Source organism: Artibeus jamaicensis, unplaced genomic scaffold (assembly GCF_021234435.1).
Source record: "Artibeus jamaicensis isolate MK-2021 breed Jamaican fruit bat unplaced genomic scaffold, CSHL_Jam_final contig_887, whole genome shotgun sequence".
In the NCBI taxonomy this organism is placed as follows: domain Eukaryota; kingdom Metazoa; phylum Chordata; class Mammalia; order Chiroptera; family Phyllostomidae; genus Artibeus; species Artibeus jamaicensis.
This window is the reverse complement of record NW_026522003.1, coordinates 1,664,274-1,730,354: the sequence shown is the minus strand read 5'-3', so window position 1 is coordinate 1,730,354 and position 66,081 is coordinate 1,664,274. Positions and strand designations below refer to the sequence as shown.

Genomic DNA, 66,081 nt, shown 5'->3' with positions numbered 1-66,081 from the left:
CTTTTATGTAGCATACACACAGGATTATTTGGGGGAAGGAGTTTTTAAAATGTAGGCCAATATGTGGATGTTAATTTAATTTTTAAATGTTTGTTGTACTATTTCCATTATTACACAAAAATACAACAGATGGTTTAGTTATTATATAAAACTCCAAATATTACTTTACTTTGTAGAGACAAACCTAAGTTTAAAACTGACTCTGCCCCCTCCATTCCATTTCCTCTTCAACCTCTATGACCCATTTTGACAGTTTTGAGTGTCCTATTTTTTTCTTTTACAAGGATACTTATAGCAATATGTACTCAATTTCCTTACATAAGTTTGGATCATTTCTATCAATTTACTTAGAAGGAGTTTTTATTTGGTAGTGTAAAACCAATTTTCATATGTGCTCATACAAAACACCTATACACATACTTTATAGCATGATTGTGTAATGATTTAACTTGCTCACCTATTAATAACATTTAAATTTTTTACATATCTTGGTTATTATAACCTGGGTCATAAATCAGCAATACCCTGTCTGGTGTGGTTAAGTGGACTGAGAACTGGCCTACAAAGCAAAGCATCACCAGTTTGATTCCCAATCAGGGCACATGCCTGGATTGCAGGCCAGGTCCCCAGTAAAGGGAACATGAGAGGCAACTACACATTGACGTTTCTTCCCCTCTCTCTCTTCCCCCTTTCCCCATCTCTAAAAATAACTAAAATCTTTAAATAAACAAACAAACAACAACTGTCCAGAATATATACAGCCCTGTAATATGAAAAATGGTAACATTTATTGAAGAAGATACAAGATAAAAGAAACATTGTATATAGGACAATGATACCTCAGGCCCCTTCAAAGTAGAGTCTATGGGACTTCACACATACTCCAAATCTCCACCAGCTGCTGCATTTTACATTCCTAAAACTCACCACTGGTCTGCAATGTCTTCCCTTTCAAAGGTAATTTTAGTTTTGGGAAAAGCCAAAAGTCACAGGGCACCAAATTAGGTTGTAGGAGGACTGAGTCACCTGGGTAACTTGATGTTTCACCAAAACTCTTTGCACAAGACATGATGCTTGAGCAGGCACGTCATCATGATGAAGCTGCCAATCACCACTTCCCCATAGATATGGCCTTCTAAATCATCCTAATAGTTTCCACATGAGAGTGTTCAAGCTTAACACAAAGTATGATGCAGATTCATTGCTGTGTTTACTCTGTCATTTTGAATGTGATGGCCACACAGTACACATGCTCACTCAATGGCGTCCACCACCCTCATTGGCTAGTACAGCAAAGTCATCATTGTTGACACATGTGCATTCTAGTCCACTCTCTTTGGCTGCCACGTTACATCAATGTTGGGCAAACAATTCTCATTACATTAATAATAGCTGGACTTTTTTCAGACATCCCTTCATGTCTATACAAATGTACAAATATGTGTTGATTTGTGCACACACATAGAGAATATATATATATATACACATATATACATGTATTCCTTAATATTATTCTCAGAGGTGAAATTGCTAAGCCAAAGGATAAGCCTATTTTATGTTTTTATAGATATTGAAAAGTAGTTTTCCAAAATGGCTCACTTGTTTGTTTTATTGATTAGAGTCCACTTATAGGTGAGATCATAAGGTGTTTGTCTTTCACTGCCTGACTTATTTCACTTAGCATAATGCTCTGCAGGTCCATCTATGCTATGGTGAAGGATAGGAGTTCTTCCTTTCTGCTGCGTAATATTTCATTGTATAAATGTACCAGTTTTTGATCCACTCATTTACAGATGAGCACTTAGGCTGTTCCTAGCACTTGGCTATTGTAAATAATGCTGCTGTGAACATTGGGGTACATAGGTTTTTTGGAATTGGCATTCCAGGATTCTTAGGGTATAACCCCAGGAGGGGAATTGTTGGGTCAAAATGCAGTTCAATTTGTAATTTTCCACAGTGGCTGCACCAGTCCTCATTCCCATCAACAGTGTACTAGGGTTCCCTTTTCTCTGCAACCTCTCCAACACTTGTTTGTTGATTTGTAAATGATGGCTGTTCTGACTGGTGTGAAGTGGTATCTCATTGCGGTTTTAATTTGCATCTCTCTGATCGCTAGTGATGTTGAGAATCCTTTCATATGTCTCTGGGCCCTCTGTACGTCCTCCTTGGAGAAGTGTCTGTTCAGGTCCTTTGTCCATTTTTTAACTAAATTTGCTTGTCTTCCTGGAGTGGGGTCATGTGAGTTCTTCATATATTTTGGAGATCAAACCCTTGTCTGAGGTATCATTAGCAAACATATTTTCCCATACAGTTGTTTCTCTTTTCATTTTATCAAAAATGAGAAGACATTATCAATGTCTTCTTTAACTATGCAGAAGCTTTTTAATTTGATGTAGTCACATTTGTTTATTCTTTCCTTTATATCCCTTGCTCTAGAGGACATATCAGTGACAATATTGCTGTGTGGAATCTGTCCTAAACCTATGTGGACACATGTGGGACTGCCTGGTCCACCAGCCACAGCCTTGCCCTCCCTGTCCTTCAGCCACAACCTTGCCATGCATCTTCCCCGCCCCAGCTGCCCATCTCCACCCTTTCTATCAGTCTGGATAAATGTTTCTTCTTTCAACTCCTTGGTTGTTGGTCTTCCATACAGTTTGATTTTCTGGTAGTTCTGGTTATCTATTTTTAATTTTATTTAGTTATTTTTCAGTTACAGTTTTTTGTCTATTTCTCCCATCCCAGCCCCCCCTGCCCCGTGCTCCCCACCTCCCTCTCATTTCCACCCCCCCTTAGTTCTCATCCCTGTGTCCTTCCTATTTGTTCCTCCAAATCCCTCCCCTTTTTTCCCCTTAAATTCCCTTCCCTCTCTCCTCTGGTCACTGTCCCCTTGTTCATTGTCTTTGTTTTTATTCTGTTTGCTTGTTTTGTTGTTTAGCTTCCTGTTAAAGGTGAGATCATATGGTATTTGTCTTTCAACATCTGGCCTATTTCACTCAGCATAATGCTTTCCAGTTCCATCCATGTTGTTACAAAGGGTAGTAGCTCCTTCTTTCTCTCTGCTGCATAGAATTCCATTGTGTATATGTACCACAATTTTTGGATCCATTCATTTACTGATGGGCACCTAGGTTGCCTCCAACTCTTGGCTATTGTAAATTGTGCTGCTATTAACATTGCAGTGCATAGGTTCTTTGATATTGATGTTTTAGGATTCTTAGGATATAATCCTAGCAGTGGAATTGCTGGGTCAAAAGGCAGGTCAATTTTTATTTTTCTGAGAAAATTCCATACTGTTTTCCATAATGGTTGTACCAGCCTGAAATCCCACCAACAGTGAACTAAGGACCCCTTTTCCCCACACCCTCTCCAACATTTGTTGTTTGTTGCATTGTTTATAATAAACATCCTGACCAGTGTAAAGTGGTATCTCATTGTGGTTTTAATTTGCATCTCTCTGATAGCTAACTATATTGAGCATCTCTTCATGTGTCTCTGGATATTCTGTATGTCCTTGGAGAAGTGTCTGTTCAAGTCCTTTTCCCATTTTTTAATTGGTTATCTTTTGTTTTTAAATTTGTTGTTGGCATTATTTTGGTTGTATGAGGAGGCAAAGTGTATCTACCTATGCCTCCACCTTGGCCAGAAGCGCTGTAGTTTTCTTTCCTTGTTGTGTCTTTTTCTGGTTTGGGGGTTAGGATGATGCTGGCCTTATAAAGAGTTTGGGAGTCTTTCCTTTTCTTGGATTTTTTGACATAATTTGAGAAGAATAGGAGTTAGGTCTTTTTTAAATGTTTTGTAAAAGTCTTTTTTGAAACTGGCAAGCCCAGAGCTTTTGTGTGCTGGGAGTTTTTGATTACTGCTTCAATTTTACTAGTTGTTATCTGTCTGTTGAGGCTTCCTGCTACCTATTGACTTGGTTTTTGAAGATTATGTTTCTAGAAATTTGTCCCTTTCACACAGGTTTTCAAAAATTTGGCATATAGTTGTTCAGTATTAATTTCTTACAATCTTTTGTATTTCTGTGGTGTCATTTGTAATTTTTCTTTCTTCATTTCTGATTTTATTTATTTGGGTCATCTCTCTTTTTTGCTTCATGTGGACTCATTGATTTAAAAATTTTTGTTGGTTATGCATACACAAATTCTTATGTTGCATATTTTGTAATGCTAATTCCTGGTACTTCAGAATGTGAACTTTTTGGAAATGGTGCCTATACAAGAAAATCAAATTAAAATCAGATTATCACAATGGGACTTAATCCAATTTGACTTGTATCCTTACAAAGGGATAATGTTTGGAGACAGACATACACACAAACACACACACACAAAGAAAACCATGTGAACATCAAAACAGAGATTAAACTGAAGCATCCACAAGGCTAATGAGAGGCTTAAAACAGGTCCTTCCCTCACCAGGCGTAGAAGGAAATGTATCTGCTGACACTTGGAGTATAGACGTCTAGCCTGACTATGAGACAATCAATTTCTGGGTTATAAGTCACCAGTTTGTGGTGCCTTGTGCCAGCAACCCTAGCTAACTCATACCCTTTCCCAACTCTTTCCAAATGGTACCACCTAAAATAGGACCCACCTGCTTCCCTATCACTCAGCCACGTTATCACCCATATCTCAGTGTCTGGGATGGTCATCACTCTCAGTGTCACATCTGTTTTCTTCCCATTAATCCTTTGCCTAAACTGGAAGCAGCTTAGAAAAATGTTCCCCTCGGCAGGTAAAATAATGTAATTTCCATATAAACTCAGAGAAACAAAACCCATTTCTGGAAGAGGTCTTATAAGACATACCCAGAAATGTTCTTCAGGATGAAATGAAATGGTATAAGATGATAACTTGAATACACATAAAGAAATATAGAGCCCAGGTAAAGTAATTATATAAGTAAATATAAAAAGAAGTATAAATACATTTTTCTTTTATTCTCTTAATTGGCTCAAAAGAAAATTGCATAGAACTAGAAATTTCAAATTTTATTGTCAGGATTGTAGTCTATTGAGTATAACATATTAATAATAAGAGCACAAAGAAGAGGCAGGTAATGGAGCTATTTGAGAGAAAGAAAATTACACCAGTCAGTCACTGAAATCCACAGGACAGCACTAGAAATGGTAAATATTCATATTCATATAAACTATTCTATAAATGTTTTTCTTTTTTTCTCTTAATTAAAAAAAGGACACAGGATTTTCTAAAACAAAATCTAAGTGCACTGTTGTTGCATTATAACTGATATAGACATAGTAAAAGAGGAGAGAAGAAAAGAGCTATAGTAGAACAAAGTATCTGTATTTTATTTTAATTAAGTTAGCATCTATCTGCCCATGGTTGTGATAAATTAAGGGCTATATTGTAGGGACATCCAGTTTTATGCTCCACACATGAGGACCTTGGAAGTCACCACTCAGTCCTAGCAACAAGTGAAAAGCTGAACGGCCTGAAGCATCACCAAATCTTCTTGGATCCATAAGAAAGATGGGAGGACACAGGACAAACCAATTGCTCTAGATTAGAAAGAGACGAATGCAGAGAGTCACTGTTGACAGGAGCAGAGACTCCCAAGCAGGAACCAGGACAGAAACCAGGGCCAGGGCAGGGAAACTCAAGCTGTAATAGATGGATTGCAGAGGCTCCCTGTGGATGAACACTCAAGGGGAATGAGTAATAGGGTCCAAGAGAGGGATGTGGCCAGAATTTTGTGAAATATATCTCCAGGAGTTCAATCAGTCCCCTATTCTCCCAAATTTCAGAGAAACATACCCTCCTGCTTCTAGCAGGGTGAGGAGCAAAGGAACACTTTTAAAATAGGTAGAATACACTGTTCTTCTAACAAGGCCTGTCCTTACGGGAAACTTATTAACCCAGCTGGGATATTATCAAAGACTTACTAATTTGGGGAAGGGTATTGACTAACTGCAGCCCATTTTAGCCATGGTCTCCTGCCTAAGGGGGAGGAAAAAATATCAAAACACTTATGAAGTTCTCAGTGCAGAGGCATTGATGGGTTAACGAAATATTAAGAATCCTCCCTGTTTATACCTGAGTCGTGACCTTTTATTGTAAGAATGAAATATAGGTGTACTGGCTCTGGGGTAGAACTAGCCCTTCTCCACAGAACACTAAGCAGCATTTTTAACTCACTAACCTGCAAACACTGATCATTTCCTTGGAGAAGAACTGGCTATTCTCCTGGAGAGAATAGTTAGTCAATGCAGTCACAAAAGGCCCTTGGCACATACCCACTTTTGTCTAAAACATATTTAAGCAGAGCCCCCAAACTGAGACTTTGGAATCCCACCTGAGGGAAGCATGCTTCACTCAGAACTATTCCCAGACGAACCCCGAATACAGCTGCCTCCCGGATTCCCCAGTGTCTGTGTTTGGGTGTTGTTGTTTTTCCCATCCAGTGATGTATGCTTTTACTTCTTGCTTTCTCTTTGCTCTTGCTTAATAAATTGTTTAACTATTCACCTTTGACTTGGGGGTTTTATTGTCTGCAAATCCAAACCTCCAAAGTAAGTGGATATGATTTCATACATGCCCCTTAAAGGCACAGGCATAGGCTTCCTAATGAACTAACACCTGATCATAGACTAAAGACACTTCCTCTCTCCATACAATTCACCAATTTATTGATAGAGGTCTATTTACAGTAGTTACTTTTACCCAGTACATCAAAAATAAATTACAAAGCATAACAAATGAAGAAAAAATAAAACATGATTGGAAGAGACAGAGAAAGCTTCAAAACCATACAGGCTGGGACATTGGAATTATCAGAACAAGAATGTAAAATAACTAGCATTAATATGCTAAGGGCTTTCATAGACAAAGGAGACAATGTGCAAAAAGGCTAGGTAAGCAGAAAGATGGAAACCCTAAGGGAGAATAGGAAGGGAACACTAGAGGAAAAAAGCACTGTGTTAGAAATGAAGAATTACTTTGATGGGCTTGTTAGAAGATTGGACACGGTTGAGAGAAAATCTCTGAGCTTGAAAATATAGTGATAATATCCTTAAAAATTGAAAAGCAAAGAGAAAAAAGGCTGATAAAAAGGGACAGACTAGCCAATCAATCTAGCTCTTTTATAACTTTTTGCTCTCATTCAGCCCAGTATGGGTGGGTTCATGGCAGGAGACTTAGTCTTATAGGGATTGTAAATGTCTCCTCTTCACCAGAACTGAAGAAAATAGACTCTGCATTAATATTGTTAAAGCAAAAATTTCTCTGAATGGAGCACAGAGGCTGTTCTAAGAGAAACAAATAAACAAAGGAGAAGATAATGAGACTTTTGATGTGAAGTATAAAGGGGATTTTTAAGGGAAGCCAAAGAGTACTGGAGTATCAAAAAGGAGGCACATATGCAATGCCAAGGCCCTTGATACAAAAAGAAGTAAAGAGTGGGTGAGCAGTAAGAGGGGGCAGCTGCTAAGGACACAGTTTAAGTTCTAAGAGTAGAGTAGATCATCATCTTCTCCATTCTCTGCCCTGTCTCCATATGAGTCTCAGAATGTTGCCTGACTGCCCACAAAGTCTGCTCCACATAAATTTCCAGACTCTATGCAGGTTTCCATTCTGCAGCGAGAGCCTCTTCAGCCCTCAAGCCAGTTTGAATATACTACCTTGCAGGTCCTTCAGAAAGCAGAAGACCAATTGGTGTCTACAGCACTTAGGACAGCTAGGAGTTTCTCTAGCAACAATACACCCAGAAGGGCAGGCAGGGTGGACACCTGACTTGAGTTTATTAAAGGGCCATGAGCCATGCTCCTCAGCACTACTAAAGTTTACAGTGTTTCTAAAAAAAAGTTTTCTGGACTGTGAGTAAAGGAACTGAGTATTTTTAACAACTGTATGATATATATTTTTATTTTTATCCCTTTACAAGATTGTATTTATTTATTTTTAGAGAGAGGGGAAGGGAGGGAGAAAGAGAGGGTGAAAAACATCAATGTGTGATTGCCTCTCACATGCCCCCAAATGGACACCTGGCCCACAACCCAGGCATGTACCCTGACTAGGAATGAAACCTATAACCCTTTGGTTCATAAGCCGCACTCAATTCACTGAGCTACACCATCCATGGTGATAATATATTTTATTTTATTAATGTTTTCTTAATAAAAGAAAAGAGAGATCTTGGTGGTGGCATGTTAGAGATATAGGAGTTATGATTATGGATGATTTTTATTTGCTTATTGGTGCTTCTCTATATTTTACAAATGTTCTACAATGTCCATGTATTTATTCTACAATCACAAAACCATTATTTGCAAATAATAAGTAGAATTCAATTTCCTTTAGCTTAAACAGAAGAGAAACTCACATCACAATTCAATATAGAGATACTTACCCAAGCACATGTGAACCAGTACACCTTAGTAATGTCTTAGTAATGTCTAGTGCAAACTGTGTTCCCAGGTGGAGTTGTCACATTCTGGAAACAACATAAATTTAGTGCAAGTATTTAAAGAAAAGTCTGTAGAATGGGTGAATGGAATAAGCAATGGATCCTTAGGTGGAAAACACTAATCAGACTTATTCAGTAGGTGGGGAGGGTCTCAGCAGATCAGAAATAAGGTTACTGGGGTGACGTCTGGCTTTTTGTTTTGACCAAGTCATGATGAAACAGGAAAGAAAACTCAACATCTGCATTTCACCCAAATATACCCTGTGCATTAACAGAGACTCCACTGTTTATAAGAAATAACACTTTCTAAATATATGTTCCAAAATAATGAGATCAATAGTGAACCTTCAAAGGAGCTTCTGGAAAGGCCCTCTGCTCTCTCCCCTCTTCATCCCCCATTCCGACTCGCCACAGTGCTTCAGCCCTTCACTCACAGTGCAGGTTCTGACTTGCACTAACTGACTTCCTGGTGTACTGTTCCCCTCTGCCTTCACTGAGCCATGGACCCACTGTTAAAGCTTTGAGAAGTCAGTCCTTCAAGGGTGAGACAATTTCAAATGACTATCATCATTGATAAAACCTGTGGACCCAAATCAGCTTTTCTGCACCTGCGCACAAGGTGGCAGTGTTCTCCTTCTTTTGACTCCCTGAAGGATTCAGTGGGAGGGACTTGAGTTTGAATTCAGACACATAATGATACTTATTTTTCTGATTGGCTGAATGGCCAAACTGCTATTTCTCTTTCCGTGCATCTGTGTGTGTGTTTGTGCACCTGCTGAGGGAAGAAGAGAGTGTTGGTTTACAAAAGGAGGGAAAGTTCAGGGTAGTGAATACCATTTTACCCAGGGGGAAAAAAAACAAGAACTGAAGGATGGAGAAGTGGCCACGAGCTTCACTGGTGATCTTATGGCTTCAGCTGAGCTGTGAGTAGCACTACTGCAAAGGGTCAGAGACAACTGGGAAAACTGAGGACTGGTGCTCAGAACAGTTAGAGGGAAAAGAAGGACTCATTCTGACTTATCTGGGATCACTTATGGTTTTAATGAAGAATAATCATGATCTCTGAGAAGACTTGACCTGACATCACTTTCTCTGGCTAACTTCTATGTGTTGGTTTTTCCTAAACAGGGGTGTCCAGTGATGACGAGGTGATGCAGAGCCCCCCATCTCTACTTGTTCATGAGGGAGACAATGCAACTCTCAACTGCCATTATAAAGTGACTACCTTCCAAAGCCTACTGTGGTATAAACAGGAAGAGAAATACCCCATATTTCTGTTTAGGCTAATTACAAGTGACATTGACAAAGGAAGAATAAGAGGCACCTTAGATAAGAAAGAACGTCTCAGCACCCTGCACATCACAGCCACCCAGCCAGGGGACTCAGCCACCTACCTCTGCGCAGTGGAGGCACAGTGCTCTCTAGTCACCTGCAGTCTGTACATAAAAGCTACAGCTGAGGATCCTGCCACTGTTAAATGGAGAACTTCCTAAACTGGGAGTGCTCTCAAAAATAAGCTGTAAAGAGAAGACACTCTTGTTCAAGATCCTCATGCCCCTGTTGACAATTATGCAGTTTACTGAGTCCTAACTCAGACTGAGTCATGTCACTGCATTCACCACATTTTCCGTGCTTTTCTGTGAGACTCAGTGCAGCTATGTTTGTAGAGGGTCACTCATGTCATAACAACTCCATACCAGCCATGATGCCCTGTGGAAGAAAGGAAGCCCTTTTACCAGAATTGTACCAGCATCTGGTATATGCACCACCCACCTTTGACTCAGCTGACAGCATGGATGCATGAAAAGTCCTGTTTATTTTTGGTTTTACCTTCTCACCCAGAACAGACACACATAAGTAGAGTTCTGCAAGTAACTTTTATTGCTAGACCTATTAGCCAAAGATGGCGCGTACAAAAGGAAGTTATCATTACTTGGTTTGAACAAAAATGTTTCTTCCCCACTTGCAGTATCCTTCTGCATTGTCTATTCTAGGTGCCACATGAGACTGGTGACAGAATTTTCTCAAGATGTACACATAATTAAAATGTCTACTACCTAAGTAACCTCTCAAAAAGAAGGATTAGCTAAGCTAAGTTATGCAAAACTAACATAAACTTGACTTGGTTATGTTCTGACATATTCTTTCAATGAAATATATATTTGTATATGTTATATATTCCCTCATTGTATTTTCAAAATAACTCTGATAGATCATTGTTCTTGTTTTCAGTTAGCAGATTAGAACATGCAAACTCGGAAAGATTAAGATTCCTCTCACCCCAGAGAAATGCCTAATAAAATCTGAAATGAAATCTATCCAATTCCAAACTCTGGGTTTCCTCCACTACATGTCCTGTGTTAAATATCACAAGGGGAAAAAGTTTACTCACAATACGATTACAAGTATAAACCAGAAAACTACATAAAACACTAAAAAAACTAGTGTTTAACATGTGATAAAATACATGTCCAAAATAACATGTGAATAAAATAATTTCTAAAAGTTTCTAGCTGTGTTAGTTGCCTTTGAGTACTGGGCTTTACTCTGCTTATTGTTTTGATGTTTTAAAATATTCTTTATTTTTTAAACTACCTACCTAGGAGCCTGATACTGAGCATTATTTTAGAAATGGAAAAATACAATACACTTCATTTTAAAATATCAAAATCCATGGGCTGGGATGGGAGTAAATAAAAACTGTACCTCAACATTAAATAAATCTTTAAAAAGTTCATTCCCAAAGACATTATAAGAGTGAAAAAATAAAAATTCAAGTAACGTGAAAGTGTGCTATATAGTTATTATCTGAAACAGTTCAGCTGGATTATAATGGGAACTATCTATGATCAAATGGCATGGCATTCAACAAGGTTTTTGATTGCTGCTAGCCCTTCAAGTCACTGCAGACTGATGCTCCCTGAAGTTGGGAAGGTGTTAAAATTACAGACAGACCTATTTCTCCTGATCCTTGATTTTAATGACTACCTTACAAGCAGAGTGTTTTTAATACCCTATCTCTGTAGGAAAGTTTAGACAGTAAAGGCACCATGGCTCCTGAGTTTGTTAGAAAACGTATTACAGTTGAGCACAGTTGAGACCGCACTGCTCTGGAGAGGAGGAAACAGTGTGGGGAAAGAAAGGAGAAGTAATCACTAAAGTGGAGGGAAGCCCTGACCAGTGTGGTTCAGTTGGTTGGGTGTTGTCCTGGGAAGCAAAAGGTCAATTCCATGTTAAGGTTTGTAGGTTCTTCCCTAGTCAGACCCATGTGAGAGGCAATGGATCAATGTTTGGCTCCCTCTTTCCAAAAGTAAGTAAATAAATAAAAATTTTAGTGGGGGACAAATAGGATACAAATGAACAGAATGCAACACCATTTTTCAGTCTGCACACACCTTTGCTGATTTTCTTTCCTTCCCTCCTTTTCTACCTATACCAAGAGCCTGAAATCAGGGAGTCAAGATGGAAGGAGAAGTTGGCTGTCATTAAAATAGAAGCAGGAAATCCCCCTGTTTTTAAGGAGAATATTTAAAGTGAAAACAACAGGAAGAAGAAAGACAACATAGTTATTTTCTCATTTGAAGACCTAGGAAAGAAAGAGTTAGAAAGAAGGAGCTCCTACCCTTTTCAACAGCTTGGAACTGGAAAGCATTATGCTGAGTGAAATAAGCCAGGTGGTGAAAGACAAATACTATATGATGTCACCTTTAACAGGAAGCTAAACAACAAAACAAACAAGCAAGCAGAATAAAAACAAAGACACTGAAATAGAGAACAGGGGGACAGTGACCAGAGGGGAGAGGGGAGGGAATTTCAGGGGAAAAGGGGGAAGGATTTACAGGAACTAGTATAAAGGACACATGGAAAACAACTAAGCAGGGTGAAGCTAAGCATGGGAGGGAGGTGGGGGGCACGGGGTGGGGTGGGCTGGGATGGGAGTAAAAGACAGAATACTGTAGTTGAAAAATAATTAAATTTAAAAAAAGAAGGAGGCCAATGACTAATCACCTTGCAGATGACTGTCCTTAATGCACTAGATACGTTCATCCCAAATTCTTATAACCCTGATTTTTATTGTATCCTCCTCCCCCATCCTTAACTGTCCAAACTTATTGAGGACCAAAGCTGAAAAATAAAAATCACTGTTCCAACTCTTGCTATTCACGACAAAATCATCCTATCCCTGCAATGTACAGTCTACATGCCTGCAAATGTTCCCACATACAATCCGTGTCAGAGACTTAGTCTCCAGTGTTTTAAATACTAGGACATGAGGGCCTCCCTGATGAATCATTATAAATTATGAAAAATATTTAACACTTACTAAATTCATGTAGTGGGTCAAGGAAGTCACATTATTTCATCTGCTTTTTGATCGGTTAAAATATTTCATAATTTTAGATGTTTCTTTCTCCCATGGTAGAAATGGGGCCTGATGGAGGGTTTTCCCTAAGGGGAGACAATGCAGCATTCTCAGCAGCTGACACCAGGCCTTGTGAGACTTGCTGCTTACAGGCTGAGTGCAATGCCTGTCTGTGACAAGCTGGCCCAGGATTTTCCCTCAACAAGCTCACTATCATTCTGGGGTACATAAACTCGTAAGGATGAAAACGGGTCCTTATCTCCCTTAGCAGATGGCTACATAAATAACTATAGATTTTAACCTATGAATTTCACCAAATTTTTTCTAAGAAAAAAAATCCACTAAGAAAAAACAAGAAACCTGCAACTGGAGGTATTATAACCTTAATTGTAAAACAATTTAAACATTCATTCATTGGATTGAGCCATCAACTTGCTACATTTTATAGATTTACACCAAATCTATAAAATGTAAAGATTAGAAAGTGACATGAAAAGTGTGTGTAGAGTAATATTAAGTTAAATAAATGAATGGGTCAAAAAACTGTGGCACATTTACACAATGGGATTCTCTGCAGCAGAAAGAAAGAAGGAGCTCCTACCCTTTGTGACAGCATGGATGGAACTGGAAAGCATTATCCTAAGCGAAATAAGCCAGCCAGTGAAAGACAAACACCATATGATCTCACCTTTAACAGGAACCTAAACAGCAAAACAAACAAACAAGCAAAATATAACCAAAGACACTGAAAGAGAACAGGCTGACAGTGATCGGGGCAGGGAGGGGTGGAATTTCAGGGGAAAAGGGGCAGGGTTTGCAGGAACAAGTATAAAGAATACATGGGCAAAAACAAGGGTGGGACGGCAACAGAAGGGAAATGGCGAGTGTCCTGGAATGGGGGTAAAAGGCAGAAAACTGTACTTGAACAACAATTAAATTTTTTTTAATTTAAATTAAAATTAAAAAATAGAACAAGGCCACCATTCTGGTCCTCTAGTGTTCTTAGTCTAACTCCCACTATAAGGACGTTGTTGTTTTATTTCTCTTCCTCTAAACAGTTATGTTTCTTATTCTAAACAGTTATGTTTTTAACATTCTTCATATCACCTTCTTCTTTTTGTTCTTGCCTGGCACACCTGGATCCAGAATATCCCATGTCTCCTCACAATATCACCTGAAAGTTCTCAAAAATATACTAAAAAAAAGTGCATGTTTTTATGAGACCCAAGGTCCTTAACTTGTATCTCAAAACACATGTGTCTGTCACCTTGATGGAAAGGCCTCTGGCTGACCCAAACCTCCTTTGGAGAGTCGGAGCACTTGCACTAGTTGGTAGTTGCACAAGGGGACCGTCTGTAAAATCCACTTCTGCCTAGTTCGGGTGGATAATGAGCCAGATTCTGAGATGCTCTAAGGAATCTGGTCAAGACTCCCTAGTGACTACCCAGAAAGAAAAATCTCCTGAGACCCATTCTCAGCCATCCTGCACTTAGTGAGCATTCAGCACATGGTATTTAGGATCATTTAGGTTTTATACTGCATCGCACCTGATGGACTCTTTCCACAAATGCCATCTAGGCATTGATGCCACTTACAACTCAGGACTCCAAGACCAGAAAATCCTCCCATCCCCAGCTAATCAAAACGGAAGGGTCCCCTCCCTCGTCTGGACCTGAAGAAGCTACTCTATTTCAGACTGACGCCTCCTCCTCTCCTTTTTTCTTTTCCTTCCCTTTTCATTTCTTCATTCTCCATCTTCTCCTTCCTCCTCCCCTCCTCCTCTCCCCCTTCTTCTTCTTCTTTAAAAATTATTCTGACAGGTGTACCTATACTTTCAAAAGGAAACATTAGTGAGAGAGTTTTTGTTTGCTTGTTTGTTGGTTTGTTTGTTTTTTCCAGAAGATTCCTGAGACATAAAAAAAATCTGTGAAGTCCTTCCCCCCCGCTGGTTCACTCTATCTCAGGGATATGAAGAGCTTACCATTTATAAAAAACTCAGCGGTTTTGGAGGGTGTTGTGGGCAGCAAAGGGCAGAGGGGGGAGGGTGATGCAGGTGGAATGGGGGCAGTTTCCTTTTCACTCTTTCCTGTTTCCTACTGCATTAAGAACTGAACAAATTTACATCTCGAAAGAGTAACTTCTCACCAAAATAATATTACAAGATTATTATTAACTTGTTGTAAAAAAAACAAATGAAAGAAACAGCTATAACCTCAACCTGCATAAATTACCGCTATTAACTGTTTAGCATTTATACTTCCCATTTCACCTGAGTAGATGGACAACTAAAAAAAATAAGTCTAAAGGGTATTAACGTTATTTCAAACACAGAACAAGTGTTTCTCAAAGTCACTGCAAAACAAGGTTTTTCTGTTCCTTCAAAAAAACCTCTTAATGTAATTAAGTCAAGCTCCTCCCATGTCTGACATGTGAGTCATGGTGAAACCCTCCAGAAATCTCCCCTCAGGGACTTGATCTCCCAGAGATGCTATCAGTTTAAAGCTTCCACTGAATATAGTAAGTTCATGAATGGGGACTCCACCAGCAATGATGAATACCAAGTTTATCTTCTCTTCACTTCTAGCACTGGCCCTCTCAGGTAAGAGTCCTGGCCTGCTTCCCTAGTTGCCATCCTGCATGAGACAGCCAGGATGACACTTGGCTGATGTGTGTTTTCTGTTGCAGAGCCTGGGGGAGCAGCCTGGATCCAGCCCCAGCAGACAGAAGTACGTGGAACAGAGGGGAAGAGCGTGGAACTCCTTTGTAATTACAATGCTTCATCTGTACGCTATGTTGATCTCTACTGGTTTCGACAGTATCCAAACCAGGCACTGGAGTATATTCTTTACAGAGGGTGGGGACACTCTGGAAAAGGAGATGCCAGATTTGCTGCAGAAAAGTTTTATTCAAAGAGTACAGCAAAAGAAACACATTTACACATCAGAAATCTGGTGCCTGCAGACTCTGCCCTATATCACTGTGCTCTGAGAGAGGCACACTGGTAGCTCTGCACAGGGCCGCTGTGCAAGAACAGCATGCAGGGCAGGAAGGAGAGTGGGGCTCGCAGCTTCACACAGACTTTTTTTTTTTTTCAAGACACAGCATGGTAGTCAGAAGATATTAGAGCAGGAGAGTCCTGCTCTAATTATGTAACAGCTATATAATTGCAGGAAATAAATAGTTTAAGCTTTTGAAGTTTCCAGTTTCTGAAATTAGAGATAATAATTCTATAAGCTATTATGAGACATGGCTTTAACATATGGGTGAAAGTTATGTTTTTTCTCTTTCTCAATAACTGCTTTGATCTCAAGGGTCCTTTCTCTCAGTATCTAATAATCTCATTTGCACGACACTGGAAAAAACAATAATAATTATTAAAACCCTAAAAGTACATATCCAGAATCCAGAAAAGGGAGTCTTCATGCCAAGGGTTGAAGGTCAAGCTCAGCAAGTCCAGCCACTAGAGGACAGGGGAGCCTGAGGCGCTCACTCATTCCTGAGCTCTCAGCCATGGGAAGTTGGGCATTTCTCATGATGCAAACAAGAACAGAGACTGGTTCCTCATAAGACTAAAGAAAAGAGGAAAAGGTTTGGCACTGGCTGGGGTGGCAGTGGGTTGAGGACAGAGAAATTGCTTTGGTGTCTATTATCATGCTTCTTTGGCAGCTCTCACCTTTCCAGGTGGAGATAGGAGGCCAACCGAGGTGAGTGGAATCCTAGGTCCGAAGGACTCCTATTGCCATGATTCCACTCACCCTTCTAATAGACAGCTCCCATCCAGTCAGGTCTATGCAAAGGTTAGCGTCTTTGCTTGTACTGGTGTTGGTGTTGATGGCACAGAAAAAAAGAATATTTAGAGCCTTACTCAGTACAAAGTCAGCTGCAGCACAAGCACCTTATGGCTCTGAGGCTGTGAACAACAGGCTTCTGCAATCAAAGGGAAGCCTGAACCAGCCTCACCCAGTGATCAATGACCACATGAGCCAATAAGATGGCCTGGAAATGAGATGGCAAACCAGAGTTTTACCAGTAGTTTCTCCTACCAAAAATAAACAAGTTAAAATAAAGATCAGGAAAAATTGTATTTAGAAAATAATTTTTAACATTGTGCTTAAAGCTAACTTTAAAAAATTGAGTTATGGGGAGACTGTTGTCATGAAGCATCAAATAATTTAAGGGAAGTAACATGGAACTTCCCTTAGCTTCAGCTGGTGGGACATTGTTATTTTATATCCTGTTGGTAGTAATGCAGTATATTGCTACAAAACTTTACATAATAAACCACTTGGAAAGAGATTTTAGAATTCATTAAACAGTTCATCTCTTTGATTTGTTACTCAGAATTTACATCAAGCACTCATTTTAAGTAGAAAAACCATGTATAGACAAGAAAATACACTAGTGAATATTTGTCAACCATTTAGAGGAATTTGAATGCTGTATAACCATTTGACAAATGAGTTAGTAAGACTAACAACATGGAAATGCTCTCGACATCCAGCTAAGTAAAGTACTGAGTACATATATGTGACCATGCTTAACTTACATTGTAGTAAGCAAATGCTCTGAGCTGCAAATACTTGGCAGGTATTTTTACTTATTTGTTCTCTTGGTTTTAGTGACATCCCAATGGGAAAATATTTCAAGTGATTTTTTTAAAGCTCAGGAGCCTCCAGGAATTGACGGTTTTCTGTGAACTTGCAGGAAGCAGCCAGGACTATTATTCTCCCCATGTCAGCTGTGAGGCCAGGAGATCAGGGGAGTCCTTCTGTGCACTCAGAATGCCCGCAGTAAGGGGGGGAAATAAAAACTGTAAGAACAAAACCTCAGAGCTTGTACCCACTCACCCACCACAGGGATCGGGTGGGAGACCCACAGGCCCTAAACTGGAAGGAAGATCAGACTGTGGGCAGCTCGACTGAAGCATGGAAAGGAGACGGGTGACTGTGTGGGAGGAAAAGCCGTCTCCAACTACGTTCACTGGGTGTTTTCAGCCCACAGGCCCCAAATTAACTCTCACCTTTCAACTTAGCAGATTTCCTTAAAATAGTTTTATCTTTTAATCTAATTATCTTATTTTTCTTTAAACTTCTGGTACATTCAAATCATAAAAAGCAATACTTCTGATTGTAATAAATGAAGCAGTACTGAGATATATAAAGAAAATGTTAATCCTCACCCACTCTCTCTCATCCCTATGAGAAAAACAATTAATAACCTGGTAAGTGTCCTTCTCCCCATTGTCCCTGCTGATACAAATACAAACAAACAGCCAAGTATATAGTGGTTGGCTGGTTTACATGTTTATTGCTCTTTCCATTGATATATCTAGCATGTTGTGAGGGGAAAATCCCCCCAAAATGGAATTTATTTATAAAAAATTGAGTATTTATTCTTAATATTTATACTTCAGTCACCTTCAAAGTGCTCTCCATTTGATGCCATACAAGTGGAAACATTTTTTCAACTGCTCAAAACGGTTTTTGAAATCATTGATCTTGATGTCTTTTGTGTTTCTGCTGTTTTTTGTTTCAACTCTTCTTCATCAGGAAAACGTTTCCCTTTGAGGGTTTTTTCATGCAGTGAAACAACAGAAAAGTGGCTCAGGAAAAGATTGGGTGAATAAGGAGAGGGAAGAGGAGGTCATGCGTTTTTGGTCAAAAACTGACCACTCAGAGTAGTGTGGGCAGGTGCACTCATAAATCGCCCATCATGAAATGGGCCAACATGTTGAAAGAGTCTTCAAAAACAATTCACTGAAGCCAAATGCAGTCCCTCGCTGCAACGCCAGCTGGTGCACTGACACAGGTGAGTTCCAGGAACACTCACCTTGCAGGGGAAGCCTGTACTTACTACAAGGAGCCTACCCTTTAGAAGATAATTCCATTTTTTTAGGTCACTACCATATATATATATATATAACTTGGTTTATTTTTCCACATTGAATAGGAAATTCAACGTGATAAAATACCCCTACAGGGCCATAGATATTATTCTAACTAATTTATTTTAACTAATGTCTAACTGTCCACAGTATGGATGAACCATAGTCTTTTCAGCATTTCTTCATAAATAATTCAGTTTTCTCAGGTTAAAACTATTGCTGTGATAAGTGACTATACCTTATATTAGTCATTATACAGTTTATATCTTTAGGATAAATTTCTGAAAGTTGGATTATTGAATCAAAGGATATCTATATCCTTATTTCTAACAAACATTTTTTGGATTGCTTTCAAATTAAAATATAGTATTTCACACTTTTATTAGTATATATGTGAATTTCCTTTTTCTTTTCTTCTACTAGTTATGATGTGAGCACTGTGTTGTTAAGAACATCAGGATAGAGTATTTAACTGAGCCCAATTAATGTTTTTATATAAACTTTTAAGATTCAAGGGGGTTGGAGGTGGAGATCTACTTGTCAACTGGAGGCACCCAGTCCAGCCTCCATCTAGTTCAAGAGTTGAGGTCTGGCAGGTTCTTATGGCAAATATTAAATGCAGGAGAAAGCAGAGCTAAAAGAAGGTGCTCTAGACTACCTTTTTATCCTTTTATTGAAAGAATTTTCCATGAATTTCCTGTGAGTTATGAATGTCTAGTTTCTGAACCAACTTGCCTTAACCTACACCTGTCTCTAAGAGGTGCCACAAGGTAGAAGTCCCTCACACCAACCGCTGTGAAGTGTCCAAGTGTGGGTTTGGTGAGGAAGGGCATATTCCTGAGGCTGGCCACTCCTTCCAGGAAAATGCAGGTGAGGGCTCTGTAGCCCCTGAAGAAACCACTAACACTATCATGAGATACCTGCCACTCTGTCTAGACAGAGATAAGAACCAAGAAGAAGGAGCAAGAACCTCTCCTCCACAGTACAGAGCTGTTCACATAGAGGAAGAGCAGTCTCAACAACCAAGGAGACAAGGCTACTGAGCCTGGGAGAGAGTGAATGGAGAGTCCCTCATTCTCTCCCACCTGCCTGTCCCAGCCTCTGAGGGCAAGAATAAAGTGGGGAAAGAAAAAGCAGCATGATATCCGAATCACAGCATTTGGATTCCTTTAGAATTATTTTTGCTTACATAACCCATGGAAAGTCCTAAAGAGTACAGAAAAAGCTATAAAGAATGCACAAGCACAGCAATCTGTACATGAAGACTTGTCTAAAACGTGATGCTATGGCCATTACATTCATCCCCCATATCTAGAAGAGACATATGTTATTACAATATACTTACTGAAAAACATCCCTCAATATCACCCCCATGAGAGGAGATGCTGCCTTTGTCATACACTAAATTTCCATACTCAATTGGGTGTAATATTTGATTTGCTATTGCATTTAATTGGCCTGTCTGCCTAGTTTTAATTCACACTTAAAATATTTTTTCTCCTCTATGTCTCTCTCTCTCTCTCTCTCTCTCCATTTATAGAAGAAAATGTGCTTCTTTCAGCCCTGGCTGAGTAGTCTAGTTGGTTACAATGTCATCCTGATGTCAATTTTGTGGGTTCATATTAAGTGAAACAAAAAAAAAATCAATGGCTCACCCTCTTGCCTCTTCCTCTCTCTCTCTCTCTCTCTCAAAATCAATAAATAGAAATTTTTAAAAGAAAATATGCCTTTTCTTTCACATTTTCTTTTAAATTTTTTGTTTTTGCATAAGAATGATATATTTTTAAAACTGCTTTCTGTGTTATAATCTGTCTTTTGGTAGTGATTTCTCTCCCTTTTTTAGGTTTTTCAGATAGATAATCATTTCATCTGCAAACATGCAGATGACATTTTAACTCTTTCATTCTAATTCTTATGCTTCTCACTATCTTCTCTGGGCTGGCAGCATTATCTAGTCACCCCAACACTATGTTGGATAGTGGTAAAGTGATTGGACATCATGGTCTTTCTCCTAACTTTAGTAGGAAAGCTTCCAGCATTTCCCCACAAGAAGGTGCTGAATTGGGGATGTGACATATGCATTTTATGCTCTGGAATTAATTATTAACTCTTTTTTAGTGTTTCTAGAATCAAAGTGTTGTATTTCATTACATGATGTCTCTGTATCAATGGAATTGATCCTAAGATTTTTCTTCTTAGCTGTTATGTCAGTTATTAAACTACTTACTCTTTTTAAATATGTATTTATTATATTCACCCTCACTCAAGGATATGTTTATTGATTTGAGAGAGAAAGAGATGTATCAATGTGAGAGAGAAAAATCAATCACTTGCCCTTCATACACACCCCCACTAGAGATCAAACTCTCACCCTTTCCGTGCACAGCCCACGCTCCAACCAGCTGAGCCAGCTGCCAGGGAAAACTACTTCCTCTTAACTGCGAATACTTTGCTCCTATATTTTGCTTCTCACTGTGGTAAATGCTGATGCCTATCATGCACTGCCACCTACAGTTAGTTTTGTATTTATTTCTACTCTCCTCGATTATATAATTAGCACATTCTATTTTGTGTATTTTATTAGACATCCCAAAGGGTTAAGGTGAATAAATATTACATAACAAACACTCAACATTTATTTTTGACCTGCTACAACCCATGTCTGTTATTGTCTGGGAAAATTGGTAATCACCTTTCACTAGGTACATTCCTGTTGGTGATGATCTGGAAGTTTAGTATCACCACATCTGAGACAGGGGAGAAGACAATTCCAAGGGAAACTCTCATATAAATGTTACTCCTTCCAAACAACTGGATCAACTCCTTCTTCTCTTTTCAGACTAAACTTTTTTTCTATGATAACATTCCTAAGAGTCCTCATCAGTAGAGGGAAAATCTTATGACAAATAGGTTTGCTAGCTTCTCTGAAGTCCCAGAGTTGACATGTTTTGACATTGTTCTGATTGGGGAAAAAGAACAACCATTTCCCAGGAAAGTATAGTAATTTGCAAGTAACCAGCTGCTCCAGCCCCATGTGCCTGCTGTTTTTTCTCAAACAGCAATGAGAGGACAGGAGAAGGTAGAGCACAGTTCATTTCAGGCCTGCACCTGTGACAGGGTGCTAACTCCAGTCTGGGCTTCAGGGAAAAAGCTAGAAGGAGCAGCCTCCCTGCTTTAACATAACTTCATGTATGAAGAAGAATGGAAGACAGACATATACAATTAACAGGAAAGAAGATCAGAGCTCTTTACTCATCACAGACTCTCAGCCCCTTACCTCAGTCCCACAGTAAGAAATAAAGGGAGAGAGGGATGGCAATAGACTTGCTAGGGCCAAGTTATCCAGGAAATGTAGCTGAAAAAATGTGGATAAGTAGGTTTCTATAGTCACCAGAGTCAGGACTGGATGTATAGAATAGAGAAGAGCTTTCTTCCTTAGTCTCTAGTCTTATTGAGTCCCTAATCCTTGGTGAAAATATAGGAGACCATAAAACATAGTTTCATATATCTAATACATAAAATATGAGAAATTACTAGAATTTGAATAGATGCCCATATCTACATGTAAGAAATACTTAGTTACTTGCAAAAACATTAGCATTCTCAGAATTAGCTGACAGAAGGTTGATCTGTCAAAGCTGAGAATATTTTTTTAAAAGGGCGTTATAGTTCCCTTCTTTATGTTTTTAGAGAGAATTTAGGAGAGGTCTAACTATTTTGAATAATTTAAAACTGTTCATGTTAAGAAATTTAACAAAGCACTGTAGACCCTAACCAGAAACACCCAGTTCTTCTCCCAACCTTTTATTTATGCCCCTCAGAGTGCAGCACAGAGTCATACAGGCAAAGGACCTGCAGAGTCCATGAAGGTGAGGAGAGTGAGGAGGGAGCACCAGGCACTAAGAATATTCAGTCATCCCCAGAGACCATTTTGAAACTATGTTTTGTTTTCTATCTTTTTGTTTTCTTTTTTCCCCTCTCTGTATGTTCTAATTTCCTGTAACTGATCATAATGAGTTACCTTGTACTCAGGAGGAAATGGAAAGAAAATTTTTAATAAAAAATTTCAGACCACATGGGGGCAGTGTTTCTTCAATTGACAGAAGTAACTGGCTGGAAGCTGGAACTCTAAATAGGAGCTCCAGAAAGAGTATTTTCAATGATGGCCTTAATGTCACAAATGAGTTTCTGATTGGTTGTAACAAGAGCATGAGGGTCACAGTGGTCTCCACACCAAAAGGAGCAGAAGAATCTGGAACAGAGATGTAAGCTCACTGAACTTGGCCAGTTCCAAGCCTCCTAACAGAATCCTCAGAGGCTCCAGGAAGAAGCAAGGATGGAGATTCCCCTGGGAGCTTCACTGATGCTCCTGTGTGTGCAGCTAACCTGTGAGTGAGGGGGAGTTAGGGAGAGTGAAGAGAAGTGAGGGGGGTGGGAAGGGCCAAGGAAGACAAATGGGACCCCCTTGCTGATGAAATCTAATGGGTTCCCAGGGACAATCTCGGCTTTATTCTAAGGTGTTTTTAAAACTAAGGGGAAATCAACGGTTTCTTATGCATGAAAACCTCTTCACTCTCCTGAACAGGGTCAAACCAACAACCACAGGTGGAACAGAGCCCAGCTTTCCTGAAAGTCCAGGAAGGAGAGAGCTTCACACTCAACTGTAGTTACACAAATCGCTTTTTCAACTTCTTCCAGTGGTTTAGACAGGATCCTGGAGAAGGCCTCAGCAACCTGATACAAATGCAATCAAATGAGGAGAAGATGAGCAGAAAACTCACAGCCAGAGTTAACACGGAGGGCCTGCACTTTTCCCTGCATATGAGGGATTCTCAGCTCCCGGACTCCACCATGTTCCTGTGTGCAGCAGGCACACAGTGTGGTACCTGCATCTGCACCTGCATCTAAACCCTGCAGGGACCTGCACTGACCCCTATAGGGGCTCCAGGACACTGACTGTACCTTGGGTCTGAGCAAAGGGAAAAGTGAGGGGCTCTTTATAGTAAAATGTCAAATATTTTTTATTTGAAAGCAAATACACAGGGATAGATAATATTGTCAAATACCTTCTGATATATTTTGTTTCTCACTGTGAAGTTATTACTCTGTTAAAACTAGTCCAAGAACCTGAGGACTAATATCAAAAAGGACTGAGCATGAAAAGGACAGAGAGAACAGAGTAAAATTCTTGCCATTGAGCTCCTTTGTAGACTTTTACAAATATTTTGAAAATACAGTATCTTAAAAGACATGACCATAAATTTCAATAATGAAATAAAATATATTTTAACATTTTGAAAAGACTGACATAGAGGTCAAATACTAAAACCTGAGGGAAACTGGTGTAAATTTTATAAAGGACACCATGAAAAGAGAGCACAATATGATAGCTATTCTGGTTCCTCCTTAAGAGGGGAAAAGGTCAACCAGATGACTGGAGAAGATTCAAAGGGATATGACCAGGGGTTATCAACAGTGAGTCTTTGCCAAGGGCCAGCAGCCTGTCTTTTCTAAGGTCAGAACCCTGAGCAGGTGGGGTGGAAGGAGGATGAGTCCCATTCAGGGTGACCATGAACTTAAGGAGCATGTGTGTGGGCACAAGTTGTTGGGATCCTTACATCTTACATCCATCCCCACTAGAGAGCATCGCCTGCAGAGGAAGCCCTGAACAAACACCTGAGCAGAACAGTCTGTGCAGAGGATGTCACCAGCCTCTGTCCAGTTCAGTGCTTGAACAATAGACCGTGAACAGATTAGCCAAGGTGACAGCATAGAGGTTCTCCATGAGCCCAGACAAATGCTCTCTCACCAAGCTGGATGTGGCTAATTCTGCTGCCAAATCATCCACCTGTCAGAGGTAGATACCATACTGAGCCTTCAATATGGAATCCCCCATTTTTAAGAGACTCCCAGACACTGGTAGGCAAGTAGATTACACTGGACCACTTACACCTGGTGGGGACAGACATCTTTTATTATTGGGGTTAATACACACCCTGGGTGTGAGTTTGCCCTTCCTCCCACAGGGCCACACACAGCAGCACAAACTGAGGGCTCAGAGTGTCTGATCATCGAAGGATTTCCCATCCCTCAACATCCACAGACCCACAGTGTAACACAGAGATGGGACAGTGGGCACATGACCATTGGATATACTGACCCTACTGCATAGACTGTTATCCATCAACCGCTAGTCTAACAGAACTTTGGAACAACAAAGGCTCAGCTGAAGCAGGAGAGGGTGGGGAGCTATTCTTCAAGATGGTTCTGAGCTCCTAAAGCAGCCCTGAATTGACAGTGAGTTTATGGATTTTTACAGCTCCTTCACATATCACTTGGGAAAACTCCAGAGGGCTTGTTATACGGAATCCCAGACCTACCCAGCTGGGTTAAGCTGGGTCCAATTGTCCACAGTAATAACTGGTTGATGACAGCATCCTGCATTGGCTTCCTTCCCTTCCCTCTTTCACTTCCTACCATCGTTTGATAGAATCGCTTACACAAATCTTTATATTGGAACTGACTTTCGGAGCTGCAAAGCAAAGATATAGGAATTCAAATCAGAGGACAAGAATAGAGATGATCTAGAAGAAATTCTGTTGCCTCTTCTTCCATTGCTATCAAACTTGGTTTCGGGGCACAAGACATTCTAGCAGCCTCATTCAGGACAGGTCCCAACTGCCACAACTCCCTGCACACTGAGTGGAGAGGCTAAACCCCAACCACTGTGTCACAGAGAACCATGCAGCTCAGATATTGCCTGGTGTAACAGGACCCCTTCTGTATGGCTTAGGATCCAACTCTGGATTCAAGTATCTGTCAGTCCCTCTGGAAATGCAAAATGCTCATGATTCATGGTATTTTTTTTTAAGATTTTTGTTCACAATATTTTCTCAAAATGAAATGAGAGGCGAGAGCAACTCTTAATGAGTAGTTTGAGGTAATTTGATGCTGATGAGAACTCTTGCAATAGTTACATCAGTGTTTCCTGAGGCAGCACCAACAAGGACTTATTTTCTTTAAGTGTCTGTGGGAAAATAGACTCACCTGGACATGAGGTGGACAGCTTCTGAGCCAGTCAGTGCTCTTTTCTGTCATAAAAATCTTTTCCCATTCTTTATTTTGAGAATTTGTAAAAATATGAAAATTGAAAACATAACTAAAATAAGTTTCTTCTTATTTCCCACAATTAATTGTTCATATATATCATAGTTCCCTTGTCATATTTATTTTTAAAAAGAAAGAAAACTTAGAGTTTGCCATTGTTGCAAATGGAAACCCTGCCACTTCTGCTCAACATTGCAGGTCCCCACTCTTCTCCAAGATTAGGTCTTATCAGAAATTAATTTGCCAGCTCCTTCCTCCGTATTTTCATCCTAGAATAAAAGAACTCAGAAAATATTATTTACTTTCACTTAAAATTATAATCAAGAGCCTATTTTCTTTTTTATTATTTTTGGCATGCATTATTTTCTGATTTTTGAAGGCCACTTATTGAAGAGATTTTCAAAATTGTTGCCACTTTTTTTTATTTCCTTTAACTGATGGTGTTTTAATTATGAAATTTCACCATGAACTAGATTATCTTCACCCTGTGCCTACAGAGAACATCAAGTTAGACTTTGTGAAGTTAAGACCCACAGATTCTGTGGTACATACACTAGTGAGAGCCCCTTGCTGCGAGCCCCTTCTCTTTTCCATCTTTCTCCTGAATCTTTTTAAATGTCCTTCCTGTACCCTTAGAGGAATCAGTGAAGAAATAGATTGTTCCAGATTGAAAACCTGGATAGGACAGGAATAACTGTTGTGACTTTCAAGTACATGTAATACTATTTACTTTCCTATCTGTAATGTTTTTCTCTTTATATTTTATTTTATTTTATTTTATTTTATTTTATTTTATTTTATTTTAATTGTTGTTCGAGTACAGTCTTCTGTATTTTACTCCCATCCCAGCCCACCCCCACTAGCCCTCCCCACCTCCTTCCCATTTCCACCCCCCATTAGTTTTTGTCCATGTGTCCTTTATACTTGTTTCTGTAAACCTTTCCCCTTTTCCCCTGAAATTTCATCCCCTCTCCCTTCTAGTCACTGTCCCCCTGTTCTCAATTTCAGTGTCATTGTTTTTATTTTGCTTGCTTATTTGTTTTGTTGTTTAGCTTCCTGTTAAAGGTGAGATCATGTGGTATTTGTCTTTCACTGCCTGGCTTATTTTGCTTAGCATAATGCTTTCCAGTTTCATCCATGCTGTTGCAAAGGGCAGGAGCTCCTTCTTTCTTTCTGCTACATAGAATTCCACTGTGTAAATGTACCATAGTTTTTGGATCCATTCATTTACTGATGGGCACCTAGGTTGCTTCCAGCTCTTGGCTATTGTAAATTGTGCTGCTATGAACATTGGGGTGCATAGGTTCTTTTGGATTGGTGTTTCAGGGTTCTTAGGGTATAGTCCTAGCAGTGGAATTGCTGGATCAAAAGGCAGGTCGATTTTTATTTTTCTGAGAAAATTCCATACTGTTTTCCATAATGGTTGTACCAGTCTGCAATCCCACCAATAGTGAACTAGGGTTCCCTTTTTTCCACAACCTCTCCAACACTTATTGTTTGTTGCTTTGTTTATATGATGTCCATTCTGACTGGTGTGAAGTGTTATCTCATTGTGGTTTTAATTTGCATCTCTCTGATAGATAGTGATACTGAGCATCTTTTCATGTGTTTCTGGATCCTCTGTATGTCCTCCTTGGACAAGTATCTGTTCAAGTCCTTTTCCGATTTTTTAATTGGGCTGCTTGTCTTCTTAGAGTGTAGTCGTGTAAGTTCTTTATATATTTTGGAGATTAAACCCTTGTCTGAGGTATCATTGGCAAATAATTTTTCCCATACAGTTGGTTGTCCTTTTATTTTAATACTGGTTTCTTTATCCATGCAGAAGCTTTTTATTTTGATGAGATCCCATTTGTTTATTCTTTCCTTTATGTCCCTTGCTCTAGGGGACATATCAGTAAAAATGTTGCTGCATGAAATATCCAAGGTTTTCCTCCCTATGTTCTCCTCTAGGACTTTAATGGTGTCATGGCTTATATTTGAATATTTTATTCACCTTGAATTTATTTTGGTGTATGGTGTAAGTTGGCGCTCCAGTTTCATTTTTATGCATGTAGCTGTCCAGTTCTCCCAACACCATTTGTTGAAGAGGCCATCTTTACTCCATTTTTTGTTTCTGCTTCCTTTGTCAAATACTAAGTGACCTTAGAGACTTGGGTTTATTTCTGGGCTCTCTGTTCTGTTCCACTGGTCCATGTGTCTGTTTTTATGTCAGTACCAAGTTGTTTTGATTACAGTGGCCTTGTAATACAGTTTGGAATCAGGTATTGTGATCTCTCCTACTTTGTTCTTCTTTCTCAGAATTGCAGCTGCTATTTGGGGTTGTTTATGGTTCCATATAAATTTTGTAGTGTTTGTTCTATGTCTGTGAAATATGCCATTGGTACTTTAATAGGTATTGCATTGAATCTGTAGATTTCTTTGGGTAGTATGGACATTTTGATAATGTTAAGTCTTCCAATCCATGAACACGCTATATGTTTCCATTTGTTTGGGTCTCCCTTAATTTCTTTCTTCAGTGTTGCATAGTTTACTGAGTAAAGATCTTTTACCTCTTTGGTTAGGTTTATTCCTAAGTACTTTATTTTTTTGTTGTTGTTATGTCAAATGGGATTTTTTCTGATTTCTATCTGTGATATTTCATTCTTGGTGTACAAAATGCTTTGATTTCTGGATATTGACATTGCATCCCACTGTAGTGCCAACCTCATTAGGTCGAGCAGTTTTTTTCGTCAAGTCTATAGGATTTTCTGTGTAGACTGTCATGTCATCTGCAAACAGTGACAGTTTTGTTTCCTCCTTTCCAATTTGAATGCCTTTCATTTCCTTTCTTGATTGATCACTGTGGCTAAAACTTCCCATACTATGTTGAATAGAAGTGGTGAAAGTGGACAACCTTGTCTTGTTCCTGATCTTAGTGAAAAAGATTTTACTTTTTGCCTATCGAGTATGATGTTGGCTGTAGGTCTCTCATATATGGCCTTTATTATGTTGAGGTATGCTCCCTCCATTCCCACTTTGCTGAGTGTTTTTATCATAAATGGTGCTGTACCTTATCGAATGCTTTTTCTGCATTTATTGATATGATTATGTACTTTTTGTCTTTGTTTTTGTTTATGTGATGTATTACATTTACTGATTTGCGAATGTTGAACCATCCTTGCACCCCTGGGCTGACTCCCACTTGGTTATGGTTTATGATCTTTTTAACATATTGTTAGATGCAGTTTGCCAATATTTTGTCGAGGATTTTAGCATCTATATTCATCAGCAATATTGGCCTGAAGTTTTCTTTCGTTGTTGTGTTCTTATTTGGCCTTCTATCTTATTTGAGAGCCTTGCTGGGTAAAATAACCTTGGTTGCAGGCCTCTGGTTCTCATTACTTGGGATATTTCTTGCCATTCTCTTCTGGTTTAGAGCATTTCCATTGAGAAGTGAGCTGTGCTAACCTTATCAGGGCTCCCTTGTATGTTACTTCCTGCTTCTTCCTTGCTGCCTTTGAGATTCTCTTTTTGTCTTGGAATTTTGCCATTTTAATTATGATTGTCTTGAAGTGAGCTTTTTAGGATTCCTCTTGATTGGGACTCCGTGTTTTCTGGATTTGTGTGACTTTCTCTCATTCAATTAGGGAAGCTTTCCATCATTACTTTTTCAAACAGGTTTTCTATTCCTTGCTCTTGGTCTTCTCCTTCTGGTATCCCTACTGTATGGATATTATTAGGTTTCATATTGTCTTGCATTTCTCTTAATCCCTCTTCATTCTTTCTGAGCCTCTTTCCCTTTTCTTGCTCTTTCTGGGTGGTTTTTTCTACTTTGTCCTCCAGCTCACTGACCCAATCTTCTGCTTCATTGATCCTGTTTTTGATTCCTTCTACTGTGTTCTTCAGTTCAGAAATTGTATTCTTCATTTCCTCTTGGCCCTTGTTGATAGCTTCTATTTCCTTTTTCATGTTGATAGAGTTTGCAGTGAGTTCATTGTAGTTTCCCTGTAGTTTCTGGTAATTCATTGTGAGCTCATTGAGCTTCCTGATTGCTTTGAACTCGATATCTGATAGTTGAATTGCCTCTATTTCATTTAGCATTCTTTCTGAGGCTTCCTCCTTTCCTTTCATTTAGGGGTTGTTTCTTTGCCTTCCCATTGTTTGTGAGACTCTTCTTGTTAGCTTCGTCTTCTTAAATTGATCTGTTCTGGCTCCCTGGGTTTATGGTGTGAAATTCTGTGGTAGAATACCTGTGAGATTCAGTGGTGCAGTTTCCTTGATCTCCCAAGCTCACCTGTCTTGGGCTGTCATTTAAGTTGGCTCTGTGTTTCTTTTTGGATTTTGATTTTCTTGGGTCTTTCTTTGGTGGTTCCTTCCCGCAAGCTGGTTAACTGAAGGTCACTGTGTCCACCACCTCTTGTATTTTGTTGTGCTGGTGAGGGCAGGTTGTGTTGAAGCTGGTTCTTCCATGTGTACAAGGTTTTGAGGATTCTCTCTTGCTCTTCTTTAGTTGTTTGTTCCGGGTAATTTCTCCACTGTTTAGTTGTATTTGCAGATAGGTTAGGGATTGAGGTTAGTGTGGCTTCCACTCCCTCCTTCACCTTCTTCTACTGTTACCTATCGGTGGTTCCTTTGTTGTTGGGTTTCCTCTTCAAGCTCATATCCCAGTGTTCACAGCTTCCACATACCCTTTTTTGTGATCCATTGGATTGCTCAGGCAAAATGGTTTATGACAGCAAGAGAGAACTCTATGCTATTTATAGTAGCAGTGGGTAGAGAAGCAATAGGAAATTCTTTGGCTATGTATAGTATTAACCATGATATTTTACCCAACTAGCCAGTTTTTTTAAAGAATGGAAGGAAGATAAGACTCTTGTTGGGGAGAGAAGGGTTGTGAGTTGGATCTAGAAAACAGTGAGGCTGTGGGAGGTCAGATTCTGAGGTAAGGTGAGAGTACAGAATAGTAAATAGGTGTAGTGTGTGAGAGAATAGAGTTAACCACTAAAGTAATAGAGTTCAGGAAACCACAAAGTGGGCTAAGATCTGGGAGGGGTGTTGTGCAGTACTTACAATAGTATGAATCAGCTAGTGTTTACAATAATATTAGAGCAGTAATCATATGGCAGAATCTATGAGATCTAGGTAACAAGAAGAGGGAGTATAGGACCTTGAGTAATGTGCTAATGAAACACAAGTGAAGCAAAGGACAGTAAATTAGCAATACACTATGAATGAGAGAACAGGGTAAACCTGTCAAACAATATGATATAACCAGCCAAGCAAAGGAGACTAAATAGAAATAAAAGGAATACAAAAATACTATTCAAATAAAAGATGTAAGAAATAATGAAAAATAATAATACAAATATGCAATAACTTGCAGGTTCTCTGTATTAGTAAAGTGAAAATTGTCTCACTGTCTCAGCTGTTGGGATGCCCCCTCTTTGGGTCCAACTCTGGTCTTTTCACAGTTCCAAGTTTTTTTGTTTGTTTTTTTTGTCTCACTTGTGGGTATTTTAAAAAGAAGCAGAAGAAGGAAGGAAGAAGAAATAAAATTGAAAAGAAGGAAGGAGAAAGAGGAAAAAGGAATTGATAGACAAATAAATAATATAAATTTTAAAATAAATTAGTTTTTAAAAAGCCTCTTGCTCATTTCAAACTGGACACACAGGTTTTTCTGGTCTTGCTGGCTGAAGCAGACTGAGGGGCTCTGCACTCGGTCAGCCTTGCTCCCCAGAGCTAGCCTGGTGCCCCTTTGCAGGGCCTTGGGTTAGGGATCCAGGCCTTCCTCAGAGTGCACTCTCCCTGGACTTACCACTGTGGCCCTATTTTCTGAAAGACCAAAAAGCGTTGGGAAAACTCCACACTGAGACTTGGTCCCCCTCCCACCTGTGACACCCTTTCCTGTCACCAGCACAGAGAAGCACCCAGACCAGACCAGAGCACAGACTCCTCACTCTGCTGGAGACCTGTCAGCATGACGCCTGCTGCCTTGCTCTGGGCAGCCCTGGTCTCTGCCTGTCTGGGTAAGGAAGGTGTAAGTCTTTGTTTACAATGCTTTCTACTGGGGCTTGGAAACAAGAAGACATTAACAGCACAGGACCTTCATGCCCCACAGAGCCCAGCTATGGGGAGCCTCAAAGCTGACAGGTTCTGCCTGAGCTTTGGGTCAGGAATAGAAATGCAGGTGGGAATGGGAACCAGCTGTGAGTCTGCCTGCTCTGTCTGTCTGGTGTCACACCCAGTGCAGTCAGTCCTTTCTGTCTTCCTTCCCACAGGATCCAGTGTGGCCCAGAAGGTCAATCAGTCTCAGGCAGAAGCATCCGTGCAAGAGGCAGAGACTATGACCCTGGCCTGCACATATGACACAAGCGACAGTGATTATTATTTGTTCTGGTACAAACAGCCTCCCAGTGGGGAGATGATTCTCATTATCCGCCAAGAAGCTTTTAAGAAACAAAATGCAACGAATAATCGCTTCTCTGCGAACTTCCAGAAAGAAAGCAAATACTTTGGCCTCAGGATCTCAGACTCCCAGCTGGAGGATGCAGCGATGTATTTCTGTGCTCTGTCAGAGGCACAGTGAGATGAGTGACAGGGGGAGGCGTACAGAAACCTCAGACCTCAGCACGGGTGTCAGAGGGGAGGGGAGAAGTGGTTGGGGAAACAGGAACATAGAAAATCATTGTCTTCTTCTGGGAATAAGAGCTCCTTCTGTCTGAATATAAGAAACAAAGGAAGATGAGTGTCGACAATCTGTAAACCTTTAAAAATAATGGCATGTGTAGTGTCTTCCAGTGTTATAAAACATCTTCATACATATTCCACATGTAAACCTTATACCTTTGTGTGGTGTATGTGACAGATTACACTTCCTAAGCCTTTTTTCAAAAAATCTTTATACTTTACCTGGGAGCTTATACTTCCAAGAACCCTATACCTTACCATTTTAAAATATATTTTATTGATTATGCCATTACAGTTGTCCATTTCCCCCCTCCTTCATTCTCCTCCACCCTGCACACCCCCTCCCACCCACCTTCCCCCCTTTTGTTCATGTCCATGTGTCATAAATTCTTTAGCTTCTGCATTTCCCACACTACTTGTGCCCCCCCCCATTTTCTTCCCACCATCTATGCTACTTATTCTCTGTACCTTCTCCCCACCTTTCCTCCTCCCACTCCCCTATTTCTAACCTTCCATGTGATCTCCATTTCTGTGGCTCCACTCCTGATCTAGCTGTCTGCTTTAGTTTGCTTTTGTTTTAGGTGTGGTTGTTAATAACTGTGAGTTTGATGTCCTTTCACTGTTCATATTTTTTATCTTCTTTTTCTTACATAAGTCACTTTAACATTTCATACAGTAAGGGTTTGGTGATGATGAACTCCTTGAACTTGACCTTATCTGAGAAGCACTTTATCTGCCCTTCCATTCTAAATGAAAGCTTTGCTGGATAAAGCAATCTTGGATATAGGTCTTTGTCTTTCATGACTTGGAATGTTTCTTTTCAGTCCCTTCTTACCTGTAAGGTCTCTTTTGAAGAATCAGCTGACAGTCTGATGGAAATTCCTTTGTAGGTGACTGTCCCCTTATCTCTTGCTGCTTGTAGAATCCTCTCCTTCATTTTAATCTTGGCTAATATAATAATAATGTGCCTTGGTGTGTTCCTTCTTGGGTATTCTACTTGGTGTCCACCTTCTTTGGGACTCTCTGAGCTTCCTGGATTTCCCGGAAGTCTATTTCCCTTGCCAGATTGGGGAAGTTCTCCTTTATTATTTGTTCACATAACTTTTCCACTTGTGGCTATTCCTCTTCCCCTCCTGGTACCCCTATAATTCAGATGTTGGAACATTTAAATATGTCCTGGAGGTTCCTAAGCCTCTCCTCATTTTTGAAATTCTGATTTCTTCATTCTTTTCTGTTTGGTTGTTTCTTTTTTCCTTCTGGTCCACTCCATTGATTTGAGTCCCAGTTTTTTTTTCCCATCACTATTGGATCCCTGTGCATTTTGCTTCATTTCACTTAGTGTAGCCTTCATTTTTTCATCTAATTTGAGACCAAAATCAACCAGTTCTGTGAGCATCCTGATCGCCAGTATTTTGAACTATGCATCTAATAGGTTGCCTGTCTCTTGGTCATTTAAACGTATTGGCTCTGGGGCTTTGATTTGTTCTGCTGATTGAGCTATTTTTGGTATGTTCGCACCTGTTACATATGAGGGGTAGAGCCTTAGGTGTTCACCAGGGCAGGTCAACCCAGTGGCTGGGTTGTGACGCTGTATGTGGGGGGATGGGTCAGAGAGGTAGAAATGGCATTTGTTCTGCTCTCTCTCAGATTTCAGTCTTCTCTGCCACTTCCCACAGACAAATTGGGCCCTTCTGGTGCTGGTTCCCAAGTGGGTGGGCTTGTGTACATTCTAGAACCCTGTGGGTCTCTCCAACGAACTCTTCTGTGAAGCTGGGAGTCTCACCCAGCACCTCAGCCCCAACCCCTGCAAGTTTTTCCAATCAATGCTTTTAGGCTTTATTTCCCAGCGCTGGGGCCCTGGGTTGCGCAGTCTGTCTCACTGCCCATTTTTTGCCTGGTTTATCTGCACGCAAATGTGTGTCCGCAGTCAGCCAACCACCTTGTGCACCTTACTGGGTTTGCTGGTTTCCTCCCCACGCCCCAGTTGCCAACCTTTTCTTGCCAAGACCCCCTCTCCACTGGCTGCCAACTCCACCCCTCTTACTGGTCTGGATGAATGGTTTGTTGTCGAATTTTGGTACAGTTCAATTTTCTGTCTGTTCTGGTTGTGTTTTTGTTTCTAAATCTTTATTGTCCTTAAATTTTGTTGTGCGAGGAGATACAGTATTTCCACCTACACCTCCATCTTGGCCGGAAGCCCTATACTTTACCATTTTGATAACTGAAGCTTTTGTCAAAAATATATTCTCAATTTTATTCTCCCATCCATGTCCCAGACTGAATCTCCACAGAACAAAGGACCCATGTTTCAATACAACATGTGTGTCAGTGGAGACATAACTAGGAAAGGATCTACTTACTGGTCCAACCTCGAACCTAAAAAATGACCTATGCCCTGGTACCTTGGACAGATGATCTAGTAGAAATGATGGAATGTCCTGTTAAAGGCTCAGCTAAGAAGACACTCAGGGGCAACTCTCTTAGTGATTTGAATGTTATTCTGCAGAAAGCTGTCATAATTATTAAGTTAATGGCTGATATATAGGTACTTCTATCGTCTAACCTAAATTATACAAGTTTAGAAACTAACAAATGAATGTGGACTAGACTCTTCTGATGTCAGTCCCATAACCTATTTAAGAATTTGTCATTTCTTTTCCACAACTTAGCATCTGTTGCACTAGAGGTCTAGTTCCCAGAGGATGAAGGCTTTCACCAGAGGTTCAGTAAGGATTCCAGCAAAACTATGGCCATGACCTAGGTATCTTTGAACTTGTGCCAATGGTCCAACAAGAAAAAAAGGAGGTATTATACTTGGAGGGGTAACTGACCCAAATTGTCATGAAGCACCAGGTTGTTGTCACCCAAGGAGGGTGAGGAGGAATATGTCTGTAATTTTAGTGATTCATATTAGGTATTTCCCTTCCCCATAGAAACAGCTGTTGCTGCAAAACCTGAAAAGGGCAAAGTGATCAAGAACTGCGACCCTTCACTGATGAAGAGTCTGGGGCACCCCATCAACCAAGCAAGCTACCTCTGCTAAAGTGCTATCGAAGGAAATCTGGAGAGTGTGGAGGAAGAGGGGGAAGATGGCTACCAATTACAGCCTTGGTACCTGTTAAAGTGGGGCCCGAATCTCGTGTCCTGCAACCCTCCCATTTTAAGTGTTTTAAATAAATTGCAGCCAGCCACAACCTTGAAGACTCAGTGACACAGTGAAAAAATACATAGGGCAAGCATGCATTTCAGTAGTGTAAGAGCACTTCTGATTCAATGTCCCATCCAAACACCTAGCTCTAATTTTATCAATAGCTGCAGTAGACAATTCTGTGGACTCTCAGACTCATTCCAGAGATCATCCTACATGATCATGAGATCATGCAGCATACATTGTAATGTGTACTTTCTAAAGTAATGGTCTTTAGACCATTGGTCTTCTCTGACTCCTCAGATGTTCACTCAGCCTACAAGGACAGGGCAATTACCAGCCCTGCTGGCCAGCACTAAGCAGTGATGAAAGAGGACTGGTAAATGCTCTAGCTTCTTGAGTTCCAGCTGACAATCCTGAAAGGGACTCTACATCCATCTTGGGAGATCCTGGCAGAATCTAGCCTTAATGTTGCACTACATAATTTCTTCTTCTCTCTTCTATACCCTTTTTGGGAGATCCTAGCGTATCAACCCCCAGTCTTTCCCTATGCATTTTCTGACTCTTGCTCCCTAAGATCTATTCCTATATAAATTAACTTCACCTGAGTCCTTGCTTCAGGGTCTATTTTGAGGAAAAACAAAATTAAAATATAGGTTCTTTAAAAACTGAATAGAAAAATAGCAAAAGAGTTCAAGGTGAACCTTGTGGATTACTAATAAGAACAGATGGGTGCTTGAGTAATTCACTGGTAAAATTGAATGTGTCACCTTATCTTTCAAAATAATGGTGAGATAGAACACATTTACAGAACTGCAATCTCTGTAGATGTGTGGGCATATCTTTTGACTACACAAAAACTTTACTTAACAAATCTAAATGTTCTGCATCTGCTCAACCTCTACCATTTTAAAGTGCATTCTTCCTTCTCCCCAAAATGTGCCTTTATTCCAGTCAGTCTGTTCTTCTTCCTGACTCATACACACTTCAAGCCCTTGAATTCCTTTTCAGGGTATTCTACTCACTCAAATTTCCCTTTTATGTGCATTTCAGACTGGTCAAATCATAAACATTTTAAAGCTCTAGCTTGTCCAAGGCTTCTTTTCTAGAAGAGAATCCTTGAATTCTTTCTGTTCTAACGTCATGCAGTACTGAATCTGACCCCAACAATCTGATTCTTAGTGACTCCCCTTCCTGAAGGGTTTGCTGTTGTTTCAAGTTACCAAACTTTCCTCCCCAAATACATTACAGACTCCGTAAGGACAGAACTTTGCCTTGTATACTTCAGCATTTCTCAATGCTCTTGGCACAGGGTTAGGCACATAATAAGAACTCAGTAAAGCCCAGGTTTTGCTTAAAGTTTATTTTATAGTCATCATGTATTCATGAGATAATGCTAAGAGAAAAAAATTTATGTTCCAACAGAGTCACAGGAGATGTTTTTGAGAAGGTGAGCCATTATAAAAGTTTGAATTCTGAAAGCAGTGATAAAGGGAAGAGTAGAGTGTATTTAAATAATCAGGACTTCTGCCAAGATGGAGAAGTAGGTGGAGGTTCCACCTCACCTCTGTGCACAACCAAATCTAAGAACAACTATTTTTAACAGCAGTCACAACCAAGCCATACGGAAAATCGACAATACGGAGTCCAAAGGACAACTAGATACTCGGCTGGACCGGTACGAGGAGCGAGGCCAGCAGCAGAGCAGGTTAGCAAGAAAAAATTCCCGGGGTGGTGCGCAGTGCGTGCAGGCAACCGAGGGCGCTGATCGCCAGTGAGCTGGCTGCCGGAGCGCACAGGGAAGAGGCGCGGTGGCTCGGTCGGTCGCGCGCATTAACCCGCACGGTGCAGCAGGCTCGCAAAATTAGGATCGGATAAGCAAGCCCGAGGCCTTTGAGTGACTGGGTGCGCTGGGCTAGCGGAGAGGAACGCCATTGCTCCCTCTCTGACCCCGCCCCCACACACAGCGTCACAAACCAGCGACCTGGGTCACCCTGTCCTGGTAAACAACTAAGGCTTTGCTCCGCTCACTTAACAGCACGAATAGACCAAAAATGGCTCTAGGACAACTCAGAGCCCCAGAACCGATAGACCTAAGTGATGAAGAAATAGCCAGTCTTTCAGATGCACAGTTCAAAACACTGGTTATAAAGATCCTTATAGAACTGGTGGATTTTAGTCACAAATTAGAGAAACATATGGAAGCTAAATTAATTGAAATGAATGCTGATACAAAAGATACCAATAGTAATGGAAAGAAAATTGGGATTCAAATCAAGGGAGAGGACCAGACGGAAGAAAAAAATGATCAAACAGAAAGGAATGAAGAAATAAGAATTCAGAAAAATGAGGAGAAGCTTAGGAACCTCCAGGACATCTTTAAACGTTCCAACATCCGAATTATAGGGGTACCAGAAGGGGGAAAGGCACAACCACCAGTTGAAAAATTATTTGAACAAATAATAAAGGAGAATTTCCCCAATCTGGCAAGCAAAGGAAATAGACTTCCGAGAAATCCAGGAAGCTCAGAGAGTCCCAAAGAAGTTGGACCCAAGAAGGAACACACCAAGGCACATCATAATTACATTAGCCAAGATTAAAATGAAGGAGAGAATCCTAGAAGCAGCAAGAGCTAAGGGGACAGTCACCTACAAAGGAGTTCCCATCAGACTGTCAGCTGATTTCTCAAAAGAGACCTTACAGGCAAGAAGGGGCTGGACAGAGGTATTCTAAGTCATGAAAACCAAAGATCTACAACCAAGATTGCTCTACCCAGCAAAACTTTCATTTAGAATGGAAGGACAGATAAAGTGCTTCTCAGATAAGACCAAATTCAAGGAGTTCATCATCACCAAGCCCTTACTATATGAAATGTTAAAGGGACTTACCTAAGAAAAAGAAGATAAAAAAGATGAACAGTGAAAGGACAGCAAACTCACAGTTATTAAGAACCACACCTAAAACAAAAGCAAACTAAGAGGATAGCTAGATCAGGAGCAGAACCATAGAAATGAAGATCTCATGGAGGGTTAGCAACAGGGGAGTGGGAGGAGGGGAAGGGGGGAGAAGGCACAGAAAATAAGTAGTATAGACAGTAGATAGAAAATAGATAGGGGGGAGGATAAGAATAGTAGGGGAAATACAGAATCTAAAGAATTTGAGACACATGTTCATGAACTAAAGGGGGAAATGGTGGGGGAGGGGTATGCAGGGTGGAGGGGAAAGGAGGGGGGAATAGAGCAAATGTAATGGCATAATCAATAAAAAATAAATAAAAATAAAAATAAATAAATAAATAAATAATCAAGTTCTTGCTGATGTCAAGAAAATGTATATATAAAACCCTAAAGATTCCAACAAAAAAACTACTAGAACCAATAAATGAATTCTTTAAAGTAGCAGGATGGAAAAGAAATATTCAAAAATAGATGAATTTCTATACACCCATAATGAACTATCAGAAAGAGAAACTAAGAAAATAATCTCATTTACATTTGTTCCAATAAGAATAAAATACCTAGGAATAAATTTAATAATGAATGTAAAAGACCTATACTTGGAAAACTATCAGACATCAAAGAAAGAAATTAAAGAAGATGCAAATAAATGGAAGCACATACAGTGTTCACAGATTAGGAGAATTAACCTCATTAAAATGTTCATCCTACCCAAAGCAATCTATATATGCAACACAGTTCCTATCAAGATACCTATCTGTATTTCACAGTACTAGATCTAATATTTCAAAAATTTATATGGAATGACAAAAGAACCCAGTAGCCACAATAATCTTGAGAACAAAAAATAAAGTTGGAGGAATCATGCTACCTGATATCAGACTTCACTATGAGGCCATAGTAGTCCAAAAAGTATGGCATTAGCATTAAAATAAACATATAGATCAATGGAACAGAATAGAAAGTTTAGAAAAAATCCACACTTTTATGGTCAATTAATATTTGACAGGAGGTAAGAACACACAATGGGGTAGTCTATTCAATAAATGGTATTTGGAAAATTGAACATATACAGGCAAAAAATGAAAGTAGACCACTTCCTTACACTACATATAAGAATAAATTCAAAATGAACTAGAGAATTAAATGTAAGACTCAAAACCATGAAAATCCTAGAAGAAAACTTAGGCAGTAAAACCTTGGACATTTCTCATTATTTTGTCTAATGTGTCTCCTTGGGCAAAGGAAACAAAAGAAAAAATAAACAAATGGGACTATATTAAACTAGAAAGATCTTGCATAGCAAAAGAAACTATCAAGAAAATGAAAAGAGAACCCATTAAATGGGAGAATATATTCACCAATGATAAATCTGATAAGGGGTTAATATCCAAAATATACAAAGAACTTATACAACTCAACACCAATAAAAGAATCCTATTTGAAAAATGGGCAAAAAACTTAATAAACCCTTCTCCCATGAGGAGTTGGCCAATAGACATATGAAAAGATGCTCAAGGTACTAATCATCAGAGAAATGCAAATTCAAACCACAATGAGGTACCATATCACACCTGTCAGAATAGCTATCAATAAATCAACAAAAAACAAGTGTTGATGAGGATGTGGAGAAAAGGGAACCCTCATGCTCTGTTGGTGGAAATTCACACTGATGCAACCACTGTAAAAAAAGTATGGAATTTCCTCAAAAAATTTAAAAATAGAACTTCCTGATAATCCAGTGATTCCACTTTTGGTAGTATATATGAAGAAACCCAAAACACTGATTTAAAAGAATATATGTACCCCTATGTGCATTGCAGCCCAAGTGCCCATTAGTAGGTGAGTGGATAAAATAGCTGCAGTACATTCACACGGTGGAATACTACTTGGCTGTAGAAAAGACAGACTTTTCACATTTTGTGATAGCACGGATGGATCTAGAGAGTACTGAGCTAAGTGAAATAAGCTAGTCAGAGAAAGACAAATATCATGCTATTTCACTTACATGGGGAATCTAATGAAGAGAATAAACAAACAAACAAAATATAAATAGGCTAATAAAGAACAGACTGACAGCTGTTTGATGAAAGAGATTTGGAGAGCTGTATGAAAAAGGGTGAAAAAATTAAGCCAATAAAATAAAAAATATAGAAACAGACAACAGTATAACAATTAGGAGAGGGAAAGGAGTGGTGGGAGCTAGAAGAGGGGGCATAAATGGTAACAGAAGGAGGCTTGACTATGGGTGGTGAACACACAACACAATCTACAGATGACGTGTTATACAATTGTTCACCTGAACTATATAATTTATTGAGTCACCCAATATATTCAATAAATATAAATAAGTAAGGTCTGTGTTGAGTGCAGATAGGTATCAGAAACTGATAAGAATAGATAACTTTCTGAACAAAGTTTTTGATGGAGTGTTGTCTGTGCAGAGGAGCCAATTATAGAAATTTACCTGGTAATTATTTCTTTGACCTGAAGAGGTCACTGCTTCCATTCATTGACAAGAGTAAAGTTGCAAAAGACTGTCTGGTATTGAGAAAATGGCTAACACATACTAAACAACTGAGGGGGGGAACCCTCCTTTCTCAGTGAGATTTCCACGCTCCAGGATCAAATCCTCCATGGGTTTGGGAAGGCCAAAGCATGAAGGAGCTTCTAAGAGCCACATTTCTGATCTGGTGGCCAGAAGTGAGCTAGTAGAGTTTATGTCATCAGGAACCCAGAGGACTGAGAAGATTCCAAGAACTAATCTTTATCTTTTATAGAACAGACTCAAAGAATAAATATAATTTTTAGTTCACTCTTAACATCTTTTAAAAAATTAGCCATAGAAGGATGAAAGAAGAAATCCTTCCTGACTGACCATCCAATAAGGAAAAAATTTTACTATCTAATATACTTATTTGAACAGTGTTTCAGATCCCTGGGTACAGGATGAAAAGGATGTTGGATAAATCTGGTGCCTTTGTATAGTCCAAGGGACAGTTAGCAGCCTCTTTCCATGTTAGTCCCAGCTCCTCCACTCCTGTACACTTAAGACCAACCAGCCAAGCCCTGGCTGCTGTGGCTCAGTGGATTGAGCACCGGCCTGTGAACCAAAGGATGGCCAGTTCAATTCCAAGTCAGGGCACATGCCTGGATTGCAGGCCAGGTCCCTAGCAGGGGTTGCACAAAAGGCAACCACACACTGATGTTTCTCTCCCTCTCTCCCTCCCTTCTCTTCTCTAAAAACATAAATAAAATCTTTAAGAAAAAGAAAAGCAATTTAAAAAAAGACCACCCAGTCAACAGACTCAGCCACCTACCTCTGTATCAGAGGAAACCCACGTCACCCAGAGATCCCCCAAGTGCACTGGACCCCACTCTGTGCATGAGGATTCCCAGCCAAAAGTGTGTGAACAATGTCCACCACCTCTGACAAGGCAAAGTATACATGAATATAGTGAACATAAGTAAAACTTTTTAAAAAGACTTTTAAAAGTTGTTGTTCACTGTACACTCAGGAAAAGAATTAAGAGAATAGCAATGCTAAATGTGAGATGCCTGGGGTGACTAGGACTGGGAACCCTCAGTGTTCTTGAGTCGAGTTCCTCCTGACTAAGAGGGAATTTCTTGACACCTGGAATAGCTTCTCCCACTTGTGCCTTAGCTTCTGCCTCCGTGAAAACTGTTCCATGAGAACACCAGAGTAGACATGTGATGTTCACATGTTTTTATTCTAGTTTTTGCTTGATGCAGTCTAACCAATGAAGTCCTATGAGAAATCCTATGACACTGCTCATATTTCAAGGAAACAGTGGAATCTCTCAGACTTCACAGATGGGACACTGCTTTCTCCTCCTATCTTTTATTGTCTTTCTTCACCCATATAATTTTCTTAATATCCTGTCATCTGACTTTGCCCACCACCTTTTACAGTCTATCTAAACACCCCAACCCAAGAAACCACTTTTATTTAAAATGACAAAATTTAAAAAAATAACTATCATCTGGACATAATATTTTTTAAAGTCAAAGAAAAATACAGCATTGTACCCACTGCATGTTTGCTTATTAAAAGTTCTTTTATATATATCATCTTGTTTGATTCTCAGACTCCAACAACCTGATTAACCGTCCGAAGGAGCTAGGGACTGATTGGATGATGGATGTAAGACAGCAATTTTCAACCTTTTTCATCTCCTAGCACAAACTACTAAAGCATAAACTATTAAAGCATAAACTACTAAAATCCTGTGGCACACCAAAATCTACATTATTTTTTTCTGATCTGACAAAAAATGAGTATAATTTTTATTCATTCACATCAAATGTGAATGGCTGTTGTCATTTTTTTAACTTGACAATCTAAGGGAAAAGAGTTCAGTAGCCCTGACTAAATAGTCAGGTATTGCACAACTTAAAAATTCTAGCTGCACACTGGTTGAAAATCACTGATATAAGACACCGAAGTTGGGTTGGCTGCGCCCAAAGGACCAGGGATTGATCTGAAACAGCAGGGTGGACCCTCTGGCTGAGGATCCCTGACTGCATTGCAGGCACATTGAATGCAGGCAAGAGGGAGGGAACATTTACTTCTGAGGGACTCCTTTGTGAAATTACAGCTTCAGCTGGACTGAGATTGATAGAAAAAAACAAATTAGTCATCTAGATTTTCCTATAAAAACTGAAGAAGAGAGGGGAAAATGATAAAGTAATAACAATTTTACCAATTTCATGTAACTCTCACAAGAAAATGGTAGACATGACAGAATTTTTTAATCCTCCCCCAAGGATATGTGGATGGATTTTAGAGAGAGGGGAAGGATGAGAGAGAGAGAGAAACATTAATCTGTTGTCCCAAATACATGTCCTAACCAAAGTTCAAACCCACAACCTAGCTATAAGCCCTGATCAGGGACTGAACTCACAACCTTTTGGTGCACAGGACAACACTCCAACCAACTGAGCAACCTTACCAGGGAACATGGCATCAATTCAATGACTGAGCAAACAAGCAAAAGAACTATGCCATCTATAGCAACTCACCGAGGTATACTTTAAGAAGTCCTCTGGAGTTAAGAACATATGTGGTCTATGGAAAAATGCCTATTGCTTACCTGTTCTCCAAATGGAAATAATAAACAGGTTGGGAAAGTTTAGGCCACCACTCCCTATATGACAAATCAGCTTTGTATTTAGTCTTTTCTGCTTCTTTTATGCAGAGGAAAAATACTGTCCAATAAAGATGGACCATAGAGATGTCCTTACCTAAGCCTGCATGACACAAACTCAGTAGAAAGAGAACATTAATGCAGGTGAGACTAGTGGTTTTTTGCATTGTGAGCTTTCATTTTTGCACAATTGACTCTTCTATGATATGAGAACTATAATTCCTGACCTTTCTTCTCTCATAGGAGAATGTACCCATGAGGAAAAATAAGGTGCCAGTGAATCTCTGTCAGATATGTCACATACAATGTTCCCAAATAAATTTTAAATTAATTGTTCTGATTCTTCATTCATGAGCCATGAAGAGGTGTGCCACAGAGTTCTCACAGGAACGTTTACCAGTAGTACTGTACAGTTGTTGAGCTCCCTGACCCAGCCAAAGCCAAGTATCCTTTGAAAATTTTTTTAATGTTTTCAAGCCAGTAGCAGTGCAATTAGATATCAAAATTCTGGTTCCAGTTTTATCCAGAGTGAGTTTTGCTGTTGTATTTCTCATTGTTTTGAAGTATTGAGAAATTATTAAAATAAAGAATTGGTCGAAGAATAGTAGTATAATCAAAACCTGTGTAATGGAAACACAGAGACCATGATGATATTGGCTTTAAGATGAGAGAGAAAGAGGAAGGAAAGGAGAAAGATGGAAGGAAGGAAGGAAGGAAGGAAGGAAGGAAGGAAGGAAGGAAGGAAGGAAGGAAGGAAGGAAGGAAGGAAGGAAGGAAGGAAAAACTTACAAAGAAAACCTAGTTGCTTACATTTGGTTTTGTCTTTTTCCTGCCCATCCAATTCTCCTCTCCAAAATTACATTTCTGTGAAACAATTTACTGGCTCCTTGTCTTGATTTTTACCCCAGAAAAAATTACAGCTCTAACATCTTTTTTCACTTGGTGGTATAGACAAACTTTTATTCTCTGAAGCAAAAGACAAAAGGCACTGATAAACTATTTTAAGCAAAACGAAGTCAGAGGCCCACCTGACATTCCGCTTCCTGTTCTGACTCAGTGATGTCACTGAGTACAGCTGATACCAGGTTTCAGATGAGAGCAAGATATTTTTTCTCCCTGCAGAAGAGAGGCGCCAGCATGGCAGGCACTGGGTTGCTGTGGGTGTTCGTGGTCTCCACCTGTCTTGGTAAGGAATTCATATGTATTTGTTTCCTGAGTACGCAGTAAGCCTGTAAAGTCAGTAAAGAGATTAATAAGACAGAGAACTTACCTCCTCATTGGTACCAGCTATTGGAAGCAAAAAGCCTGAATGATTCTGCCAGGAGTTTAGATTAAGAGGAGGAAAGCAGGTGGGGATGGGAACCAGCTCTGAGTCTGCCTGCTCTGTCTGTCTGCTGTCACACCCAGTGCAGTCATTCCTTTCTGCCTTCCTTCCCACAGGATCCAGTGTGGCCCAGAAGGTCAATCAGCCTCAGCCAGAAATGTCTGTGCAGGAGGCAGAGACTGTGACCCTGGCCTGTACATATGACACTACTGTGAGTGATTTTTATTTGTTCTGGTACAAACAGCCTCCCAGTGGGGAGATGATTCTCATTATCCGCCAAGAAGCTTTTAAGAAACAAAATGCAACGAATAATCGCTTCTCTGCGAACTTCCATAAAGAAAGCAAATACTTTGGCCTCAGGATCTCAGACTCCCGGCTGGAGGATGCAGCGATGTATTTCTGTGCTCTGTCAGAGGCACAGTGAGATGAGTGACAGGGGGAGGCGTACAGAAACCTCAGACCTCAGTGCCTGTGTCAGGTATAACAGGAACACAGAGAGGAAATCATTGACTGCTCTGGAGAAAAGAAATACTAATCTGTCTGACTATAGGGAACATAGACACAATATTTATAAGCTATAATGCTCAAGATAATAAAGAAAATACTGAATGCACACAATGCTTTACAGGTTTGCACATGACCTTCACGTGCATTTGCTTCATTTAACCCCCACAACTCCATGTGTTAACAGGACAGTCAGATACTGTGTCACAGCTATCCAGTGACTGTCATAGCTTGACCTAAAGCTACTTCCTAGAATCACATCTTAACCTTTTCACAGTGTAAATCACTCTCATTACTATCCACCTGCGTGTGTCACCATCACATTGGAGTCACCATATCCAAAATTGAATTTTTTATCTTTTCCACAATTATTTTTTCTTTATTTTTCTCTCTCCAGCCTTACTTGGGAGTACAATAAAATCTGCTGCTGTTGAGTTTGTAGAATTTCTCCACCCTCTACCTCTCAGCCTAGGTTATCTAATTTTTTGGTATAGATCTTATTTCTTTCTAATTACTAAGCAATGTGAAAACTCTATCAAATCCATCTGTCTGTCTCCCAATTTATCCATCAGTCTTTCTTATTGACTTTCATCTAATTTTATCCTGTGTATCTTAAATTTCCTTAATGCACCATTTGTCTTATCTAAAAAGATGAGAAAAAAAGAACGAACAACTGTCAGGTAGCATTTCATGTGCTGCTGGGACTCAGCCCCTGACAGGCACACTCTGGCAATGCTGTGCTTGCTTCTGCTGAGGCAACCATTTGAAAGGACTGGAGAGGCCACAGGGAACCAAAGGCAGATTGTTAAATAACTTTTAAAAAGCATTCATAAGAATAGCTTGTCATCTCTCAATTATTAGTACTGACACAAGAGATTTAGTACCCAGACTGGAACTAGAACCACAGCTGGTGCCATGCAAAGGACATCCCATATCTCCTGCGGCTTCTCTATGTCCTCCTTGAAAGCTTCTATTGCCTGCCATAGGCCCACACCCTCAGAGCTTTGGGCCATCCTCTTAGTTCCCTTAAACAACTTGGAGCCATCTGGAACTCTCCCATTTAGTTTTAGATGCCACAGCCCAGGGTAAGGTAGGCCTCCAGTTCCCTAAATCCCATCTATCCCCACCACTCACTCTAAACACACCCCTTCCAACCATAGTTCCTAGATACCATGCTCCAGCCCAGGCTTTAGTACCTTAGGCTCTTGTTTGTCTTCAAAAGTGGATTAGACACCAAATCCATTATTAATAGTAATTAATATTGTCATTACCAATATTGTATTGGCAGTAATAATAGTAGTAGTGGCTAACATACTGAGTATGTGGATGTGCCCAACATTTTGATAGATGCATAACATGTATCATTTCATTTAGTAGTTTCAAGAAATCTATGCTGTAGGTACTATTGATATCCCATTTTTACACGAGGAACTTAAAGCTCAAAAATGTTAACTTACCTAGGATCACACACTGTACGCATAGCTTAGTAATCAAGAGACCCTGTTCTGCCCCAAAGAGTGGCAAAATGCTGCAGCCTCTCAATGCCGTTTATTTGATAGACACAGATTACAAGAAAGACACACATGAAAATAAGGCTGTACTGAGCACTTACAGCCTGTTCTCACTTTTTCTAGGGTGGTAGTTGCATATAACTGATTTTATTTATCATTATTAAAGTCCGAAGTAAAATCGACACTGTTACCATTATTGATTTTTTTTACATAGGGAATTTGTGCCTTTTTAACATCAGTTTGTAATTATTTGGTTTGTGACTGTCCAATATTTTAACCTTCTCCAATATATTTTCCAATAATACTTCAACTTTAAAATACACTTTTTGGCCGGTGTTAACAAATGTCCCAAGCATCATGGTATGTAACTCAATGAAGAATTCAGGAGTTTAAAAGAAATGTATGACCTTTCCAAATTATCAGAGGAAAATTCTTTTGGGGAGAACTTCTTAAACTTTTTTTTCATATGGCTGAGTGTTGCTATCAATGCTATTTTCCGATTTTTTCCTACAGCGAAAAACTAACATATTCTGAATACTCTTCCACACCAATGAATAGTTAGTTGGTCCATACATAAGTTCCCAGAGTTACATCTTTGGATATACATTAGTTTACTCAATAACTTTTGCAGGTGAGCATGGTAAGTATATTGTTATTATAAGTAAAATTGTGAAATAAAAAATGTTTTTTACATAAATCTGTGTACAAATAAGAGAACATGTATCAAAGTAACTGAAGGAAAAAAGCCCACAAAATATTGTTGCTAAAAAAAATCTGAAAAACCAGATTACGTTTTTAGGAAGGGTTGGGTCCAAATGTTCAAATAATGTCACCCATACTTTGCTTCTTACTAATATGCTTTGCTAACACATGTACCCTGCTTCGGTATTTACAAACAAAACCAGCAGCAGGGAGCTTTTATGCTCTCTCTCTCTTGAGCTCCTGGTCTCACTTCTCTTTGGCAGCCTAATTCTCTCTGCAGCACCTGGAATCAGCACTTTTCATTGACTGCAGCAACAGATGTTTAAACATCCTTTGACAGAAGGAAACGCTTGCAGCTTTTTGGTGAAGTTGAGGGAGACAACTTCCTTTACAGTATCTCAGAATTACACCATTTGATAATTGCATGCATGGAACATCTGCAAATTCAGAAAAGTGAGTGGTATCAGAGTTAAAAGTCTTTTGTTCTGTTTTTCTTCATTTGGATTCAAATTTAAGGGAAAACTTTTGAGAAGTTGCATGAATTTCAATGACTGATATTTTCCACCAGTCTGTAGAAGATACAAATTTAAAGAATGGTTAGAAGATTGAACATAAACATACATTAACAGTAACTCTGCATTACCATCAAAGTGTGTTCATGTTTGTAGACCAACCAATACATTACATGAATGGCAGTCAGACTTTGGGAAATTATAAAACCTTCACACATTTTAAGATAACATTTATAAATTCTAATGTATTATAAATATTGACATTTTCACATAAAAGTTATATAGCTCTGACTGGTGTGGCTCAGTGGATTGAGTGCTGGCCTGCAAAATGAAATGTCGCCAATTTGATTCCCATTCAGGGCACGTGCCAGGTCCCCAGTTGGGGGCATGTGAGAGGCAACGTATGGATGTATCTATATCACACATTGATGTTTCTCTCCCTCTTCCTCCCTCCCTTCCTCTCTCTAGAAATAAATAAATAAAATCTTTTTTTAAAAAGTCATATAGTAACTTTTATATATATGCACTGAAATCTTTTTTAAAGATTTTATTTATTTTTAGAGAGAGGGGATGGGAAGGAGAAAGAGAGGGAGAGAAAGATCAACGTGCATGTGAGATACAGCTATCGTTTGCCTCTCACATGCCCCCAGTTCATGAGGGCATGTATCTCACACAACTGGAATGTGCCCTGACTGGGAATCAAATTGGTGACCTTTTGGTTCACAGGCCGGCACTCAATCCACTGAGCCACACCAGCCAGAGCTGTGCAATAAAATCTTAATACCAAAGTGATTTGATACCCATCAACATCCAATTAAAATTCATGCACAAACTTTTCGTTAACAATTGAAGATTTTATATTGCTTCTTTCTTTTCTTAAAATCATATTTTCATTCAACTTCTTCTGCAGAATTTAACATAATATATATTTTTTTAAAGTCTTTTATCGATCACCCAGGAAAGTCAGCAACAAAAATATTATACTTGAAAATGTTTCAACTTCCTCTGATCATACTGCTCTAATTGTTAGAAGTTATTTTTTCTGGATTCAGTTGTGACTATAATTATTATTAATGCACTTTTCATGAAAACAAATATAATTTTAAAGGTTTTTAATATAAAAGGCAAACATTTTTTGGAAATTACTTTCTTAATAAAATGACTGGAGTCAGATCTATAATTCTATGATTAAAGAAGGCTTCTCTGGCACCAATAAAAAGGAAGTACTCCTTTCCTTAATGCCCTAGAGGTTTTTAAATCTTTGCTTCAAAGAAGGATTCTTTGTTATGTAAATAACGTTGGAGAAGGACAGTTGTGAAATGAGATAGAGGAAATGAGAATCACAGTCAAGCTTTCAGGCAGATCATTTTTAGGAAAAGGTACAGGGGAGTTGAGGATCTAGAAACTAATTCCCTTAAAATGTACGTCTCTTTCCCAGTTTGAAGATTTCTGCATTAGACCTTTCACCATATTACTGATTCACTCTCTCCAGTCTGCATTCAGTAACGAGGGGTGAGGAAAATCAGCAGGAAATTTGAAGGACAGAAACTTAAGTTTCAATAAATCTGATAAGTTTTCTAAAACCTGTTTGACATTTCTGGCTTGAAGGAACAGCTGAGTTAGAATCTCTGGGGACTGAGCTCCTGATGACACTGTCATTTGAACTGTATCAGGAAAAGCAGTTTGAAATGCCATGGTCCTTCATTAATAACACTGTGAAAACAAAATCCCAGTCTGGGAAGAAAAATGATTCATGGTTGTTTATTTTTCCCTCCACCTTTCAAGAGTGTTTTCTAGTGAGGACTTACCTGAAACTCTTAGGAAATGTACCTTTGTTATTACAGCACATTTACCTAGCAATCCACAACAGAGAAAAGGCTTGCATGGCTTACACTTCCCTATGTTAGAGGTTAACCTAACAAAAATGGCAAAAGTGTCATGAGTTCACATCCTGAAAGAAAAATTCACCCCAAATTGTTTTTAGCAACTTTACCCATACTTTATTTAGTCGTTCGTACATTTATGTCTTTTTTGTAAGAACATATTAATAGCTCTCTCACTAAGAACTTTAATAAAACTTAGACACAGCCTCACTATTTAATATTAGAATTTTATTTTTAACATGTCTAAGTGTTGGAAACCACTCTGCCTGGTTTCAGGAGCTGAAACCCACCATGGCTAAGGCTGAGTGAGTGACCTTCTGACCATAAGGCACTAAGGAGACCAAGCTTATCTCCCTGGCAGGAGTGCTGCTTCTGCTCCTTTTTCCATAACTGATCTCCAACACCTGATCAGTTAGCCAATGATGGGTAAGATTCCCCAAGAGGGGAACCACCTAAGACAGGCATGATCATGTGGAGGCCCCAAGGAAATACTTGGGGGCCTATGGAGAAAAAGGGTGATGGACCCTCGCCCCCTGGCTTTGACAAAGCCTGAGTCCTCAGTCTGTCTGCGAGAAGTCTCCGAGAATTCCTTGGCTATCTGTCTCCTCTACCTGACTTAAACCTGAAAACGGTGACAGAGGGTGGTGCAGCCTTGTGGTGGGAATGGCAGGCTCCCTGGGTAATTAGGCCTGAGAAAGAATATGTGAAATCTGTTTTGCTAAGAATGCTTTTAGTTAAATGGTAAAGGCCCAAGCAGAAAATGAGTTTATTTTCCCAAAGTTTTGTAGCCTTTTAGCTGATAGACCCTGACTTAGAAGAAGCCCTAATGGTTCTTTGTATACTATCTACTATTTACTGCCTGACAATGATTAATAAGTTGTACCTGAACTCCTGTGCAAAATAACCCAAAGCCTGTCAAGGCAAAGGTCAGCACGCTCCCCTTGAGAGAGTTGCCAGGCCGCTGTGAGGTATGCCCTGCTTGAGGGAGTAGCTGTGCCTTCCCTTTTCCTCCAAAGGACTCGGTAGTCCATGTGAATTTGTCTCATGTCTCATCCATGACACCGAGGGCACTGCGAGCCAGTGCACACGTCATCTAAGGCCACTGTGCCTCTGAATCTGTTAACTACTATCTAATATCTAAATTATAAAATCTTGTTTTCATATATATGTAGGTTGGGCAGAAAGGTAGCTAGCCATTTTTTATTCAATTTGATATTCTGATTTTCAAATATTTCCTTCTCAGAGGAAATCTAATGGACCAAAAGTCTTGAATCATTTATAATTATTTTTAATAGTCTGAATTTAGCCATGAAGGCAAACAAAAGTAGGTGATTCATTTATAGTAAGAGTGTCCAATCTCATGGATCGTGTACTTTCCTTCACAACCACCTGGTACATTCCAGCTTCCAACAACTTCACAAAAACAGAATCTGCAGACATGGAAATCTTGCAAGAAGAAAATTCACTGTAACCCATGTCTTCCTTAGATGGGTTTCAGATTTCCAGACCAGAGTCCCTCCTGAAGATGAAGAAACTCTATCAAATGTCAGCATTCAATTCTCTCTTACTTGAAATGACCTCACTAACCTTATCCTGATATCCTGGACATAAAATTTCATAGTGACTCATCTAGGGCATGCCAGGAGTACACCTACCATTAAATGATTCAAAAGCATGACTGCTTTTCTAAAAATTCTCCACATTTTTTCCTACCTTCCCACCCATCTCTATTTTCTTGTTCCTTTAAAGACTGTACCTCTTCTGCCAATTTCTTGAGTTCTGGGGTCCCTAATTTCACTTCTATGCTGCAGACAGATTCTAGGTTACCTCCTCAACTCCTAAACCTCAAACACCATTTAACTGCTCTATACTGACAAATTTGTACCTCTAGCCAAGAACCTCCTCAGCCTAGAACTAAAACCAAGCTCCTCATCTCACCACTCAATAGGTCATCCCTCTCCAGTGCCCCCATTCTGTGAAGGAGGCCATCATCCCATCTAAGGAATTTTCTTTATTGTAGCCAGAGTTATCATCTAAAAACACAAATGGGAGGGATTTAGAGGAACAAGTATAAAGGACACAGGGACAATAACTAAGGGGGGTGGAAATGGGGGCAGGTGGGGAGCATGGGGCAGGGTGGGCTGGGATGGGAGAAATAGACAGAAAACTGTACTTGAAAAATAACTAAATAAAAAATAAACATAAAAATAAAAACACAAATGTGATCAGTTCACTATTTTGCTTAAAATTGATCAACAATTTCCCATTTCCCATAGGACAAAATCCTAAACTCTGGCTTACTTCTCTGACCCCCATCTCCCATGTCTCACTCCACTCATATTAGACCGAAGTTTAATTTCTCCTGTTTGCCTTTCCAGGTCTCCTTGCCATTCTTCTGGACCCTGCTCTGTGCCCAGGTAGCTGCCCTATAGGAAATACACCAATGGGCTCTTTTGCCTTTTGGTTATTAGTTGGTGCTGGCCCAAGAGAAGCACTCGCAGAGATCAGAGAGAAAAAAACTGAGGAGCTTAGGTGAAGGTATATATTCCCCTAACTTCTGCCCTGGGAGATTGACATAGGCTGACGCTGACTCTCTATCACACAGTCAGCCCTCCAAACAGTCTATCTCCAGGTTCTTGTAATCACTCCTTTCTGTTTTAGGCCTTGAGCAATGCTAGTTCCAAAGTACAGCATGATCCCTTATTTGTTCCCTACACCTTGCTTAAACTTATAATCAGTGCCACATTAAACATTCCTCAAAGTTTCCATTTTTTATATGTATACACAAGTTTCTTGTTAGAACCCTGAATTATACTGTCTGCTTTCAGATCTTAAAATGTGTCCATTTTGATTTAAATGTTCATTTTTCAGGAGGTCTTTCCTAGCCCCCTTGACTTTGGTATACAACTCCCTGCTACCCTTCCTACAGTGTACCCTGTACTCTCCGGTCACCACACCCTCCACACTTACAGGCCATCACTGAATGAGTGTTGATGTCGCCATACCACTCATGGGATGAATGGGCTACACGTTCCACAGCATCAGAGATTGAGTCTGTCTTGACCGTTGCCATAGCCTAAAAGCTCATCTGGGATCTGAAATATAATTGATTCGCAATAGTTATTTGTTGAATTCATAAGTAGATGGAGAAATGAGCCTAGTTTTATTCAAAAAAACATTGCACAGAAAAATGTGAAGCAGAATTTGTTGGAAATACAAGAATAGTTTGCCAATATATTAATTATGGGGTAATTTAATATCTATTCCACAAAAAGACAAAGAAGGGGATGAAAAATAACATACACATACACATACACACATACACACAACTATGAAGCATCTACCAAAACATGAGAATGTATTATGACTCAAATGAACAATTAGAAAGGTTCATAAAAACCATATTCTCTGAACATAATGCAATAAACTGAAATTAATAATTAAAGATAGCCAGTAAATGAATGGCAAAAAATCAACCACTAAGTAATTTCTATGTCAGAAAACTAAAAGTTAAAATTGTACACCATTAAAAATTAACACTAATGATAGCAGTACATATAAAAAGCTATGGATTCATTCAAAGCAATACTCAAAAAAAGTTGGACCTTGAATACATTTTTCAATAAATTAAAGAGTATAATAAAGGAGACAAATCTTCAAGAATATTTTTAAATAAACAAAATAAAACAAAAAAAGAGAAAGTCTAAAAGTAAAAGTAGAATTAATCTAGAAGCAAAATAATAGTCTTTATAAATAAATCCAAAAGTTCTATAAACTCTATGAAATAAAAAAGTGGAAAACATGAATAAAGATTAAGAATGAAAAAGGTGGTCACAAGATGGTAGTGGAGTAGGAGGATCTTTCTCACACCTCCTCCCCAAACCAAATTAGAATTACAGCTTAAGAAGGGAATAGTCACTTGAAATAAACTGAAGACTACTCCAAAAAAGAGACTTTTAACCAAAAATGGGCAAAAAACACCCTTAGACTGGTACCAAGGGTGAGGCCATTAAAGGGTCCAGCCACGTTCACAGGGTGGTGGACTGAGGTTACAGCACAGTTATGGGAACTTCCCTCTGAGAGGAGAGTAGCCTGGACCCTGGACTGGGCTCCTAAGCACAGAGCAGTGCCAGCGCTATGATCAACCATCCTCGTAGCATCCAGCTGTGAAAGGCCATGGGACTTTTGTCTACTTGGAACAGAAAGAGCCTACTGGAGACAAAGTCACTATTTTATTTTCTTAAAGGGGCAAAGTACAAGTCTTGTTTTCACAGCCACTCATCTTGGGTTCTGGAGATGGGAAGGGGGCATGGACTGTAGTTGTGTGAGGAGAGTCTGGAGTAGGAGGCACTAGGGATACATGTGAGAGAGTAGCTGTGGGGATTTCTATGCTAGGATATACCTCAATACTGCAGCAGCCATTTTTCTTGAGAAGAGAAGTCCCCTCCCAGGGGAAAATCAATTACTCTACCTTGTGGAATACTACTCACCTCATCCTCCAGAATTCTGCTCGCCCCACTCTGCATCTCTTTTTGTTTTGTTGTTTTGTTTTGCTTTGGGTTTTTCTTTTCTCCCATCCTGCATCTGAACCCCTACTGAGGAGACAGCAACATACACAGACTAGGGACTGTTGGAGACTGACTTTAGGACACTGCCATTCCATAAACTTTTCTAAGGACCAGATGGGCTCTCCCTCCTTATAGGAGAGTAATAGAAACTCTCTCCTGATTTCACAGAGACCCACAATCTATACTCTGGAGGCCCTGCCCACTAGCCTACTAGGGGCTTTGTTCTACCAAGTTCAGGGAAATAATCAAGCACAAATTCAGATGAGTGGCTTGTTTGCTGGAGAACACACCCACCATCTTCCTTGAAGTCTGAAAGTCACCTCCCATGGGAGACAGAGGAACCCTCTCAGAAATTCAGGTCAGTGACTAGTCTAAGACTGACAGCAGGCCAGCAAACAGAGGCAGAGGAGGATCCTACAGGTGGGTGACCCACCCTTGGACCCAGCGCTGATAAAAGCCAGCTTTACAGTACAGTGGCCCATCCTTTTACAGTACAGATCAAGCCCAAAGGAAATAGCCATGAACTGTGACTCACTTTTAGCTTTGATCAGGCTGCCAAGGCCTAGATGTGGACAGCACCTGACACTGGATTACACCAGCCTCAGACAACACTGGAACCATACCCAAAGAGAGAATCCAGCAAGCAAGCACTAAAATTTCACTTGGTTATTTTTCATTATTTTCATTATTTTTTTCTTTTTCAAAGCCTTTTTGTTATATTTTAAATTTTTTTCTTTTATTCCACTTTTTTTCTTTCTCTGTTTTTTTTTGTTCATCTCTCTTGTTTACCCTGACTTTGCTTACTGGGTTTTCCTTCTTTCCTTTTTTTATTTTTGTTATTCTTTACCTTTCTTTGCTCCTTTTTCCCATTTCCCTTTTTTTATTCATTACTTGTACTAGCTCTCTTTCTTTTCTCCTCTCATAATCATTTTTCTTTCCTTTGCTTTTCTCTTATTCTTTTTCCCTTTCTTCCTTTCTCTGCTATTCTATACCTCTTTTCCCTTTTATTTTTCTTCACTCTTTTGTCATCAGTTTTGCTGCTGTTGTTGAAGGAGGAGTTGCTTCTTTTGGTTTTGTTTTATGTGTTCTTTTGCTTTGTTCTGTCAGCACCTATACAACAGCATGCAAGAACATTAAGGTGGTTGAACCTCTCAGTCACCCAACTGGAGGGGAGTTCCCACCACCAACAGTCCAATAAAAATCAGGACCCAATACAACAGGAAAGCCCACATAACCCACACAAAGGACGTTGTTCGAGCATCCTGCTTAGGACATCAAGGAGACCACACTGCTGGACCCCTACCACATAAGGCCACTCCACAAAAAAAGGGAGTCAAAGCACATCTAATACATAGAAACAAACAACAAAATACAGCTAAAATTGGGGGACAAAGAAAGAATCTCCAAATGAAAGAAAAAGAGGAATGCTTTAAAAAGAGCTAAATGAAATTGAGGCAAGCAAATTATCAAATGTAGAGTTCAAAATAATGGTTATAAGAATGCTCAAGAAATTTAATGATAACTACATCAGCATGGAAAAGGATATAGGAATTATGAATAAGAACCTGTTGGGAATGAAGAATGCAATATCTGAAATGAAGAATAGACTAGGAGGAATTAAAGTGGGTAGATGAAGCAGATGATTAAATCAGCAATTTGGAAGACAAGGTGGAAAAACACAGCTATTCAGAGCAACAAAAAAGGGAAAAGAGGCTTAAAAAGAATATGTATGGTTTAAGAGAGCTTTGGTTCTACATGAAAAGTGACAATATTCACATTATATGATTACCAGAAGAACAAGAAAGGGAGCAGGGGACAGAAAGCCTGTTTCAAGGGTTTCTATAAAGACTGAAGACTTCCCTAATCTGATGAAGGAAAAAGTCACACAAGTTCAGGAAGCATAGAGAGTCTCATAAAAGATGACTCCAAAGAGGTACACATGAAGACACATCACAATTAGAGTGGCAAAGTTTAAAGCCAAAGAGAGAATCTTAAAGGCAGCAAGACAGAAACAGTTAGTTACCTATGAGGGAGGGAGCTTCCAGATGATTTTTCAACAGAAACACTGCAGACCAGAAAAGAATGGCATGAATTATTCCAAGTAAGGAAAAACATAGACCTACAACCAAGATTACTCTATCCAGCAAGACTATCATTTAAAATGGAAGGCAAAGTTAAGAGTTTCCCAGGCCAAAAAAAAAAAAGCTAAAGGAGTACATTTCCACCAAACCAGCATTGCAAGAGATGCTTTAAGGAGAATGCTTTAAGAAGAGATGCTTAAAGGGACTGCTTTAAGAAGAAGAAATAGAGAAAAACAGGTTCAAAGGGAAAAAATGACAATGAGTAAGAACCCATCAATTATAACCTTAAATGCAAATGGTTAAACACTCCTATCAAAAGATATAGAGTAGCTGTATTTGTAAGAAAGCATGACCCATATATTTGCTGTCTACAAGAAACCCATCTCAGAACAAAAGATTTACACAGACTGAAAGTAAAGGAATGGAAGAAAACATCCCATGCAAATGGAGAGAGAAAAGTAAAGATGGGGTAGCAATACTTATATCTAACAAAATAGACTTCAAAACAAAGGCCATAAAGAAAAACAAAGAAAGTCACTACATAATACTAAAATGATCAATCCAGCAAGCCTTGTAAGACAGGACAACAGTGTGGAAATTGACTGTGGAAAGGGGAGCAAGGGGGAGGAATTGGGAAAACCATAATAGCATAAACAATAAAATATTCAAATTTTTAAAAAAGAATGAAAAAGGTAATATAATCCCATCTAAGGAAGAAAGTTTTAAAATCATCAGTTAATACTTTGCATAAATATATCTTGATTAAATGAATGATTTTTATAATATATAACCTTTTTATTTAAATTTTCTAAAAATTTATATTATTTTATAAATCCAAAATCTGCACCAGATCATAAGGAAAAAAATTCTGAATTCTGCATCTCCCACCTTCTCCAAGTACCCAGAACACAGATGCTATTTTATACCAAGTACTTTATCTCAACTCTCTATTCTCATCTTTTGAAAAAAGTTCCATTCCTACTGCATGGGCTGGGCTGAACTGCTCCCTCAAAATTCCTATGTTGAAGCCCTCACTCCCAGCCCCTCAGACTGTGACTGCATTTTGAAGATAGGACTTTTAAATTAAAATTAGGCCGTTGGGGTGGGCCCTAATCTAATCTGACTGGTGCCCTTATAAGAAGAAGAGATTAAGGCACAGAAAGACATCATGAGTGCTCAAGCACAGGTAAAAGACACACAAGGATACAATGAAAAGGCTGCCATCTACAAGCCAAGGAAAGAAGCCCAAGGAGAAATCATACCTTTTGAAACTTTGATTTTGGTGAGAAATAAATTTCTGTTGGTTAAGCCACCCAATCTGTGTTATGCAAGCCCTATTTTATTTTTAACAGACAGATAGATCAACTGTGTGCCTATTATATGCCAAATACTGGGAAATCAAGACTGACTAGGAGAAAGTCCTTGTTTTCAAAGAACTCACAGTCTAGTAGGATAAACGTGTATTCACAGTAATGATAATACTACAGGATACATATGGTAATGCATAATATATGTTGTACATTGAGTTTCTGCTTTATGTAAGCATTTGCCATTTATCTAAAATTCTGTCCTTTATCTCCAACTTTCACTTGGCCATGTTCACTTAATACATCACTATTATCTCAATTTCAAAAACTCTCCCAGTTCAGGTCCCTCTCCATACTTCCCAGTTTCTGTAGATAGCAACACATCCTTCCTTTATTCAGGCTTGAAACTTTTACAGTTTATAGTCAGGTAGCAAACCTTGTCAGTTTTTTTCTTTTAAGTTCTCTCAGATTCATCCCATATTTATCATTTCTACCCCAGCACATTATTTAAGTCTTCTGAATCTTATCTATCCCTCTTGCAAGTTGAAAAGCATGTTATCCTTGCTCTTCATTATTGAATTTTTTTTCTTGACCCTCTTCTCTGACCCACCAAACCCCAACCACCCCTGCCTGTCTCTCTCTCTCAACATTATGAATTCTTCATATCTCAACTCCTCCAAAGAGACTGCACTAAGTTCATGTGGCCTTCTATAATCTCTCTCCCCTAAATTTATATGGAACCTATACCCCCGCAAAAAGATGTACTCTTTCACTGTTAACTTTTGTTCTCTACATGTTATTTTAATCTTCCTAACTATAACTCCTTAAACACCAAGACTAGATCTGGTGAAATTATGTAATACTCAAATCCCATCATTTGTCACATCACTTGATACTTTGTGGGTGCTTTGTATGTACTTTTGACTATAATGTTTTTTATTTATTCTAATGTCTTCTATTTTTTTTCCTCAAGTGTTGTCAAGGAGGAAAAAATCAGTGTTGGATGGTTCTATTAGTTATGAGGAGTTCATGGAGGAAAGGGAATTTCAATGGGATCTTGCTTGAGACAACAGAAGATTGAGTTTAAGATTTTTTAAAGATTGAGAAATCAGATGTGTAAAGTTGTCCCACACTGACTGTAGTGAGTATAATGGGTGAAAAATTATTGCCCCCAAATCCTAAACAGAAGCCTGTTATACTTACACAGAAAAACACAGGACCAGGCATTAGCCCAGTAGTTAACTGGGTTGAATCCCACTCCACCCTATACCAGCTCCATGATCTTAAGCTTATTATTTAACCCCAATAGTCTCCAGTTTCCTCTTCTGTAAAATATAAATGTTCTGAGGATTAAATGACATTATTGATTCACTTAACACAGTGCTTGTTGTATTGTGAAGCTCAGTACATATTAGGTATTAATATCATATTTTGTTCCTTTTTCCTCAACTTTGTGTAAGAGTTAAGTGAGGACCTGAATAAGCTGTGATGATGTTCTCAAAAAATTAACATGGTGCAGAAAAGATACACTTTTTTGTAGGAAAACAAGATGTTTATAAACAGACCAGTTCATCGAAAGTAGCTACTCATGGAAAGTAGCTAACAACATGAAAACCTACTCTCCCAATCTTCCCCCACCAATAGTCCACACAGTTGAGGCAACACTGCTGTGGTGAGCATCTACTGTTTTGTCCACTCAGAACAGCAACTCCTCAGGTAGCCACCTCAGGCATTCCTGACAAACCAGGGTAGACGCCCAACCCAGCTGAGTCGCTCCTATTACACACACCCTGCTGCAGTCACAAATTGAGCCCCTGGAGGAAAACCTGTCAGTCTAAGGTAAGCAAATTCCAATCCCAGATTTTTTTTTTAATTTGGAAAGGAAAAGAAGGGTACTTGGTCCTTCTTTAGAGTGGCTACTCTGTGAGATAATCCCCAGCTAGAAAATGTTTGCAATCATGTCTCCTGCGTCGTGTTCTCAGTAAATGAAACAGATATACAGAGAGAAGTGGAATGAAAGGAGAGTGCTGGCAGGATTCAGTTCCCTAGCACTCTGGATACCAGAAGCCCAATACATTTGTGCACTTGCCAAGGTTTTAGGAGCCAATGCCTTTCTCTTGTTGCCTAGGCTTATGTGAATTACATTTTTGTCGCTTGACACATGTCCTCAATAAATCAATGAGATTTTTAAAAATTAATTTGCTATGAAATTTTTAGAAACACTTCAAAAGCTTACAAAAAGCAAATTCTGCTTGTTTATACTATTCTATTGATTACTTTCTCAGTAATTTTTCTGAATATCCTGAAGGGGACACTGTTTCCATTCACAAGAAAAAAAACTGTTCAAAAGATTTTTTTTTTTAACAAAAGGGAGGAACTGAATGAATTGCCTGAAGTGATTCTAATGGACTAGAACAATCCATTGCAATCATGTTTCTGTAAAGAGAAAAAACTACCATATTTTGAGGCCCCTTTTTAGCTTTCAAGGCACCTAAATGTGAGTCTTCCGTGAATTGAACAGAAGAAAAAAATTAAAAGCTATTAGCAGCTATTACGTGGCTTCAACTAGACTGTGAATTCAGGGTTTATTGAGGGTAAAGAAATTGTCATACAGTGTTCAGGGATAGACACAGGTTCAGTGAGACTTATTTGAGCTTTCCTAGGGAGGAACTGGGTGATAGGGATAATCAGTGAACTTAGTCTGAAATGTTCTGTATGAACAGGATTAGGTAGAGAGGTAAAAGTGGTCAAAGCCCTACATCCCTGAGTACCCATGAGGGAAGGAGAAGACTGCATTATCTACTGCAATCATCCAAGCACTACTGCCTGTTACAGACAGGATCTAGAGGAAAGCATGAAATTTCTGTTTTTACCAGTCTTAAGTGGAGTAGTGAAGAAGGATGCACAATTACATCCTCTCTTGATCCCAAAACCCATCATATCACAGCCTTCCAATGAGACCTCACAGCCACCTACTTTTGTGCCGTGGAGGCACAGTGATCCCCCCAACACTTTCAGTCTGTGCCCAAACCAGCAGCTTCAGCCCACTCCTGCTGTGGGAACTACAGCTGTGAGGCTTAGTTCACTGGCTCTGTATTGCTTCCTGCAAGGAAAATTCTGAAATTAATGAGAAAACATGGTGTTTTTAAGTTTGATTTTCTTTACTGTGGGCATTTTATTTAAAGGAAGATAGATTCGGCGACGGGGGGAGTCCTGCACATGTCTTTCCTGAAAATATGAGGTCTCATTTTTAACTGCCTCATAGTCAAAACTCATTAGCTTCCATTAGAGAACAATTTTACATTTAGTGCAACTGTCAGAAATAATTTTTATGACATATTACCCTTTATTTTTTATATGTGACTGTAATATACAGCATTTATCAATGGAGGGGAGAAAACAAATATTTTATAAAGAATATTCTATGAGGGGATTCTTACCTAGTTTTTCTTGAAAAAATAATATTGACTGCAGTGCCAGGTAATATTTTCTGATCTATATATCTACTTAGCACACTGTGTGGAGAGATTCTTATTGTAGGGCTTCAAAAAAATAAAAAGACTAATTGAAAAGACCTGAACCCAAATCTACTGAATAAAAATGTTATGCAAATACTTGATCTACAAATACTCTCATGTCTCTTTTAGTTTTCAAACTAATTGTTAGAATGACTACCTGCCAAATAAGCAAGAAGATTGTTACTTACTTCTCTAGGCCTTCCCCACACCTCACCTGACTTCTCTAAAAATCCAGGAGACTTCCACAGTTCAGAAAGGAGAGGAACTACCAAGCAATGGGCCTCCCAATTGACTTCTGCTTTGTTTCTTGCTGACACCAGTCTCCCCTGACATCTGAGAGGAAATGCTGGATGCTCTCATCCAGCCCCTAAAGAGTGATTCCACTCCTTCAGGTCAACTTGGCCAAAGATGCCTCATGCCTCGGTTCCCCAGGCTTCAGAAATCTGTGTGTTCATGCTCTTCATAGACATGCTCAGCCATCACTAGAGCCCTAAAAAAAAACAAGGAATGCTGGGTTCAGAGTGGTTCTTATATTCATATCATTGGCCCACACGACATCCATTTTCCATCTTCTGGGGTCCATACCTAAGTAATAAATATCTTTTATTTTGCATATTTCACTTCCTCTAGAATAGCAGTCAGGGTTATACACTGACCCTTTTAAGGAAAGACACTCTTAGTAACCCTTGAGGATCACTCAGCCACTCTCCATCCAAGGCTACCTTGGAGGGGCTTCTCCAAGTGACTTCTCAGTGACTCAAGGGTATTTATCCCAAAATGAGATTATCCAAGGTGACCTATGCCAGTTTTCTGAGAAGTTGCCCATACTTATTCTGTAGTGTCAATACTTCCTTTTCTAGGGGACACTGGTCTTAGTAAATCTACATGGTTTAAAGGGATTTTCTTGCTGAATACTAGAACTAACCCAAACATTATCACTGGTTGGCATCCTGCTATGTACTTCTGTGAAAACGCAAATTAAGTACTATATAATCTAATACAGTAAAATACGATTACAGATTTCCAGCCAAGGTAGGGGCACAGGTAAACATGCCTCACCTCCACACACAATTGCAGCAAAAAAGACAACTAGACTATAAAACAAGTATCACCCAGAATTGTCAGAAAATCAGCCTGTATGGAAGTCGACAACCAAGGATTTAAAGAAGCCACAGTCATCAAGACGGGTCAGAGGGATGGAGATACAAAGAGGTTTGGAAAGACACAGAGACCAGAACAGACAGTCCCATATCCACGTGTGGTGGGTAAAAACATGGGAAGGAAACCTTGGGAGCAAGGGATCCCAGCCCCAGCCTACACCAACCAGCCCTTCCTTCGTGGGTTCTAGCACCAGGAAGATAAGTCCCCATAACTTCTGACTATAAAAACCAATGGAGGGGTAGGGTGGCAGAAGAAACTGCCAGATTTCCAAGATACCGCTCTTAAAGGGTGCACAATGGACTTAGGAATCATGCAGACCCACTGCCTCTGGGATTCAAACCAGGGCAACAGCTGGAAGGGCACCAGTCACATACAGGGAGAAATGGAAGTGTAAGTTCTGAAACACAGCTTCCTCCTGGGCAAAACTCTAGAGGACAGGCAGTGTTGTAATCCACTCTGTAAGCCTTCCTACACACAGAGCAAGAGTGGTGACACAGGTTATCCCTCCCTATCGATCACCTAAGGCTTCACCCCATATAACTTAACAGGTATATTTTTTTACAATAGCCACACTACTGAGACAGGGAGTCAAGGCAGCTCTACCTAATACATAGGGAGGCTGCCAAAATGAGGAGACAAAGAAAAATGTCCCAAATAAATGAACAGAACAAAACTTCAGAAAAAGAACTAAATTAAATGGAGATAAGCAACCTATTAAATGCAGAGTTCAAAACACTGGTTATCAGGATGTTCCAGGAACTCATTGGGTACCTTGATGGCATAAAAAAAACCCAGGCAGATAAGAAGTTTGCATTAAATGAAATAAAGAAAAATCTACAGGGAACCAACAGTGGAGAGGATGAAGTCAAGAATCAAATCAACAATTTGGAACACAAGGAAAGAAAAAGCATTCAATCAGAATAGTAGGAAGAAAAAAGAATGCAAAACAATGAGAATAAGCTTAGGAACCTCTGGAACATCTTTAAATGTACCAACATCTGAATCATAACAGTATCAGAAGGAGAAGAGGAAGAACAAGAAATAGAAAACTTATTTGAAAAAATAATGAAAGAAAACTTCCTTAATTTGATAAAGGAAATAGACATACAAGTCCAGGAAGCACAGAATCCCAAACAAGAGGGAATTAAAGAGGACCACATGAAGACACATCACAATTAAAATGCCAAAGGTTAAAGATGAGAGAATCTTTAAAATAGCAAGAGAAAAAGAGAGAGTTGCCTTCAAAGGAGTTCTCATGAGATTGTCATCTGATTTCTCAAAAGAAGCTTTGCAGTAAAGAAGGGACTGGCAGGAAGTATTCAAAGTGATGAAAAGCAAGGACCTGCAACCTAGATTTCTCTACCCAGCAAAGCTATCATGTAGAATTGAAGGACAGATAAAGTGCTTCCCAGACAAAGTAAAGCTAAAGGAGTTCATCATCCCCAAGCCATTATTACATGAAATGTTAAAGGGACTCATTTCAGAAAAAGAAGATCAAAACTATGAACGTTAAAATGGCAACAGGTTCACAACTATTGACAACTGAATCTAAAAAACAAACTAAGCAAACAACTAGAACAGGAATGGAATCATAGATATGGAGATATCTTAGAAGGTAATCAGTTGAAGAAGGGGAAGAATAGGGGGAAGGCATAGAGATTAAGAAGTATTACTGATAGGTACAAAATAGACAGAGGGGTGTTAAGAATAGTATAAGTAATGGAGTAGTCAAAGAACTTCTATGCATGACCCATGGACATAAACTAAGTTTGGGGATTGCTAGAGGGAATGGCAGTACCAGGTGGAAGGAGGTAAATGGAAAAAAAATATTGGGATGACTGTAATAGCATAATCAATAAAACATATTTAAATAATAAAAAATAAAGAAGCTAAATCCTTAAAAATAATAAAATTACTTATTAATTTCTAATCTCCCTGATAAGGCATTGGTGAAAACATCGAATTTAATAGCAAAGAAAGCAGTATCTACTTTGTAACCCAGGTTTGTCTTCTCTTAGGTCCTGCTGTGCCTACCTACTTGTCTCCTAACATTCTTGTCCCAAAACAGTTTTCAATGGGAGGTCACTCACTGGTTCAAGCAGCCTTATGAAACTCCAGAATGTTTCTGATATTTGCATATACATTTTCTCAAAGCTATAATATCAATTCTTTATTGCTGTAGGCTTTGCTTCCCTCTAATTACTCTGCAAAATGTTCATGTCTGCATTCTTTATGCCCAAGAATGATGGCACTGTTCCACAGCTCTGCTCCTTCCTCTGCCTGCAGAGTCCGTTCTGAGCGGGGGGGGGGGGGGGGGGGGTTGCTCTGCTCCTTCCCTCTCTGTTGCGGTGATGCTGCCAGTGGACTAGTCTACTGACTAATTGAAACCCAAGTTGAAATGAGATCCCTCCACTCTGTGGAATCATAGATCCCATGACACTTTTGTCAACATCAGTAAAAGCCTCACAGGCCACAATAAGTGAGGGATTTTATATTTTGGTCATTGAATATGCAATAATAGTATTTGTATCTGTACTTGCAATCTATTTTTCATCATTCAGGAACATATGAGAGGCAATGTATGGCTACAGATAATAAAATAGATATTTATTTATTTTGTACATTTAATTTGAAATTATAGTCCTTGAATAAAAATTTTAACACAGAGTGTCCAGAACTACCTAGTCCAAAGACATCGTACTCCCACCTTCCTGTTCTTCCCTTATATTGTCTCATTTATGCTTTGTAGCAAAAGCACATGATGTGTGTGTGTGTGTGTGTGTGTGTGTGTGTGTCTGTCTGTCTGTCTGTCTGTCTGAGAGAGAGACGGAGAAAGAGAGAGAATGAGAGAGGCTCCACCTGCTTGATAAATACAAAGTAATAGATCCAGTTTACTGACTGGGTGAATAGGAGAAATACACTACAAAAGAAGCTTTTGACTAAGATGTTCCCTTATCACCCCAAATTCATAAATGTGGAAGCCTCATCAACAACACTGTTGCTTCACCTGTGCTGCCATTTGCCAAGGTACAGGGCTCAAGAATGTTACAGATATTCTGAGAAAAGAAATAAAGTCAGAGATTCATACACAAATTACTTCTCTCTCACATTTCACTGTGGCTAAGGGAGTAAGAGGGGACACAGAACAGGAAACAGAAAGAACACTACTATTTTCCTAAATCACCCAAGCAGCATTTTAGAGACTTCTGTGAAACAGATCAGCAGTGCATCCTAACAGCTCACTTGTTAACTTTTTAAAGGAAGGAATTGAACAAGAGGGCCATAATGAA

The 66,081-nt window shown here is 39.4% G+C and overlaps 3 gene segments (V, D, J or C); all 3 read left to right on the top strand.

Moving 5' to 3' along the window:
* Positions 1–9,227: 9,227 nt before the first annotated feature.
* On the top strand, positions 9,228–9,920 carry LOC128625796 (T cell receptor alpha variable 36/delta variable 7-like). The segment is given in 2 exon segments: positions 9,228–9,350; positions 9,556–9,920. Coding segments are annotated over 2 exon segments (417 nt in total).
* Positions 9,921–31,715: 21,795 nt separating this feature from the next.
* LOC119037124 (T cell receptor alpha variable 38-1-like) lies at positions 31,716–32,383 on the top strand. The segment is given in 2 exon segments: positions 31,716–31,786; positions 32,039–32,383. Coding segments are annotated over 2 exon segments (357 nt in total).
* Positions 32,384–44,850: 12,467 nt separating this feature from the next.
* Positions 44,851–45,468, top strand: LOC128625795 (T cell receptor alpha variable 38-2/delta variable 8-like). The segment is given in 2 exon segments: positions 44,851–44,906; positions 45,161–45,468. Coding segments are annotated over 2 exon segments (357 nt in total).
* The last annotated feature ends 20,613 nt before the right edge of the window (positions 45,469–66,081 follow it).